Source organism: Phodopus roborovskii, unplaced genomic scaffold (assembly GCF_943737965.1).
Source record: "Phodopus roborovskii unplaced genomic scaffold, PHOROB, whole genome shotgun sequence".
NCBI lineage: Eukaryota > Metazoa > Chordata > Mammalia > Rodentia > Cricetidae > Phodopus > Phodopus roborovskii.
In genome coordinates this window covers 535221-606888 of record NW_026125680.1, presented here as the reverse complement: position 1 = coordinate 606888, position 71668 = coordinate 535221, and the positions used below count along the sequence as shown (strand labels likewise).

At 45.5% G+C, this 71668-nt stretch overlaps 2 protein-coding genes and 2 long non-coding RNA genes across 4 annotated transcripts; all 4 read left to right on the top strand.

Moving 5' to 3' along the window:
• Window positions 1–1794: 1794 nt before the first annotated feature.
• Window positions 1795–4651, top strand: LOC127217424 (homeobox protein Rhox5). Its single transcript, XM_051178416.1, has 4 exons — window positions 1795–2046; window positions 2211–2661; window positions 3250–3295; window positions 4470–4651. Exons 1-4 carry the CDS (start codon window positions 1821–1823, stop codon window positions 4563–4565), a joined length of 819 nt encoding a protein of 272 aa, XP_051034373.1. The 5' UTR covers window positions 1795–1820; the 3' UTR covers window positions 4566–4651.
• A 4221-nt stretch (window positions 4652–8872) lies between these two features.
• Window positions 8873–12093, top strand: LOC127217428 (uncharacterized). The gene is made up of 3 exons (XR_007834095.1): window positions 8873–8954; window positions 10773–10818; window positions 12026–12093. It is a non-coding gene; the product is annotated as an uncharacterized LOC127217428 (long non-coding RNA).
• A 5978-nt stretch (window positions 12094–18071) lies between these two features.
• Window positions 18072–22098, top strand: LOC127217431 (uncharacterized). The gene is made up of 3 exons (XR_007834097.1): window positions 18072–18124; window positions 19933–19978; window positions 22058–22098. It is a non-coding gene; the product is annotated as an uncharacterized LOC127217431 (long non-coding RNA).
• Window positions 22099–23619: 1521 nt separating this feature from the next.
• On the top strand, window positions 23620–57327 carry LOC127217449 (UDP-N-acetylhexosamine pyrophosphorylase-like). The gene is given in 3 exon segments (XM_051178451.1): window positions 23620–23715; window positions 56080–57028; window positions 57031–57327. Coding segments are annotated over 3 exon segments (1329 nt in total). The 3' UTR covers window positions 57315–57327.
• The last annotated feature ends 14341 nt before the right edge of the window (window positions 57328–71668 follow it).

Here is a 71668-nt window from a genome sequence, read left to right as displayed (position 1 = left end):
CACAGCAAGCATCCATTTTTAGGGTGCTGAGTCCACTATGAGACAGGAAAATCCCTCTTCATCACTCCTTTGCTAAGCCCTGGGAGGAGACTGCAGAAAGAAAAGAACACACGCAGTGCCCTATGAGCACAGCAGGAAGGGGAGGAAGGAACAGAACCTGCCTGCACTGAATGCACCAGGGCTTACCTGTTTCTCCAACACCTTGGGAACAGCATCTTGGGAAATTTATCTCAGAAGGCACGGTTGGGATTGATGCAGCAGCAAGGGCTCTGTCCACAGTGAGGAAACATCACTCATGCTCAAATCTACCAGTTGCTCACATATGTTGCAGGCATGCTTGGGCTCAAAGCAGGGATGTGATGAAGCAGCCAAGCCAGGGACTCGGAAGATAAGAAGCAGAGACTTTCTACAGCTCAGTGTGACTTCCAAACTGACTCCCACGGATAAGGACAGGACTCCCAGCTGGTGTTGTTGGGCAACCCACCAAGTCCTTCAGGAAAGCACCGCTGACACTGTTTGCTCATACAGCCTCCTTGTGCAGCGGCTACCTGTGAGAGTAAGTACAGAAAGACTCTGAGAAGCCTCCTGTCCTCCCTGCTTCAGCAAAGCCTTTCACAAGGACCCAGAACAAGGAGAAAGGGAAGGACGGGGCCAGGTGCTTCTGGGTAGCCGGGGGAAGAGAGATTGCTGGGTATAATTAAAAGCAACCTGGACAGCTGAAATGTCACATGCTGCAAGGCCATCCCGTGGCGATTGCTACCAGACTGTCAAGGTCAACAACTAACAAAGCCTTAGTCAGGGATGAACAAAGGGACCTGGGGATGGGGGTGGGAAACGTCGAGCCACCCCTGACTAGGTGAGCAATAGGTGAACCAGCATGACCATTTCCTTGTGTGAGCGAGACCATGTGTACCCTGGGCTCTTCACTGTCTCAGCCTACGCCATCCCCGAGAAATAACCCATCTCCTAACAATTACCTCAGCCATTGTCCAGACTCTGTCACGATCATCGTAAACAAGAAAGCCACTAAAAGACAGCGCTCAGTGGCTTTCTTAAATTTTGGGAACTTCACCCACTCTGGGGAATTTCTCTAACTATTCTCCAGTTTCCCCCTTTCCTGCAACGTCTTTGCAGCGCTTGCATCCAGAATCGCTTCCTCTTCCTGTCTTTCACCTTCCAAGCTGCAAAACAAGTTTGAAGCCAGTGCCCAAGGTCGCTCTTGGATGCCCACAGATATCTTTGGGTCACCCTAGGTCCTTGAGCCAAGCAAGCCCTGCCAGGCAGAGAAAAGTCTCCATCCTAACGAGCCTGGGAATGCTGGTGGAATTCAGCTCTGCTGGGAACACAGTCTCGCGGGAGGGTCTTGACCTGGCTTTCCCACATATTTGCCACCCCAAAGGGCTCTTCAAGGCACACTTCCAAGCGAGGTACCGCGAGAAGAGGGTGTGTACACCTGGCCAATCCACTACGAGGGGCATGAATGGTAGTGTCTGATTTGTACCACCTTCTTAAGGGATGTGTCTTTGTCCCTTTGTTTGAATGAAGTTTGCATAATTTCATAAAATTATTTAGCAGGACTCAAGGGCCTGCTGAGCTCGAGAAGGTCTTTGTGTTAACCCGGGTGACTGAATTCGAAGAGTCCAGCCTTACCCAAGGCTAGCTAGAGGTGTCCTGGAAGCGGCATCTTGGAGCCATGCGCACACGCGCTGCCTATTTTTTTTCTTAAGTCCTCCCTGCTCTTTGCAGCCCTGAACTGCTCTGTTTAGGAATCTGAGAGGACAAGCCCACAGCCACTGAGGCTGTGCAGGAAGGCAGGACGAATGTGTAATTGGACACATTGTAATTTGGTTGAGGCCCCAAAAGACAACCCTTCCGGGTTAAGCGTCAGAGCTGTCTGGCGGCTGAACTGTAAGGACGCAGCTTTGGGAGCTTCGGGACTCGGGTCTGATCGAAAGATTACCGGTATGGAGACTCGCCAAGACGACTGCCACGGTTCGGACAAGATGATGGGTCAGGGAGCTGGTGAGGACCAAGAACAACAGCATGGTCAGTAAACTGGTTCTGACTGGACTTTGCCGAGGTCCAGGAAGCAAATCTGCTGGAGAGGCCATTCCCTTCCTTACCCAGCTCTGCCTGTGGCCCTCTCCAGGCTTTCCAATGGTCCCTGGGCCACGATGCTCAACAGATCTTTGTGCTTTTCTCCCTTTCAGGTGGGAATGCAATGGTCTTGAAGGCCGAAGAGGAAGGGGGCAAGCATGGGCTTGTAGAGAGCAAGCTTGCTCAGGGTGAGCTTGATCAGGGCAAACTTGCTCTGGGCGACCTCGCTCCAGGCAAGCTTGCTCAAGAAGAGCCTGCTCAGCTCAGTCTTGCTCAGGAAGCCACAGGAGTGGCAGAGCAGGGAGAAAACAAAGAAGAAATGGGAAGAGGACATGCTGGCGATGGTAGCTCTGGCCCCGTGGACAACGAGATCCGAGGGGACGGTGCCCATGGCGGCGCTGCTCAACAGCAGCCTCAGCAAGAGGCTGCCATGCCTGAGGGCAGCAAGAGTCTACGCGCTGGGGACAGGCAGCCTGTCCAGCGCCGCACCAGATTCACCCTGTCTCAGCTGCAGGATCTGGAGCATCTTTTCCAGGAGACTCGCTACCCCAGCTTGCGAGCAAGGTAAGCGGTAGAGTTCCCTGCTGGCCACCTGGTATGCAGGCATCACATCTGTCCACAGTGTCCTTTGGCAGTCCCGGTTCCTCTGATTTGGTCCACAAACAGTCACCCAACTTGGACCCTCCACCAGAAATCGGAATCAGGAATAGGGGGATGGGCCGTATTCCAACTGGGAAAGAATATGCTTTGTTGCCTGTTTAAGTGACACATGAGTGGGAAATTTAGACAATGCTTGTTCTAAATGAGTCTCTGTGAAGATGACTGAGAGGCCTGAGGTGTGGCTGGAAGAATGCAGGAGGGATTCCACCTCAGATTCCAAATTTTGATAACACGTTTCATGGTACAGGCCCTCTTAATGAAGTTTCCATTTTAGTATATCAGATAGGGAACTGTTTTGGGGGAAGCGCTCTTAAATTTCATCCCTGAAAGAAGCCAGTTGCTCAAACAAGTCTCAGGGTAGCTGTAAAAAGTGTGTGTGTGTGCATGTGTGCTTTTGCCAGCATATACCCAAACATATCAAAGCAAATAGGGCATGTCCTTACACCCTTATTTCTACCACAAAGCCTAAATGTTGGACTCTTTTCACTACAGGAAGGATCTAGCAAGATGGATGGGTGTGTCGGAAGCTGATGTGCAGGTCAGTATCCTAAAAAGAAATCAATTGGAAGGGCTGCCATCTTGTCTTGTTGCTGTCGAGAAGAAAACTGTAGCACTGGCGTGGGTGCCTGCAGGGTGCCAGCCCAGTGCACAGCCAGGCTAGGTTCAAGATGGTGCAAGACCGCCATTTTCTCAGGCAGTGAAGGCTGAGAGGACAGCGGAGAAACTGAGATATCTCGGTGCTCTGTCTGACCTTCTTTGGACATAGTGTGATCTCTATGAGAAAGCTGTACAGCCCATAAGTGAAGAGACCATGTCCTTGCCCACCTTCAACTCTTTCCCTCGGCATGTCACAGGAAAAGTTCTCTGACATCTCCTTCCTCCAACACGTAATGTCGGATTCCAGGCCTAGTGCTCAAACAGTACTGGGACCAGGGGCCTCAAACTGCCTGCCGCTCTTTTACCTGTATTCCCTTGGTTCTGTGGATGCACTTTGATCACTATTACATTGAGCCCTGGCTTTCCAGACCACATGCCCACAAGGGGAAAGGCCCATAGGCAGTATGCTGGGAGGCGGGGAAGGAAGCACAGAGCAGGACGAAGTGCCCTTTGTCTCACAAAATGTGCACTCTGGGTGCTGACAGACGCTGAAATTGTAGAGCCTATGACGGATGGCCTCGGGCCGTCCAGGCTCCAAGAGAACAGTTTGGATACTTTTCCCTAGCAAAGACCAGGAACAACCCATGAGCTGATCTGCATCCTTTGCTGAAAAGAATGGATTCAAAATATTAATTGATGGAGAAGAGGCAATATTCTGGGTCCCTTCCATAGCTTATAGGACTGACTGGGTGTAGCACTGCATGTCCTCAGGGGCAACTGGGGGGGGGTGTTTGTGTTGTTTCAATGAGAATGAAACCTGTTGCTTCCAGCCTTCCCAACAAGCAGTATACACTTGAGGTAGGTGTTCAATGCTTCACAGTGTAAGACAAATGAACAGATTGGTTCTGGGCAATGGAAAGATGTGGGGTTTTGCTACCTGAGAAGCTCAATGACAGACACATACCTAGCTCGCATACATCAGGATGGGTTCCATATACCTTCTGAAATGTTAGTAAAGATCGAGCCAGGCTGGACAGACACAGGACGTGTCCTTCAGACTTCATACACTTTTAGCCTGTTCAGTGTCCTAACACAACCCTTTCTTCTGTTTGTAGGAATGGTTTAGGAACAGGAGAGCCATTTTCAGAAGAAATAGTAGAATAGCCATGCTGAGCGAGGTCGTACCTGGTCCCCACAAAAAGGATGCCTGAGGATTTTGGAGCAGCACTTGAGTGCCATCCCTGTCCAGGAGACAGATGTCCTGGAGCCTGTCCCTGCCCCCTACCTATGTGTCAGCCACCCATACTGGCCATGACAACCCTATCTTCCCTGAAATATGTTCTGCAATAAAGAGCTGAATTGTTGATATGTTGCTTCCGTTGTTTTTGATGTTATCTAAAATGGGAGTATAAGTATTTGAATAATATTCGGTCCCAGAAATGGCATTTGAGTTATGAGGTGACACTGGCCAGTAGCAGACACTGTGCCTCGTGGAGTGAGGTAGATTTGCTTCATGCTGACATGGTTATTTTACCCCCCGCCCCCCACCATCATGGTCTTGTCAACTCAATCTCTGTGGAACAAGTTACTTACAAGGATAGCTGTTGCAAGTAGAGGACAGTGTGTTTCTTGACGTGGCTGCTCCCACCTAAACTCTATGAAGTCCCACTCTGGACTCTGTTGGAGTCTCCTCCCAGTTTTGGGAGCAGGAGGAATGGGGGAACATCATGTGTGCTTTCCGCCTCGCTGCGGACATCAGCAGCAATACAAGGCACACTGGCCATTGTTCTGCTGCTTCAAAGAGGGGAGGATCCACCCATGCAGGCCGGCCACAGGGAGGTCGCTGCCTCGTGTCTGCCGGTCCAGCTTAGGGAGCATGTGGTCCCAGGCTTGACTGCTCAGAGACATTGACTGATGTGACCTCTGTCTGCATTTTGTCACTTGCCTTGAAGCAACCTCAGTATGCCTGATATAGGGGACTTTTGCGTCATACAGCTCTGATTTGAAAACAAGGTTGCTCCAGAACAGTAAGTTGGTGCACGGAGAAGCAGTATTGCTTCCGTCCATACGTGCAGAAGTTGCAGTTCCAACTAAACAAAGTTCATCTTAGTGAGATGAACAGGTGTGGCCTAGGCTTACATCGCCCAACTTCCCACATGATACTGTCCCCATGTCCAGGGCTCCGGCCATTGGAACCACAGTCTGTTTTCTGTCTCTGCGAATTAGAGTGCTTCAGGAACCTCAGCTGCTGCAGATACACCCTATTGTGTCTTGGGTCTCTATGACGTCTCCCAACCCGATGACTAGAGAGCCCTTCCTGTGGTAGCAGGTTTCAGAATTTCGCTAGGGCTGGGTCCATGAGCCTGAATCTGAGATCACCAAATTTCATGTCAAGCAAATAATATTGTCTCACAGATCAACACCTCCCTGGCTCGAAGAATGTCCCACCAGTCTTCCTCGTGGTCCCAGTGCCTGTGATAACAAGATGTATGATAGTGACTTCCGATTTAGACCCGAGTGCCCTGCCATCTCTTACTTGGTGCTGCACATTGACCAGTCGGGGGTCTCTGTTCTAAACATCACCTCCCACAAATCAAATCCAATGTTTGCTGGCCAGAAGACATGAGGTGCATGGAGATATACAAAGCTGGTAGGATCAGAAGCTTTGGGTCCCCCGTTTGTCTTTGATGTGGAAGAGCAGAAAGGGGCTCTAGTCGGAGGAACGAAGTCTGAGCACAGTCCCTGCCCATAGGCTGTGAACTCAGTGCTCATCTCACAGTCCCGTGGGGTTTGGAGTAGTCTGAAAACAGTTCTCCGTCTTGTAAGGATTTACAGGAAGCAGTGGCTTCCAGGGGTTTCAGAATGTCTCCAGGGAGCCTGTGCTCCTGTCTGCTTCCAGCTGCCACCGTTTCTGCATAGCAAGAAGGCTTGCTACATCAGAGAGGCCTCCACCTTCCCGACCCCAGTCCCCAGGCACTGCCGCAGCTGCCCCTACCACCAGGACCTCTGCTCCTAACAGACTTCTGGATGGTGTTGTGCAATCATCTTTATCGTAAGATAATCAACAAGTTCCATCGGTGGGGGCCGCACTTGCAGAAGCAGACAGGGGAGATGGCTTCACCGGGAACATAGGGACACAGGAGGAGGGGTCCTGAGGCCTCACATTTGATGCTGCAGTAAAAGATGTTTTTCTGGAGTTCCATTAGGGCACTTGGCACCAACCTTCCAGGTGCAGTGTTACCTGATGACCAGCTTCACTCCCAGACCGCCCCTTGCAGAGATCAGCCATTTCACAGGGCCTGATGGCTCCATGAACCAGACCTAGGGGTGGCGTCTTGTGCCTCAGCAGACTATGGATTCTTGCCTTGTAGTCCTCAGTATGGAAGTAGGCTGTGCTGTTGACCCTCTTCCTTAGGAGGCTGAGGAAACATTAAGAAACATCTCCTAAGCCCAGTTTAGGCTCTGGATCCTCTTATTTCCTGTGTGGTAGCCATCTCTCCTGTACTATGAAAGGTTTCACCTGCATTTGGGATGTCTAATGTTTTCAGGAACCTTACTCCAAGATGGAATGTCTTATCTTGAAGGAAATTGCTACACAACCCGTGGACCCAGCAGCAGGGCCAGATCCTGTTGAGGCATGCTCTAAGCGACCACATGCCTGCCTCGGGTTCTGGCTGGCCTTGCTATCTATTAGATGAGGCATAGATTTTCTGTAGCTCACAGTGCTGTGCAAGCGACCCATTCGAGTGAGTCTGTAACAGGGCAACAGCACAGAACATGGCAGTGCTTGTGGGGAGACTGGGTAAACACCAGTTCAAAAGGGTTCTGTGTTCCTGATGGTCTGAGTACTGCCTGTGGTTTGTGGCTAGGGGAAAGAACTTTGATTGCATGAGCAGGCAAAAAGACTTTTTGGTGTTCGTTGAGGAAATTCTGCAAACATACCCTCATCCAGCTTTCCAAAATCTACATGGCCCTTCCTCCTGAGGGCACTATGCTCTGTTAGTAGTGACTTCCCCTGGACATTCGAGCTTGCTAAAGTCGGAGATCCACCATCCGGGGCTCAGAGAGTCCTCTCTTACTGTTGGGTTTGTTGGGCTCTTAAAGTACTTTGCACCTGTTGACCGAACTATAAACATGCCACCATATGCCTGCCTCAGTCCTTACTTTCTGGATCTTTCTCTCAAGCTGTTTCAGCCAGAAGTAGCAATGTTCCTTGTCCCCCTGCAACAAAAGGGTGTCTCTTGACTCAAAACCAACAACCTACTTCAGTCAGGTCCCATCTGGCCTTATTTGTCAAGGGTTTTTTAATTCAGGCACGGTATTCACTCTTACAGGTTAAGATATTTATCCCTCAATATACTTAGAATTCCTGGGGCAGTCTAGCCATGATACAGCTCTACAGGCAGCTGAGGCTATGTTTCTAATAGCACGTTTTTATACTTAATTAATGAAAAGCCAGACAATTCAATGTACACCTGTGTCCCTTGGGACAGTGTAAAACTAGGAGAGTAAGATACCAGCCCAGCTTAACATATATGGTAAGTGTGGGACAAAGTGAGGTTCAGGCTGGCCTAGAATACATGACACACTGTCAAAAAAAAAAAAAAAACCAAAAACAAAACAAAACAAAAAACAAAACAAAAAACAAAAACGAAACAAAACAGCAAAAAAAACCAAAACGAAACAAAAAAAAAAAAACCAAAAACAAAACAAAACAAAATAAAACAAAAACAAAAACAAAAAACCTCAGGGAAAGCTTGCATATCTGGCTGTGGGATAAGGAGAAATTCTCCAGTCGTTCACCCAAGACTTGAGTGCTCATTGTGCGTCTTCCCCTCCTCTTCGCCATACGCCATGCTAAAATCAGCTTGCAATAACGCCATGTTCCCAAGGTCCCCTTTGGTGTCCTAGAGCAGTGGCCAGGGCAGGTAGCTGGATCTGAGCGGGTATACTAAAGTTAAGATTCAGTGTGTGTGTGTGTGTGTGTGTGTGTGTGTGTGAATCCACTTTCCCTGTGCCCACTCACTGGGGCCTTGTGATAGCCCATTCTCACTTCAGAGGACCGCCCACTGGGGTGGGAAGCACTCAGCGAGCCAATAGCATTCTTGAAATAGGAGGCCCTGAGCCTTTGTGAACCCAACCTACTGAAAGCCACCAGGGCAGGGCTGCTGCCAAAGACTTCAGCAGGGTGCAGGTCTCCAAAGAGCAGCAGCCATGGAGCCCCTCCACAACTACAGTGACAACTTCTACTATCATCTGGAGGACTCTGAGGGGGACAGCCGCCTCTACCCTGAGCTGGGGGCAGCAGCCCCAGTGGACGGCAACGTCTGTGAAGGCCCGCTAAGCCTGGACGACAGTGAGAAACAACAGGGCAACCTGACCCAGCCAGGCCCGGTGAGGCCTTACCCCACGGGTCCTGAAGGTGACCAGAGCAGCCAGGAGCCTGTAGAGCTGGGTGCAGAGCAGGCAGCCCTCGCGGTGACCGAGGTTCCAAGGCGCCATCCCAGGAGGCACCAAGTCCAGTTCTCCTTCACGCAGTGGCAGGTGCAGGAAATGGAGGCCGTTTTCCAAGAGACCCAGTACCCGGATGTGCTCACAAGGTATGTGGCTGACACGAGGAATCATTCTGACTTCCAGGGCCTAGGGTTCATTTTGACCTGGCCTTTACCCCATCTGGGCCTTGTCATCCCCATTAATCTCCACACCTCAGGCTGTTTCTCCCTCATGGTGGCAGTGGGGAAGATTCCTTATGGCAGCGATGGCGTGGAAAGTGTGTGCTTGCCCCTCGCCACACTCTATCTCATTTCTCAACCGTGCTGCAGCATGGATACATGAAACTCATGTGGGATCTCAGGGTGTTCTGATGCTTCAGAGTGCTACCATGTCAAGTGCCATTGAGGTGTGTCCTACGGGTCTCTAGAAGTCCCTTCTCTTGACCAATGATACCAAATTTTCCCTTCTTCCTCCACACAGCACCTGACATCTTGCTTCCTTCCTTCCTTGTGCAAACAGGAGTAATCTAAAGAGTCCTGCCATGGAGTTCAAAGTCCTTGTTGTGAGGGTCAGCTGTCTTTGATCTGAATGTCACAACACTGTATCACCATACCCTGTCTTTGTTTGAGAATGCCTCCCCTTGGAGGTCTGGGTTGTTTGTGCCTTGAGGCTATCTGGAGTGGGGTTGGGGCTACCTGGCTCAAAAACAACTCCTCAGCTCCAGGCTTCTGCTCTTTGCTGTGGAAACTCTGAAATGGAGTCACTGGATCAAGTCTTCTAGTAAGCAATGCTTTTCCTTATCTAGTGCCTGAGTTGATAATCCATCCGGGGGTACAAGCTTCCCATGCTCTCTCCTTCCTCTCTAGCACTAAACCCTTCATTTTCTTAGCTGCCCCACTGGGTAAGAGATTGTAACACTCTCCTGTTACACTGTGGTGCCTTGTCAGTTTTCATTTGCTTGTCAGTGGCCCTGCCTGAAGCCAGGGGAATGATCCTTAGGCAGTGCACGAAAGCTCCAGCCATGGCCGGCCATTTCCTGGTTGTTGATATCGAGGGGGGTTGTTTCTTAGGAATGGATGTTTTTGGAGTCCTGGGAGAAATGGAACCTAGAATGTACGCCGGTCGACCTTGATCTTGAGTCTGTCCTCTCTCTGGTTTCCAAGAATCGGGAATGCAAATCTGAGGTCTTTTGCCTTGTCTACAAGCCTTCCCTTACTGATGGAGATAGGGTCTGTCTAGCTTCCTTAGGGTGAACATGAACTTAAGTTGAGCCTCCTCAAGCCTTATATTGTGACCCTTCTGCCTCAGTTTCCCAAGTAGCTGGAATTACAGATTCTTTGTTGTTTTGCTTCTTTTTTGGTTGTTATTTCAAGATAGGGCTTCTCTGTGTAGCTCTGCACACCAGGCTGGCCTGGAACTCACGGAGATCCGCCCACCTCTGCCTAAAGGCTTGTGCCACCACAGCCTGGGTTGGAATCTTATATTGCTGATGTGCTGTAATTAACCCATGTTCTCTCCCTCTTCCTGCCCCGGTGCTCCTGCACGGTGTTTGCAATGGGCACAAAACATACTTTACAGGAAGCAGAGATGGGGGATTGAGATCCGGCCGCCATGCAGGCTTTCATGTCTTTCCTGCATGTTGCTGTGTTTAAATTTTCCATAACAAATGCATCATAGACTTGTGCCTTTCTGTTCATTTGTAAAATACTACATTGAAATCATTTGTGTAAGCTAAAGTAGTCTTGACCGCAAATGGACAACACGGCACTTAATATTGCGATGAAGTGAACCTTCCTTGGCTTTTTCTGCCAGTGTCCTAGACGAGTTGTGCAAGAGGACAGACACTGACACAGGTGCACACGGTGTCCAGCATGTGGCATTTCTCATCACCGTGACTATAGAACTTTGTGGCTTTCTCTCCACAGGAGGGTGCTTGCCAGGAACATGAATGTGCCTGAAGACAAAATACAGGTCAGTAAATAAGGGAAAACGTGGGACAGTCCGTCCATCAATCGCATGCTTCGTGTCTCAGACCAGTTGTTCTGGGTCACTTTCCGTAGGTGTGTGTTTTCATTCTTTCTTATGATGGCAGCCTCTGGATTCGTGATAGGAAGCTGGAGGACCTACATGCCAGCTTGTATTGCTTGCTCCTTCCTGGAGGGAAAGTGTCTTCCTGATGGAAACAGACAACCAAAGCAACCATATGGAGCACATACTCTGTGTGCAAAGACAAGGTCTTTCCACAGCATAGACGATAAATGCATACATGTAGAATACACACCTGTGAGGACATAGCTATTTACCCAATGATTCGTATTTAATTCCTTCAACACTATTGTCCATTCCGGAGAACTTCTCTGCAGTCATATCTAGGCCGAGGATGCTATCGTAGATACTCAAGGTGATGCAGGATGAAGCAGGGCTACCAGTGGATTCACTCCTGTTAAATTACTAAAGAATATGCTGTGTACACTTAGCTACAGGAAAACCTACTAGCAAATGGGGCAAGTGAATAGTTTGCCCCTAGAACCCAGTTAGGACCGGCTGATGCTTGTTATGGTGAGGCTGATGTGCGACTAGAGCTTCCTAGCCCAAGTGGATGTTGCTCCTCCTCTGTGAGGCCGCACTCAATTTTAATGTGGGGATTGTTTACAGTTCCATGTTCCCTTCACATGATCACTTTGGGTAAACTGTGCCAACAGTAGTGGAAAGGGCAAGGGTCAACAACGCCCTTTCAGAACTGTATAAGGAATGATACAGCAAATCCACTGATGCTGAATTAAGAAGAGGTAACCTACCATCGGTCAATATGTTGCCAGTAAAACTGCACCTTGCAAATCACATTAGAAGTGCAGGTGTCTTGAACCTAGTCTGTTCCAGAACTTGGCACAGAGCTGTTGCTCTCCCTGTGTGCACCGCTGGAGCAGGAAAGCTGGGGCTGACAGAAAGCAGTGGTTGCTGCTGCTGCCTCAGTTCCTTGGAAGAAGGCAGGCTTAAGGAGGGTCCTCCAAGGCTGAGAACAAGCCGCCTGCTTTTTCCGTGGGCGTCTCAGCATTTTAAAAAGCGCATCTGCTATGAGGTTCAGAGGGCCAGTGATATACCATGTGTTTCGACGTTGTGTCTCCTTCCATTAAAGTGACAGCTTGCTGAGACATTTCCTGCTCTCCTCCTCTTTCAGAATTGGTTTAACAACAGGCGAGCCAAACAGAGGGCCAGAGAGAAGAAAGCAATGATCAGGAGGGCGCCGCCTGGGACCCAGGACCACATTTGCATTGTGGACCCAGAGGAGGCCTAGGCTGTCATCCTCATCCAGGGGCCACATGCAGATGGGCTGTTTGGTGTCACAACTTGGTCACTCATGAGGGAAGATCATTGTGTTTCTCTATATCCTTAGCCTTGTATTACAGTAACAATAAAGTCAGACTTTCACTAGACTTTCTGCTTTGTAGAATGCAAATGCAAAATGTCCTTTCTAAGTAAGATGCCAACAGATTGACAAAGACGTGTGCACTTCACAGTTTTTTCCTGGACTCACTGCATTCGCATGGAAAGCACATTGTTCCCTGTCCCTCACTGGTGCCTCCCCTCTCCCCCATTGTGACCACCTAGGAGCACAATCCTGTTCAGGGCTCCTCATTGTCCCCAGTAGGTGTTCAGTGTGCTTTCAGGCAGCGCAGCCTCCTGCCCACACTCCGGAGTTGAGTGCAAAAGTGAATCTCAGGGAAGGCCAGGCATGGGATGCGTGAGGGTGGGCATGTGAGCATTCATGGTGGAGTCCTGTCCCTCCTCACCCCAACCCCACCTTGTGTGGAGCACAGATGTGTGAACAGAGGTCCTGCAGCTTCAAAAGGAACCTCGACTGCTTTTCCATTCCAGGCTGGAGGAAGGCTTGCTTCACTTTTCTCCTAACCATGAGCCAACAAAATATATTTGTACTTAAGTTTGAAACTCATATCGATGACATTGATGAATTGAATTCCGTCCATTCCTCATTGATGTACAGGGAAATGAAGACACCAGAACTGGTGAACTGAATGTGGTTTTATTTTGAAGTTTTGACAGAGTGTGTTTTGAGTGATGTTGAACTCAAACTCATTTCACCAAGTGTCGTGGTTAGTGTTTCTATTGTTATGAAGAGGCACCAGGACCATGACAGCCCCTGAAAAGGAAAAGATTTAATTGAGGGGGCACCCTACAGTCTCAGAATTTTAGTCCTTTTTCTTCAAGGCAGGACATGGGGGGCATGCATGCAGACGTGGTGATGGAGACGGAACTCATCTTCTACATCTTGATCTGCAGGCACCAAAAGCAACTCTGTCACACTGGATGTAGTCTAAGCATGAAAGGCCTCAAAATGTGTCCCCCACAGTGACACACTTTCTCAAAAAAAAAAAAAAAAAAAAAAAAAAAGCTCACACTCTTTCAAAAAGGCCATATCTCCTAATAGTGCCACTACCTATGTGGGCCATTTTCTTATTTGCTTTATTTCTTTATATTTTTAATATTTTTCTCATTTTACATAATGATCCCAGTTCCCTCTACCTCCCAACCTCACTTCCCTTCCATTACACCCATCCTATCCCCATCCACTCCCCAGAGAGGGTGAGGCCTTCAGTGGAGGATCATCAAAGTCAGTAAAATAAGTTAGGATAAGGGAGTATCCCTCCATGGGGAATGGGCTCCTGAAGTCCCTTTCTTCACTAGGGATACATCCTGGATACATTGTCAGAGGTACCATAGACTTCCCAGGCCTCTTAACTGAATCCCACATTCAGGAAGTCAGGGTCTGTATTATGTTGTTTTCCCAGCTGTCAGTCTGGGGTCTATGAGCTCCCCTTGCTCAAGTGAGCTGTTTCTGTGGGTTTCTCCATCGTGGTCTTGACCCCTTTACTCATCACTCCTTCCTCTTTGTAATGAAGTCGAGGAGTCCAGCTCAGTATTTATTGTGGGTGCCTGCTTCTGCTACCATCAGCTGCTACATGAACGCTCAAGGACTGCATATAAGGTAGTCATCAATCTCATTCTCAGTGAAGGGCATTTCAGGTAGCCCCTCCACTACTGTGTAGATATTTAGTTTGTAGCCATATTGTAATTCAAAAACACATTCAGTCCACTTAAAGAGTAAACCTTGTGAACAACAGTCTCAAACTTAGGTTGCAAAATAACGGTCCAGGTTTCTTCTGAGATTCATTCAATCTCTTAATTAAATCCTCTGTATAATCAAACTCAAAAAGCAGATCCCATCGGTCCATCCCATAGTGGCACAGGATGTACGTCTGTCATAGAGAGAAGGAATCACAGGAAAGTGAGGAAATACTGGACCAAAGCTGGGCCACAATCTAGCTGGGCAAACTCAAGCTCTCTGTCTCCATTTCGGTGTGAAAATGCTCTTAGAATTTTCAATTCCTTTCTGTTTTGTTGACTGCAAACCCCCCCCTCCCCCGCTCTCTCTTGGGCTGCTTCCATTCCCTGTAGGCACATCTTTTCCACAGGTATCCCATGCCTCTGCCATCTCTAAAATCTGGGTGTGTCTAGTGCAATCCTGGCTTCAATGTCAGGGCTTCATAAAATGGGGCGTCACTAGAGCTCCATTCAGAGATACCCCTGACACATACCTGGTCTCAGGGACTTTCCTTGGTCACAGAGGAAAATTGCATAACCCCTTTCCTCTGTAACTGACTCTAAAGGCAGAGCCTTGACAACTGAGCTGCCAGGTTCTATTGCTCTTGTGGGGCAGGATCATGGCCCCCTCATCCGATTACACCATTGCCAGCTTTGGGTTTTCGATGGCATCATTTACTACCTAGCTACCATGCCTGTCCTGAAACTTCTCTGTAGACCTTCCTGGTCTCAAACTCCAAGGTCCAGCAGCTTCTGCCTACCCACGACCCCTATCACACGTGGCTCTAAGTTTTCCTTTCGTTGTTTCACGAGTTGGACACTTGGTTGTGTGAGGCCTTCCTGAGTCCATCCCTCCCTTTATTCCATTTCTTAATCTGTTTATCTCCATGAACTCAGCTCTTACCTCCATCCCATTTCCTGGTGCTCCTTTCACCTCAAATGGTGTTTTCTGTCTTTTTCTTTGCTCAGCTTCCTCCTTTTCATTATGAATCTTCATTAGAGGTAGCACTAATAACCACAAAACAGTGTCTATACCGGGTTCTTTTGAGATTTCCTCTGCCAACAAAATTAATCCAGATCTTCTCACTTCAGCCTCAGGCAGACTCTTTGGACAAGGTCAAATGACAGCTACATTCTTTACCGAAATAACACAGAAGGACACCTAGGTCACATACTAAAGTTCGGCTCCAGGGAAACCCCTTGAGCCCGACCCCCACTGACCATGGCCAATCCCCCAATCAAAACCTGGCCCCCACAGGGACACGCTTCCTCTGAAAACGCTCCACTTGCTCTTCAACAAGGCCACAGCTGATAGTGCAACTCACTATGGGGGACATTTTCTTTCAAACCACAGCACCAGGCTTGAGTGAAGTTCTGATCTGGCCTCTAACTCCTGGTGGTCAGATAACAGGCATCATGAAAAGGGAATCCCACTCAGCTTTAGCAGTTCAAGGAACCAAGCCGCAGGCTTTCTGTGCATGGGGGAAGTGCCGCACCATTGTATATACTTTTAGTCCCCAACGCGGTTGACTTTACCAAATTCACCAGAAGTAGAAAGAAGAAAGTCTCAGGTCCCAGAGCCCTTGTCAAGGTGAATTTCAAGTTCTACGGCAAAGACAAAGGAGGGGAAATGTTTGGGCTGAGACTGAGCAGTGAGACAGTGCCCAGAACTGTGAGGAAGTCTTTTGATAGAAGGAAAACTTCCCCTGAGGTGCCAGGGATCGATGTGTTCCAACAACAACAACAACAACAACAAGAGAGGAAACATCCTGGTCACATAACACATCTTTAATACCCTTCGAGCCTCATTGAGACCAAACTTGCTGGGAAAAAGGGCTGTCCTGGAGTCATTCCAGGCACATATCAATGAAGGGCTGCTTTGCTGGTGCTTCAGAGGTGTGGACCTGGATACAAAGGCCTGCTCTTGACACTGACTATTCAGCAAAATTAAGTGTGTGTGTGTGTGTGTGTGTGTGTGTGTGTGTGTGTGTTTGAAATAACTATAGGATATTAGGAACCTCAGCACGTGCATGACAATTCTCAAAGATTTACCAGCAGTCATGAAGTCTGAACAGTAGTACGAAACTCCTCAGTAGCGCGGGTGAAGTTGAGCCCTTTCTTCTGCCTGCTGAGCAACCCGGGGCAATCTGCCCCAAGCTCCTGGCAAGGCAGAGCATGGAAGTACCACAGGCTCGAACTTCATTTTCTGTGCAGTCCAGAGACCCTCCCCGATAAACACATTAGCATAATATCCTTTCTCCGCCAAGTAGCAGGGAACCAGGGTGGGGCACTAGGCCGAGAAATGCTGTCCTCCGTTTCCACAAGTCCTCCTGAGCTACTGGGGGATCTTTTCTTGCTACCAGGAAGTGGGATCCCCTAGTTGACCCCCGTTTGCCCCCTGAACCATAGTCCAGCAGGGCGGAAGGACTCATGGATTTGCAACGTGGAAGTCTACTGTCCTCTACCTGCCCAAGGGCTATGCCTGCCCTGTAAACACATTCTGCTCACTGAGGCTCCAAACTGCTCTTGGTTTTGCACCTCAGGGGCTCAAGCCTTAGCAACTGTCAATCATCATAGGAAACCAGGAAGGAGCACCTCGGATTGGCTGAGACATCCATGGAGGCAGGGCCTTACACCCAGTAGATAAAAAGCCCTTCCTGGCTGAGATGCTCTCCTGTTGGTACTGTAGGGGGCTCCAGGTCAGAACCTGAGGTGGCTTGAAGGAAGGCAACCCTAAAGCGACTTCCACAGTCGCATTTCTGTCATGGAGCATGGAGACATCAACTACCTGCCTCGTGAAGGACCTGAAGAGGGAAAGCTGAAGGGTCAGTACTGGCTAGGAGTGGTGAGTTGACCATGCCCATTAGGGGATGTCGTCCCCGAGGGGTGACTGGACAGGCTCGGTGCACGGCTGGGGGCTTCCTCTGCTTCGACCTCATAGAGACTTTGCACCACCATGGGTCCTGTCTCCTCATCTCTCGGTTTCCTGACTTTCAGGTACCGAGACACCCATGGTCTTGGCTGCTGGTGAGGGGAGAGAGGAGGAAGAGAGTGGAAGGCCTTCTCCTGGGTGTGGTTCCCCAACAGCAGAGGTGGGCGGAGTAGAACCGAGAGACACAGGGGACAGCGGAGAAGGGTCGTCTGCTGCTGTAACTGCGGACCTCATGGAAGACTGGAAGCCAGAGGGGGGCACTTGCAGTAGCCAGGAGCATGAGTGTCCACTTCAGAAGCCAGTCCCTAAGAGCACAGGGGACACCGAGGAGGTGCAGCATCCGCCAGTGTCAGGGGCCGGTGTAGAGTCTACGCCAGTAACGATGCCCGGTGTACAGCCTGTGCCCATTGCTATGGCTCATGCAGAGCCTGTGCCGATCACCGAGCCTCCGGAACAGCCTATGCCTGTTCCTGACCCCCAGGTTCAGCCTGTGCCTGTTGCTGTGCCCCACGTTCAGCCTATGACATTCACTGTCCCCCAGGTGCAGCCTATGACTGTTCCTGTCCCCCACGTTCAGCCTATGACTGTTCCTGTCCGCCACCTTCAGCCTATGACTGTTGCTGTCCCCCAGGAGCAGCCTATGCCATTCACTGTCCCCCACGTTCAGCCTATGCCGGTTCCTGTCCCCCAGTTTCAGCCCATGACTGTTCCTGTCCCCCAGGTGCAGCCCGTGCCTTTTAATGTGTCTCAAGCTCTGCCCTTGCCATTCACTGTACATCAGGTTCAGCCTGTGCCTGGTCCTGCCTCCCAGGTACAGCCTCTGCCCATCACTATGTCCCAGGTTCAGCCTCTGCCCATCACTGTGCCCCAGGTACAGCCTCTGCCTGTTACTCTGCCCAATGTACAACATTTACCAGTTGTGGTCTCTAGCATAGCACATATGCCAGTGCCTGATGCACCGCCTCTGCCGTTCTGGGAGTCCAGTGTGCGAAATGTACCAATCGCACTACCCAGTGTACAATCTATACCAGGTACGCTAGCCACTGTACAGCCCGTGCCAGCTCTGCCGCCCAGTGTTCGCCCCATACCAGTTATGCTGTCGGACATACAGCCTGTGCCGGTGCTGGTGCCCCACCGCCGCCTCCGTGACAGGTTTACTGGACAGCAGCTGCAGGAGTTGGAACGCATTTTCCAGAGAAATCACTATCTAAGTGCTGAAGAAGGGTAAGCGGACCGTGTGGCTTCCAGTCCTACGAGGAGGGAACACGCTGCTTCAGAGAGGCCTGTGCCCACTGGCAGGTTGATTTACTCAGCAGTGTACATTACATGTGGGTGTTCCATTTTGTCTGCTGGGTGTGTGCGGTGGGGAAGCTGTGTCTCGTACTTCATGGTCAGAGGACAGCTTGAAGGACTTGGTTCTCTCCTTCCAGGATGGGCTCCTGGGCTAAACATCACCTCCTCAGGCTGTCTGGCAAGCACCTTCACCAGCCTGCCTCCATTTTGCCCTCTAGAACTAAAAGCCACCCACATGTTCCAGCCTGCTAGACCCCTGCCTTGCTGCCTCAGGGTTCTGCCATGGGAGGGGAGCTCTGCAAAACGGGAGTGGAGCTGTCTATCCTGTGTAGAGTTTAGGTGGGGCAAGCAGAAATGTTTGGCCAGTGCCTGTTGAGCTAAGTAAGTAAGGTCCCCTTGGGGCAGGCCTGAGAATCCTGGGGTGGGGATGGAATAACACAGGATTCTGCCTCTGTTTACAATGATGATTTATTTGTACTTCCTGTGTTTCCAGTTTGTGTTTACCAGCTGTAAACACGTCGCCACTTTTCTCTGAGTTACTGTTTTGGCATTTCTGAAAATTGTCTGAAAGGATCAACTTCAGCATTGGGTGGTCATCGTGGCTTCTGATGTCATCCCGGCTCTGAAAAGGCCAGCCTGGGCTACAGTAGTGAGGTCCTGGAAAGCCTGAGCCACAACAAAACTATTTCAACACAGAGAAACTAACTATGTTTATCAAACCAGGTGTGCCTGCCTGTAGCCCCAGTCCCTGAAGGTACAGGAAGCCAGGTCAAACATTCAAGGCCACCCTCACTCCTGTGAGGAAAGACAACCCAGAACCCGGGAGACCAGACCTTTTGTGTTGCTGATTTAGGCCTGCCTAGGTTTTGGTTTTGATTGTTTCTTTTCTGGTTTTCTTATGCAGAGTCTCACTTTGTAAGCTAGAATGCCCTCTAACTATCAGGAAAGGTGTTACTTAAATCTCTCTGATGTGAGAGCTTTGCTAATATTCGCTTTGTGCCTGATGTGATTTTACCATTTCATTTCCTGGTGCTGGGAGGTGTCTCAGCAGGTGAAAGGCTCATCCTGTCCTTGGACCCAGAGAGAACCCAGTCTTGGAAACTGTGCTCTGATTTCCCCATGAGCACTGTGACCTAAAATGAAGAATCTCTCTCTCTCTCTCTCTATGTGTGCCTGTCTCCATCCTTACCACTCTGCTTCTCTCTCTTTCACACTCTCTATCTCTGTTTCTCTCACCCTCCAGACCCCTCTTCCTTTCTCTCTTTGACTCTTTCTCTCTCTCTCTCTCTCTCTCTCTCTCTCTCTCTCTCTCTCTCTCTCTCTCTCTCTCTCTCACACACACACGAATTGGATATAACAGTAAATTCCACCAATCCATCTTCTTTTGATCTTCTTTTGTGTTTTTCCTTCCACCTCGGCAAAGACCATCACACAAGATTTTCATGTGTGCATTGGTATTCTGGTATTTTTTGAGGAGGTTTTATGTTCAACACACCCAATGGTAGGAGCATTTATTTCATATGGTGCAGTCTCTACTGGCATTGTAACTTGTTTATTTGCTGAGTGCTAGGGTTTTCTTCTATTGACAGCTTCTTTCTGCCAAATTCGGATCAGTGTAGAAAGTAACTATCCTAGAAGTCAGGGGACTGAGACAGGGATTTTAAACGATGAACAGAACTTTACATGACTCCTTTCCTCTGCCATGCCAAATACTGAACATGTGCCGTTTTTCCTCTCAGAAAACAGCTGGCAAGATCCATGGGCGTGACTGAAGCCAAACTGCAAGTGAGTACCCAAGCAAAGGCCATGTGACACACACCCATTTGAGAACTTCCCTCTGCTCTAGGATATGTGTGTCCTGCCATTAGAGTTGTCTTTTTGCTTTGACCTTACCACGTCTCAAAACGACTTTGAAAAGATTCCTTTCAAACTAAGTGTGTGTGTGTGTGTGTGTGTGTGTGTGTGTGTGTGTGTGTGTGTGCGTGCGCGCATGCGCGCAACATTTACGTGAGTGCCTATGGAAGCAGAAGAGGGGAGAGGGTATTGGATGCCCTGTAGCTGGAGTTAGAAATGACTGGGGACCACCAGACACAGGTGCTGGGAATTGAATCCAGGCCCAAAAGAGCAGCAAGTGCCCTTACCCCTTGGGCCATCTCAGCAGCCACCTCAAAGTAATTTTCAAGCTTTGTGGGTTTGTGGGCCGGAAATAAAACCAGAACCCTCACTATGCAGAAGGGGTACATTTCAGCTGGAACCAGCTTCCTACGGGGACACAACCAAGTAGAAAACCAAGTTCACTCCATAAACACATGTGTATCCTTCCTTGTTTATTTACTATTTTCATTTACCTGGTGCTGATACCTGGCAGTGGCATAAATGAGCTCCCTGCTGGGGAACTCAGCCATTCCTAGCCAAGCAGCTGACCCGGGTCTCCTGAGGTGTGCACATCATCTGATTCTGCAGGCTTCTTCCACTCGCAGCATTGATTACAATCCTTAGGGTCCTGTTCTTCAGCTGCTGCTTCCCCACCTGCTTTCAGCCGCTGCTCGGGTCTCTCTAGTCTCCCTGGTCTCTGGCGTGCTGTGCCCTCCATGTGGACATCACTACATTCTGTACATGTGTCTCTGGCTCCTTCAGCCGGCTGCTCAGGCCTGCCTCTCTCACAGGGTCGTCTCCCTTTTCTCCTGCTCTCTCCCTCTCTCCTTCTCCACTGGGTGAGTGTCACCCCAAGCTGCCTGCTTTCTTTGTTGTTACTACAAAAGCCACTCCTGTGTGCCAGGAAGCTCCTGTCCCCCACACTCTCTCCTTTCCTCTGTAATTTGGAACACTTATCTCTCTGACAAATTTCTCACTCCACTTGGGGATGTCGTGGATGGAAATTCTTGTCACTATGATGTTTTACCCACCTCAGATACTGGTACTTCTGGTATGTGGCCTGCCACACCTGTCTGGGTCTCTCAACTAATGGCTGCCCTTTCCCCCTGTCTCCTCCCACCCCTAACCCTTGTGTCCCAGCTCCATCTGTTCCCATCCACTCTGGAATCTCCCCGATGGCCTTGCCCCCGGCTATGTTCTCCCAGGTAGCTATTATAAACTTTATCTTCCATCCACTGCACCTAGGAGCAAGTCATGTTCCTTTCCTTTTTTATGTCTTTTTTCCATTCAGTGTTAATAACATTTATATTTGGGTAAACATATACTCCAGTGATTTAATGCTGGTATCCTTGAGGTAGGGTTTCTCTGTAGAGACATCTCTCTGGGATTATGACATGCAAAGGACACACACTGGTATAGCTTGAGTTTCCATGATCCTAGACTATTAGAAATATTGTAAACTACACATAAATTCTATCCTTACAGGGGCAGTTTGAGTGTGTGGAGAGTTCACAGGCAGAACCCTGCATGTGTAAACCTGGTAGAAAGTTGGTTAAACAGAGACTGACGGGAACGGGGATGCACAGAGTCCAAAGGTGCTGTCCTCCTGCTGTTTGAAGCACCTGGTGTGGCCACACAGATAAGGGCAGCCAGCAGTATAATTGTCTGAAGCACGCTGGTGCGTCTGCCTGAAAACGCTGCTAACGTCCTCCAGTGTGCACTGCAGTAGAGACAGGGGAAAGGCCTGCAACGTTTGCACATTTGTCCAGGGACTAATTCTGCAGTGCTGGGGTGGGAACCAGGGTCTCCCACATTCTAGGCCAGCTCTGCATCCTGCTCCAGCCCCTCAGCTCCTCACAGAATTGCAGCCCTGGTACAGCAGGTTCTTCCCTGAAATCTAAATTATAGAGAGTAGCTAACGTCACAAGGTGTGCTTTCTGATGGTGTCGAACTACCCAAATGAACAAATCGCTCTTTTTCTCATTGTAGAGATGGTTCAAGAAGAAGAGAGAAAGATTATGGAGAGGGCATCATCCTTCCGGTCCTAGCACTGCTCCTCCTGAGACCCAGTCCACCTCTCCCTAGATATTTGCAGGAGCCCTAGTGAGCAACCCTTGACCAGGAGCCACTTGTGGATGCCTATTTTTCCCCCAACACGTGTTATTGTATCTTTCTTCCCTAACCACTTGTATTTGGAATAAATAGATTGTTGGTTCATCTGAGTCATGTGTCTTCTGCTTTAGTATGCTGTGTATGGGAGTTTTCAAGAAAATGCCATTTAAAGAAAAGGACAAGGTCTCCTTCTGTGGGTGACATCCCTGAGCGACCATCAGTGAGCCTCTCATATCACAGGAGCTTGTCAAGGGTTGTATGCAGTATGTTTGAAGGGATGCACACATCCTTTTCACCTCTATTATGATTTCTTCATCCTCGCCCTGTCCATCCTGCACCACACATGTGCAAGAGGGACATGGAATATCCCTTGGGAGAGGCAGCATTTAACCTGGCAAAGCCAGTTCTGGCCATGCCTGGGATTTCATTCCTGCCATGGACAGAGAGAACCTTTTTTGATCGTTTCTGTTTTTGTTTTTTTAAGTATGGCTTTCGTTTTCCTTTTCTTTTTCTGGTTAAAATGTGTCAGTTTTGTTGAGGAGATTTTTCTTTTGTCAAGTAAACACAAGCTAGACACATCTGTAAGAGGGAATCTATGTTGAAAAATATCTCCATCCTGTAGCCTTTGAGGGGATATTATCTGATTCTTGGCTGATATGGGAGGGCTTCTCCCTCTGGGGGTAGGGAAACCCAGAGAAGGTCATCCTGGAGTCTATTAGAATGCAGGCTGAGCAAGACAAGAGGTCAAGCCAGTAAGAAACATCTCTACCGGGCCTGTGCCTCTTTTCTGGACTTCAGTGCATACCCTGACTTTCTTCAATGATATCATTCTTGTCACTCCCTGTTTGCTTATGGTCTTGTGTTCTATACAGAAGCAGAAAGCAAACTCAACCCAAGTCAAATGAAATAAAAATGCAGTAATAACAGCCATCCAATGATTTCTTTTTCACTTTTTCAACTCTGCATAATTTCTTTATTGAATCCTTGGTAAATTTACATCACATACCCTAATTCTGCCCATCTGTCAGTCTTTCTGTATTCCTTCCTTAGCCCTGTAGTGTTCCACAAAGGAAAAAATTAAATAATCTAACCAATCCAAAACAAGCACACACACATACACACAGGCCCGCACACACGCACACACACACACACACACACATACTCACACACATATACGCACACACACACAAAAGAAAACAACAACAAACCCATCTTGGTGCCTCCCTCTTTCCTGTCTGCATCTACAACATCTTTTCTTTCTTTCCTCCTGGTGGCATTGTAAGCCTCCACGTGTCACAGTGTCACAGGATATTCCTTTTCTTCCACACACCTTTACTTGTAAATGTTCATTGCAATTAGTCATATGTTTGGTCCAAGACCTCCGGATTCTGGTATACCATCTTCACAGGATGCTCATTGGAGCTCCTTTTAGGTACATCATGGCCACCCAGAGTCATGGAGATTCTGTGGTCTTCTTTGCTCAGGACCAGTTCCTTCAAGAGCTGCAACGGGACCTAGATGGTGTAGATGTTATGGTAGGCCAACCCCAGGCCAGGCTGTGAGCCTGGATGGTATCTGAACAGGTTAATTTGGACCACGGGGGTACCCCCTCAGATGAAGAGGGGAGTCAGCTCTCCTATTGCCCTGTCTTCAGGGTCAGCTCTCCCTTGCCTGTGGTGAAGGGTGGGGCCATCTCTCCCCAATGCTGTGGCCACCTCTCCAGTGATTGTCAGGGCCAACTCTCTTGCTGCAGGGTCCAACGAGGGGCAAGGCCCGCACAGCAGGGGCCTCTGATTTCATCCACTGTGGCTCCTGTGGACTGCTGAGTTGACATGGGCCATAGAGCTCAACACGGCCTGTAGCAGGACCACAGCTTGGCCTTTGAATACATAACAAATGTAGGTATGTCCAAGGAATTCTAATGACCAGATAGCCTGCAAGGGTGTTCAACTTGATGGTTGTTATAGGCCAATTACATATTTATTCATCTTTATCTCTGTTATTTTGTTTTAGAGTGTAAATTCGTGAAGAAAAAAAAAGGACACGGATCTCCTGGCTTTCAGCAACAGAAGAATGAAAAAACAAAGAAAAACTTAATGATAGCCGTGCTGCTAGGTAAGGTGGAGGGCAAAGTTGACTGTAGAGGCTGGGACATCTGGGAGAGTCCAGAGAGACGTGACCCTGAGTCACGTGAGGACAAGGAGGGTAGGGAGAGTGGAGTGCAGCTGCCGGAGAAAGGGGGAAGCCTGGGCCAAGAGACAGGCCGGTGGACTAGAAGGAATAAAGACCAGGTATCCAAAATGGCTAGCTTATGTAGGGAAGGTCATCTGGGGGAAGAGCAGGCGTGGAAGTCAGGGGAGGCAGTGGTACTGCCAGACCAACAGGCCCTGTAACAGGCATGGACTGAGAGATGCAGGGAGAACCTGACAGCAATTCTCTGCTTTCACATGTTAAATATATACCTCATGCTTTTGTTCCCTGTTTGAGACCTACCAGTATTTGTTTGTATGTATGAATGTATGTATGTATGTTATACACATGTGTGTACATATATGTGTATATGTGTGTATGTATATATTTATATATGTATGTGCATATGTGTGAATATACATACATATGTATAGTGATATGTAGCACACATGTGGAAGGCAGAGGATGACTTATATAGTTGGTTCTGTCCCTCCACTCTGTGAATCCTGGCAATCAACAAGGGTCGTCAGTCTTGGTGGCAAGCACCACTATCCACTGTGCATCTCTCCGGCCAAGGAAGTGAGAAATAAAACCACACCAGGCACAGAGGAAAGATTCGTTTTCTATCTCACAATTCTGGCTGCCCAGCCCTGAATTGCCAGCATGAGGTAGGCTGAGTCAAACGGCTCTCCTCAAGTTCCACCAACCTTGGCAGCAGAGTCAGGGATCCTATGTAAAAAAAAAAAAATACTAGAAGAAAAACAGAAACAAGGCCTGAAATGCCAGGACAAAGGTTCTCTTGGGCACAAGGCTGCCTTTGGCTCGCGTTTCTAATCTACCTGCCTCCAGTTCCCAAGGACTGGGATTTTAGACAGGCACCACTCCCACTCACTGTAAGCAGCTAGTTGTTACACATGCTTTTAAAGAGAAACAAATTATACTCACATTTGTTGTGTTTGGGTGTGTGCATGCAGAAAAAGCGGTTCTATTCGTTACGTCTAAGGCTCAATTGTCTATGCTTTATCAATTCTTTTACTTAATGCATTTCCATTAACATGAGCGTATCTCATTTCCCCTTCCCTTCTCCCTCAATTGCTCCCAAGTCCCCTCCGTCCATCTCTGTCCACGCACTCCCCGACTACTGTCACATAATTGCCTATTTCCAGTTATCCTTGCTTCACATATACAGACACGTATGGTAGGATTAAGTGTGTAAATGTGGCCCTGTGAGCCGGCTTCCGTTGCTTTTGTTCATGTGGTTTCCGGGCTGCTCCCTTGGCATTGGCTAAATAATAGAGCACTCATCCTTGGGGGAGGCAAATCCCCCAGTCTCTGCAGTCACTAGGGGCTTATACTTCCCTGTCCAGGAACAAAATAAAGCCGGCCTAAACTCCCAGCACAGAGTGCCTCTCCTTCCATGGAGACATCACCCTCTCTACCTTACCTTGTCTATCAATATGGCCAGTGTTCTGATCTCATTTTTCAGTCAGTTGTGTGAGTGACAGTCTTACTCTAGACATCCAGGTATTGGTGTCTTACAATCCTTTGCTCTCCTCTTCCCCTTTGTTTTCTGAGCAAAAGATACAGTAACTAAGGTACAGATGGATCCATTGTGGCCTTCTGCCCATGAGCCATTGTTCTCTGCATCCTGTCCAGTGTTGGCTTCTGTCATGGGCTCCATTTGCTCTATACATAGGGATCTCTGAAGAGGGGTGCTAGGCATACTTACATAAATATAAGATTAATAGTGGAGCTCTGAATTATGCTAGTGTGTCATTGTGGATGCAGTAGATTCTCTTTTAAGATATGAGCTCTCACTATCCCTGGCCTTTTGGCGAGGTTTTAGTACTAGGGATGATTTCCCTCCTGTTGACTGGGCCCTAAAATCCAATAGACCCGTAACATGTGTGTGTCATTTCTTACACCTCTCGGGAGATTTCCTGCTGGTCATCCTTGTGCTTCATAGGTGATGTTGTTGTGTATCACCGTTGATTGCTTCCCTGCCTTGGCAGCTTGCATAGCCTTTTCTTGTAGCATGGAAGACAGACACCGGGAAGGTGCCTTCCAGCCTATACCCCGATGCTCTACAGGGTCTTCACCAACTGAGGCTCACCTGTAACTGTTCAGAGCAACCTAGAGCAGCAGCAACCTTCTGTATTTGGGAGTCACTTGAACGTCTTGGACTACTGGGCCTTGTACCGGGGTCACTGTTTCACAATTTTATACAATGTGTTTTGATCAAATTCACCCTCATTCCATACCAACTCCTCCCAGAGCCACTCAACCTGCCTACCCATCCTACTTTGTGTCCTTGAAAATAAAATAACCAGCTCATCATGTCCTATTTGTGCTGTTCTGCACTCTTGTTTGTGCGGCCATCCATAGAACATGGTCAAGCTACCGGGGACTGCATCTTGAAGGAAAGCGACTGTTCCTCTCTTAGACGCTATCAATTGCAAGGAACTCATCAGCTAGCTTGGAACTGCATGGCCAACTCTAAATATGTATGACTTGAGCTTGCGTAGCCCTTGGCTCTGCTCTCACACCTACTGTGACTTAGATGTGCAGTGCCCAGCTGTGTCAGGAAACTGAGTTTCCTTTATCCATCCACCACCTTCAACTCTCTCTCTCCTCACCCCATGTCCTCAATGATCCCTGAGCCTTGGGAGGGAGGATTTGTGACGACATGTCCCATTTAGGGCTGAGCATTCCACAGTCTGTCTACCTTGACCAGATAAGAGCCAAAGGTTTTGGAAAGGCAAGAGCTGCATATGCTCATAACAGAACCAAATACCAGAGTGGGGAGGGACTGTGGGTCAGAAGTCCCATGCCTCGCTGAGGACCTAGTGTCAATTAAGGGCTGCTGGGAGAGGGAGACCCAGATTTCTTCAAGAGTATGTCCCCTGCTAGGTCGACCACAGTCCAGGCGATGGCCTCATACACAAACCTTTTTTGGGCACCCACATTGGACTACATAGATTACAGAAAACAAAGGAGCCCGTGGAGTTTGGGGTTGGGGTTGTGGGAATGAGGCATCTGGGAGGACTTTGTGCATAGGGTGTGTGCGAACGTGATCGAAACACATCTAATGAAATCTTCAGTGAAGTGTCAGGAAAAACACGGGTCAAAGTATACAATCTTTTCTTCCACCCAAGTAACCGCTTAAGCATCCCTGACTACTGTATCTTGAAAAAGTCACTGATCTCCTAGTATACTCCTGTGTCGTAGCCAAATCTCTTCTGGCCCTAGCTAGCAGGCGTGTGTCTTTCCTCAGTCCTGCAGAGTCACAGATAGCACAGAGGGACGTGAGGACACGCTGGCTGTCCATACCCTGAAGTCCTATCCCCGAAATGGTTTTAACTATTGAGACAGAGCTGGGCAGGCTTCACGTGTGAGGGTTGCAAACCCTCACCTTTTTACCCCGCAGCCCTCCCCTCTGAACACAGTGGCATGCTCTGTGTCCCTGCACTCTCATTACAGAAATGTAGGCTTATCGCCAGAGACAAGAGAGGAGATTATGCCCCTCACTCATGGGCATGGGAGGGCCAGGGTTTCCTGCTTCTCAACCTGGAGCACATGGCCACTAAGTGGCTGCTGCCATACAAACTGAGATGCATGCTTCCTGTGTACGAGGCTGTACATACTGTGCTGTTGAAGACTCTGTAGCAGGGTTTCTTCCAAACTTCTTCAGTAGAATGTCTGAAAAGACACTTCAGTGGTTAAGACAGTCTACTGCTCTGCTCTTGCACAGGACTGGAGTTAGGTTTCCAGCTCCCTGATGCCACACCTACATACACATGTACATACCCACACCAGAGCCATGCGCATCACTAAAGCAGTCTAACAAATCTTAGGAAAGAGGACACTGTTTACAATTTCTATTAGAAATTGGCTCAGTTCTTTACCTCAATCACATCATTTCTCTGTCTGTATTTAGCTCTGGATAAGTCACATTCAAATAATCCAGGTTTTCCGTGTAAGTCCATTTTAGAAATGCTCCTCAACTTTCATAATCGTCAACATAATGTTACAAGATATGTGATATTAGGTCGTCTAGCCACAGCAGCCTTATCAGAGGCCCGGCTGCTCTTAAGAACCCCATAGTTCAGGCCAGGTGTAAGGATCCCAGGTCAACAACTTCAGAAGGAGACTTGAGCTTTTCTGGAGCCCAGGTTGGATATATGGACCACAGACCAGCAGTTGTAGGGTGGTGGTGGGGGGATACAAGGGACCCTAGAGGACAGACCAGATCTAGGGACCCCAGTCTGCATCCGTCCCTGGGCTCCATATCCTGCTCTACAACTTCAGAAGAAGACTGTGACTTTACCAGAGGTCATGATGTGTCTCGGGGACCCTAGTCTCAATAATCCCAGCAGACCTTACTGGCCCTGAAGGCATGCTTGTCACCAGAACCCTTAGGTCAGAAGACCAGAGACAAAAGAGAAACCAAGCAAAATCTAACTAAGATACATGCAGGAATCAGCACGTAGATCCATAACCATCCCCAGTCCTGATGCTTAAATGGCAGTGTAGGAACACAAGTACATTCAGGGCAATATGGCATCCCCAGTGCCCAGCTATCCCACAACAACCCTGAACAATCCAACAGCACAGCACAGCACAAGCCCCAGAACGTGACTTTAAAATGACTTTATGGAGATGATAGAGGTCTTTGAAGAAGACATCAACAAATCCTTGTAGAAACTGAGAAAAACAGAAACAAAAAATGGATGAAGTAGAAAAAGAAATCCCTCAAAGAAAGTAAGTGGCCAAAAACAAACAAATATTATAACCTACGGTTGATCATTGGTAGTTTTAAAAAATACACTTTTATTTATAATTTAATTTTTGAGACATTCAAAATAAATTCTTTCAAGCTGACCACACACACACACACACACACACACACACACACACACACACACATATATATATATATATATATATATATATATATATATATTATTATCTACTAAATTTATTAAATAGATTTAAAACAAGCTTTGGAAATATCTTGTGACCTGCACATAGGTTTCTGAACTTTCTACCACTTATTGTTGCTGTGTAAAATCAAAATGTTTTTCTCTCTCTCTACCTCTCTGTCTCTGTGTGTGTTTGTCTCTCTATTCCATTTTTTGCAGCTAGTTTATGTGTTGTTGTTGTTTTATTTTATTTTATTTTTCTTTTGACAGGGTTTCATGTAGCTCAGGTTAGCTTGTTACTGTCTATGCTTCTAAAGATGACATCAACAAATCCTTGTAGAAACTGAGAAAAACAGAAACCAAAAATGGATGAGGTCAATAAATCCCTTAAAGAAAGTAAGGGGGAAAAAACCAAACAAATATAACCTATGCTTAATCATTGGTATTTTATTTTAATTTAATTATTGAATTATTCAAATATATTCTGTCAAGTTGCATTAAAAAACTTGTATATACACTTTTGATATCTACTGCATTTATTACAATATTACATAGATTTAAAACAAGTTCGTACTCCCTCCCTGGGTCTCCATAACCTGATCAACTACTCACTTTTTCAAGCATGAAGCAAAGTGTGTATAGTAGAAGCAGGGGAGGCTTTTTACTCTGAAAGCCCAATCCCAGTGAAGTACTTTCTCCTGCAAGTCCTCACAGGAAACAACCACCACCTGGGCTGCAATATTTAAATGCCCTAGGGACTTTTATCATTCAAACTCCACAGGGATTGGCTAAATAAAGTGAACTGCTTTGATAAGATCCACCTTAACTGTGGGTAGCACAATCCCATGGCTTCGGGTGGTGGCACTTAAACTAAACAAGAGGATAAAGTAAACTGACAACAAGCTTCCATCAAACTTTACTTCCTGACTATGGATGCAATGTGATCAGCTGCCTTGAGCTCCTCCCATCATAAGCTCTGTCCATGGCAGACTGCATCTTGGATGTGTGACTCAAAATAAACCCTTTAAAATGCTTTTGTCAAGGTATTTTGTCATAGCAATTTGGTGCCAGAATCTGGGAGGGTTTCTAGAACAGCTGGTCTCCAGTCTCTGTTGGAATTCAGAAGAAATAGTTCAATTATGTTTCAAATGAGTGTCTCAGCAACAGTATAGATGAGCTTGCCACTGAGATAGAGGGCAAGCAGGCAAAAAGCAAAAGCTTTCTTCTTCCATGTCCTTTGGTGTTGGATAGTACCAAAAGGTGGGGCTCAGATTTAGGGTGGGGTTTCCACCTCAAATAAATGAATGATAATCCCTCATAGGCCTACCTAGCTGCTTGGGTTTCAGTTGCCCCCACATGTAGTTTAGTTGACTACCAAACTTAGCCATGGCAGCCAACCTCCACTAGCTCCAGGACAGTGTACACAAAGGTATGTTCTACTGTTCCAGTCCAGAAGCATCTGCTTCCTGACCTGTGACTTGTTTAGGCAGCCACTCTAGACCTACAATGGGGCTGTATAATTGTCATCAACTTCCTCCTGACCTGCCTATTGACCTGACCTTACACAGGCATGGCTTAGTCCCCTAGCTGTGTTGGAGTTCATGCAGTGCTTATTTATAGCTCCTAAGCAGAAGATATGTGGAGGAGAGGAGTTCAGGATCATTGAATATCCTGGTTCATGATGCTAGCTATGTAAGATGCTTAGCTCAGAATCTGTTCCTATTCCCAGGGTGCCTTTTTAGTCTCCCTCTTCTATGAGGCATCCTATGAGTTGGATGTCCCTTAATCATTCCCAAGCCTGATGATATTGAGGACCCATCTGACAAATCCCATCTCCTATAGTTCCATAGAAGCTACTTGATTGGGATGAAATTTTCCCAAGAAGCAACAATTCCTTGGGCTAGGCATAGACTCAGAGTAAAGACTGACCAGGGATGGAGAGTAACCCCTCCAACAGGTAAACAAGAGAGCAAGGCCTTGGCACACATTGCATAGATAAGGGAAACCCTACATCTCTCTGTGGCCCTGGGCACATCAGAAGCACTACAAAAGCATTGTTGACATCTACTGAGAGATCATTAGTAATATTAAATATAAATTATTTACATTTCTGTTGAGGTCTATTTTCCTTCAAATAAGCAACAACACTAGAGATGAGGCAACCTGATTCCCTAAGTAGAGGATGCTGGATTATGCCTTCAGGTCCTGGCTGCCTTGAGCAAAGCACTGACGATCAGCCAACCAGATTACCAGCAGTCTGGAACACTCTAGGGTCTTCTAGACAAAACTACAAGAAGATGCCAGCTGATTGCTCTGACTTATGTAGGCATGGCTCATCCAGGGATGTTTGAAAAATACCTTGTGCTACTGACCTCAAACTCCAGATGCCCTGAAAGCATTTTCACCAAAGCAGATGGGAATGAGTCCCCCTGGAGACCTAGAAGAGGGACTGCTGTGACTGGTGCTTTAGGCAGTCTTTAGGTGCAAAGCTGGTATTGGTCTGAACACAAGCTTCCATGCCATGGCTGCAATTGGTGCTAAGATACAAGACTGCCTTCACAAGCATCTTAGATTAATCCAAATATTTCTTTTTAAACTAATATAAGAAGGCTTCTTAGGCTACTAGTGTGTCAACAGGGAGACCCAATCCTGTGCTGCTGCTTGTGGTGTTGTGACTTTAAATCCAGTAAAAGTACTTTTTCCTTGTCTGCTCATAATTTGTGTCTGGTTGGGAAGCAGGACCCCAGACAGCTGATAGCACACATAAGGACCCAGCACAGCAGGAATTCTAGGTGATACCAGACAGCTCTGTGACTCACAGGCAGAATCCAACTCTAATTCCTTCTCTTTATCTTGGGACAACTTCCTTGAAGCAAGTTTCAGAGTCATATCAAGGACCATGACATCTGAAGGAGGCAGATATTGGTACATGTATTTACTTCTAGCAGATGATGAAGTTGAGGCATGAAAGCTATCTGGTGTTATACAACTTATAACTCCAAGGAACCTTGTCTCTCAGAAGCCATCTTGACACACGCCTGTGAGTTTCTTGTGTGAACTTGGGACCAGGGTGCACCCATTTGGTTTTTTGAGACGTAGACTTTCATTTGTTTCAGGGTTGGCATGCTCAATGGACAAGAGTGACACATTTGTAGGTCTCAGAGTTGTAGGTCTCATGGTTGGCATATTCATTGGACATAAGTGACACACTTGTAGGTCTTAGGATTGTAGGACTGAGGGTTGGCGTGTTCAGTGAAACTGAGTGACACATTTGTAGGTGTGGATGAATGAAGATGGTATCATTCCACAGGATATAAGGATTACGGTGATAGAAAATAATTTATCAACTTCTGAGTCTTATGTCATTTCCTCTTTATCTTGCTACTAATTAATCCTTGCTACTACACTCATCACTAAGGTACCAATGGTTAACCATAGCACTAAATTATGTTACTTTCATAGATAGAAATGTAGTGTGAACAAGAATGGTTGTAGTCTGCCAGGACAGCTACTTTCTTTCACAATTCTCATCTCCACTTTCTTTAAATTCCTAATGATGTAGGAACTACAAGGCTGCTTCCCTGTTGCCAGGTCCAAAGGAAACTCCAATTCCCCAACTCAAAAAGGCAGCCCAAATAGTCAGAAATTAGCTCAACCTGAACTATAGGAGGATTTCTGATATTTTGATAAAAGCCAGAGTTCCTCAGAAACTTGTGAAACTGGATCCCATCTGCCAAAAGAGTCATTTCCCTTACCTCTGGCAGAGGTTAGGGTTAAAGGTGTGGGTTACTTGTGGCGCCTATCAGCATATCAAAGTTCATGCTGGCCTCCAGGCTCCCTCAATACATATACCTGTTATACAGTTCAAAGTCCTTGCTAGCCTCCTAGTCTTCCTTATATCTTCCCTTATTCTAAACTCCCTCCAACTCATGGATTTTTCTTCTTCCAGCTACTCATTGTCCTAATAAGCCTGTTATGTTCACTGTGCGTTCTCTATTATCTGTCCTCTGCTATTGTCTCCTCTGTTACCAGTAGACCGAGCAGGTCCAGTCTGCTAGCCATGTTCAGGCTATCTCTCTCTCTCTCTCTCCCTCTCTCTCCCTCTCTCTCTCTCATCTATCATAAAAACATTTCCCTTAACCATACCATGGAGCAGTCATATCATCAATTTATACACCCACATGCTCATTTCCCACAGCTTAAATGTATCTACTGAATAGACAAATGCCATACAGCCCAGATGGGCAGGACATAATGTAGGAAGGGAAAATTCTGACAAACACGCAAGTATGAAGTCCTGAATAACAGGAGGAAACTAAGGCATGAGTCAGGGATGACTATTCCACAGGTAGGATTCTTCTCATAGTACAGGATCAGGGGTAAAAACACAGCACCCAAGGTCCTTGAGACTGGAAAATGGAGTAGTCTTGACACACCCCAACTTTTACTGTGGCCAGCCTGCTAGGCTTGGGGAGTCCTTGCTTTCTCAAACCTACAAGAAAGTTCAAGCAGGCCTCAACTTGTGTCTACTGACACAGAAGTCTATGGATCCCAAAGACAGAATCATATTGGTTATTTATTTCATTCACACAGGAACATTAGTATGGCAGGTCTGCATTGCTAAGCCTGGTGGAACATAGCATGGGAACACCTGTGCTACAGATGCCAAGTCCCACTGCCTGATAGGCAGAGTGTGTCATTTGCCTTTTCTAAAAGCCCTGAATGGCCTTGTTATGAAGCTCCATATTGCCATGAACTTGACTGTGGAGCCTGGGCCTCTGGAGTTTGAAGGAAGCAATGGACAGTAATTTATCATTGAGAAGAGTGCATTTTCATGTCTATAGATTACATGTGCATGCGTGTGTGTGTGTGTGTGTGTGTGTGTGTGTGTGTGTGTGTGTGTGTGTACAGATGCATTCATATGGAAGTCAAACGATAACTTTCAGGTGTTTTTTCCTTGTACCATGTGGGTCTAAGGGATCAAACTCAAATAATCAGCCTTAGCAACAAACACCGCCACCCACTCTGCATTGTTGGAGCTCTAGATCTACAGATTTTAAATTGTAGTTCTACATACCTGACAGACTAGTTATCTGGCTACAGCTATTTATTTGTCAGATCCATGAGAAATAAATGAATCATTTAACTGAAAACTCCTAATATTTGGCTGGGAAGACTTTTGTTTCCACATTCTCATGGGTATTCCTAGTCTCTGGCTCTGTAGAGTTTGATGTTACTGAGGTAACCCTAGTTATCCATAGTGCTAGATATTTATTCCATAGAAGGTAAGTATTAGGTGGAAATTGACTTCTTGGCTTCTGAGTCCTATGTCACTTCGTCTTTATCTTAGTGGTCCTTACTAGACTCATCACTCAGGTACCAAATGGTTATCCATAACAATAAATTATGGTACCACCATAAATAGTAATGAATTGTGGAGAAGAGTGGTTATCCAAAACATCAGGTTAATTACTTTCTTTCATAACCCTCATCTCCACTTTCCTTAAGTTCCTAATGATTAGAGGTACTACAAGGCTGCTTCCCTACCATGTGCTTTTCCCACAGCCATGCCATCAATTTGTGACTCATTGATTTTATCTAGGCTGGTCTTATGAAGATGGATTTGGAAGTATTCGCTAGAACCAGGAGGGTTTATCACTTGTTATACAACAGAAGGCAACGACTGTCCCTTCCCAGATTTGTAAATTGCCAATATCTCAGCAGAGAGGGTTTAGGGTCTCATGAGCTCCTCTTTAATTCATGATTGGCTGTTGATGGGTCCATTTTGTGCAGGCCCAGTGCAGGTTGCTCAGGTGCCATGAGATCATGTTGCAAAGGCTGTGCCATGCCATGTAAAACAACCACAGAGACTATATTTGTAGAAATAACTAACCATACTAGTGATGGAGAATTTGCAGTTCACAATATTGTGTTGTGGTTTTAGATCTGAAAAACCTAGATCCAGTGTATGAGATGCAGCTGCAAGGTGCTATGAGGCCATGCAAAGAGATACACAGATGGAGAATTGCATGGATAGTGGTTTATTAGGGAGTTGCAGATAGAAGTGTGGTCAAAGGTGGCAGTGATACCTGGGTGTCCTTAACCTGGCTCATAACATGAAGCTTCATATAAGTGTCTGGACAAAAGTGGATTGTATCGAAGAATGGATAATGACGATGTGGCACATCTATATAATGGAATACTTCTCTGCAGAAAAAAATAATGGTATCTTGAAATTAGCAGGCAAGTGGATGGCACTTGAAGAAACCATCCTGAATGTGGTAATCCAGTCACAAAAAGAGGAACACAGTATGTACTCACTCATATATGGATTTTAGACCTAGATCAACGGATCACCAGCCTATAATTCACACCACCAGAGGAACTAGATTACTAGAATACAAGGTGTATTCTAAGAGATTCATATAAAGTCCCTCACAGAACTGGGAAGGGACAAGTCCCCCAGAGCTCAGGTGAAGTGGGGGGGGGCAGCGTATTGAGAGAGAAGTAGGAGAAAATGAGGGGGAGGAAAGGAAAACATGTGCGACCAGGAAGATTGAGCCTGGTTAGGAATAGAAGACAAGAGAGAGAGAGAGAGAGAGAGAGAGAGAGAGAGAGAGAGAGAGAGAGAGAGAGAGAGAGAGAGAGAGAGAACATAAAAGAGGGAGCCAATATTGGTGTGAAGATAAAATTGAACACAAAGAAAGGTCTAGAGAACTACAAGACTGCCGCCAACTAACAATTTGAGCTTCTGTGGAAAGGCTACCATAAATGCCCTTCCCGGATACTGAGATCAACAACTAACTTATCCACGGAGCCCTCAACTAATGCCTGTTGGAAACAGGATCAAACACCCATACATAAACCATAAACACTGAGTCGAACTAGAACCCAGATGCAGATGGAGAGGACAAGCCCAGGATGCAGAAACACATAGAGACAGCTTACCTGAACAACGAGGAGCTAACAGGCCACCAGACTGATTGATAGCTGGGAAGCCAGCATGGGACTGACTCAGGCCCCCCTGAATATGGGTCTCAGCCAGAAGGACTGAGCAGTCTAAGGGACCTCAGACAGTGGAGCCAGGATGTATCCCTGGTGCACTAAAGGACTTTGTGAATACATCCCCCATGGAGGGATAACTGCCTTAATCTAGAGTCAGGAGAGAAGCCCTAGTCCCTACTTCACATGACCTGTCAGATCTATATGACCCCAACTGGATGGCATTCCCCTACATATGGAATTGGGGTGGGGGGATGGGAGGGGAGGGTGGTTAGAGTGCATGGGAGAGGGCAGAGAGGGTAAAAGGGAGGGAAGAAGGGAGGGAGGGAGGGAGGGAGAGGGAACTGGGATCGACATGTAAAATAATAAATTAAATAAAAAAATGCTTTGACTCCAAAATTCAAGTTCAAGGACTGGGGAAAAGGATTTCTATTTTTGTTTCCACAGAAAATTAAAAGCTGTGTATTCCTTCCAGACTAATGTGGTTTGATTAAGCCAGATTGCCTGAAACAGAGTACCAGGTGATCCTACATTCAAAACAGCTGGACAAAGCAGCCCTACTGATTACAGCCAGGATTTCTGCATCTTCTTAGAATCCCCCATGATAGGGCCCCTTACCAGCAGGAAGTAGTTTGGAAAGAACGACGCCCAAATTCCCAAATATTGTCTATAAATGTTTGTTTTCATTTAAATGGACTTGGTTATAAATAAACAATTAAATAAAAAGTGGATTTTATCTCTTATCCTGGGAAGAAGATTGCAGCCAGACAGTGGCAAGTTCTTAACTTTGATGCCTTCTGCCTTTTACACTTGTGGTGCTTCTGTGCTTAGTGTTCACAAACATATGTGAGAAAAGTAAAAACTCCATCAGAGATACTTTGTGTAGGGGTGGTGAACAGAGAGCAGAATACAGAATACATGTGGCAGGAGGGCTTATAGTGAAGACTATTGGGGCAGAACAACATGTTATTGTTGTTGTTGTTTTTGTTTGTTTCTTCTTTGGTTTGGGTTTTTGAGACTGGGTTTCTCTGTGTAACAATCCTGGATGTCCTGGAACTCACTCTAAAGGTCAGACTTGCCTTGAACTCACAGAGATCTGCCTGCCTCTGCCTCCCAAGTGCTGAGATTAAAGGAGTGCATTACCACCAGCCAGTGGGTTGTTGGGTTTTGAGATACTTTTGTTCTCAAGAATAAAGATGGCTTAAAATTGGCTTTACCGACAAGGTAGAATGACTGTGACTTGAATCTTACTGACCTTACTTAGACAGCTGATACAATTCTCTAGGAAATATGTTAGAACTGGTTGTCAAATGGTTCCTACAAACACTCTAATTTGGGGTTCATGCATCTTTCAATCTGGTGTCTCAGGGGATGATGCATACTGCATTTAAAGGTATAGATGAACGAAATAGGTATCGTTTCTTTCAAACTTTCATATTAGTATCTGACTGTTTGTCTGGATAGTATTAATTCTTTAGTACCTAGATGAAGGCTTCTTTGAGACATGGATTCTACTGAACAGTAAGATGGAGGAGATTACAGAACTGAATTTCAAATGAACAAGACTTTGCACAGTAACTTTGACGATGAAAGAGATTAATCTGTGCCCACTGTGAATAGCATGCACTCAAGTGGACTCTTGGTGTTCTTTTGCACGACAATGCCCTACAGTCCCCCCTTTTTAAGACCCTGCATTCAATCAAATCTGTGTACACAAGCCTCTTGTCAGGTCAAACTCTCCCTGTTTGATTCATCAAGATCTCTTGTTAAAATAATTGCCTTGCTGACCAAGAGGCATTCTGTACATGCTAATGCCCAAGGCTTATAGGCCCCAGCAGTCTCAAATCCCTAAGTTGGTCTTGGTTCAAGAAAAGTGGGACATGGATCCAGGAGCAAAGAATGAGGTCTGGGTACCACTCCTGCTCTCTGAGACTGGGTACCTCATTGAGCCAGCTGTTTAATCCATAGTTACTTTGGGGATTTCAAATACTTGGGAAAATGCTGACTGCCACCTGGCTGCCTAAAAGCATCCTCCATCTTTGACTATGAAAGGGGACAGGAATTCCTGCACCACTGTCCTGGCAAACTTTGTGTCAACTTGACATATGCTAATCATTTTGGAAGATGGAAACTCCACTAAGAAAATCTTCCCACCTGATTGTCCTATGGGCAAGCGTTAGTGCACTGTAGACAGTGCTGCCCCTGAACTGGTGACCCTGAATACCACAAGAGCAAGGCTGAGTAAGCCAATGAGGAGCAAGCCAATAAGCAGAATCCTGCATGGCCTCTGTATGAGCTCCTGCCCCAAGATTCTTGACATATTTATTTTTCTGCCCTGACTTCCTTCACTGATAGATTGCTATGTAGAACTGAAAGCATAGAGAAACTCGTTTGTCCTCAAGTTGCTTTTGGACACTGTGTTTTATCATAGCAATAGAAACCCTAACTAAGACAACCACCATTGCCAGTCAGCTTTCGCTGCTAGGATCTCTGTTCCTTGCTGAGATCTGGGTAATATCTTCATCTGTATCTACACCTTCCCATGCTCTTGGAATGGCTTTCACATCTGGAAAGAAGCAAAATCAGAGAGAGAAAGATACAGAGATATAGGAAAGAGAAAGTGCCAATGCATCAGAGGCCTGGGTACACCAGAAGGGAGATGCTAAGGGCTGAAGACTCAGAGCAGCATAGGAAAGAACATTGTGTGCTAAAGAAAAGGGCTGTTTCCTGTTTCCTAGAGTTCACCAGAGCATCTGTTTCAGTTCTGCTATGTCCAGAAAATTCTTCCTTGGCTGTCTTGACTCTCGGGCTGCTTCATCTGCTGTCATAATCCCCTTTGCTTGGATTGAGGCTCCATTGGCTCAATGTGGTGGTAGAGCTGTGTGCCTCAGCAGACTCTTGGCTGTGATGCACAGCCATCTTCAGTAGGGAATGGAATCAGGGTCAGGCACTCTGAAGGTCTTATTGATGGTGGTTTGCTTTGTGAAAGTCATCTCTTGGAACTAGCAGTGAACCTAAAAGTCACATTATAGTGCCCATATGGCCATATGATTAAGTTGCTCGGATGTTCTGTGAAGAAAGCCAAAGCACCTGTTAAAAAAGTGCAAAGATGGGATTTGCTGTGGTGACCAGAACTCCTCAGCAATTGCATGTGGAGTCCTGGTCAGTGCTCACTACATTCAGCAACACACACACTATCCAGGCTCTGGAGTACCCAGTAGCACGCGGACCTGATCATAGATGCTCTTTAGAGGTTCAAGTGTTCCCTGGGTTAGGATTTTGTTGTGTTATGTGTGAGTACTGCCAGGAGCTTGCCAAGAAATTGTCTCTTTTTAGCTGCTGACAGGGCTCTGTTTTTTTTTTTTTTTTTTTTTTTTTTTTTTTTTTTAAAGTTCTGTTGAGGTTTGTTACCAGATATCTGACATAATGTCATACTCACTCCCTTGTATGAAATGCCCCTTTCTGGACCCAGCTCATGAACGAGCTTTGTAAAAGGGTAATCAGGTCTGTTACAAGGTCCAATTTCCCATTTCCATCATTAAGTCTCTCTAGCTGCTTTGTTCACGATGGCCTCAGGAAGGAAAAGATGCAAGCAAGGAAAGAAAATGGTGATGAACTATTTATCTCGGGCTGAAGATAATGGTGTTGAGTTCTTAGGCATGTTAGAGAAAAACAGCTGTGCTGGGAGTCTGCTTTTGCTATCTTTGTCTTGTACTAATGATCTTATCCTCATTTCCTGGATGAAGAAGCTGGGAACCAGACAGATTCATCCCAGGATACACCCAAATCAGGGTTTTGCCTGGGGTTGACAATTCCATCCCCTGACTATGCTTGTTCTCTTCATGTCTCACAACACACTGTCCTTTTCACTTTCTTTTTCTGTTTGTTCTTCTTGTCACCATATTACAAAGAAAGACTACAAAGTATTAATATTCAAAAATGTTTTTTTGCATGTATGAGTGGTTTACCTTCATGTATGCTTGTGCTCCATAAACAGAACATTAAACCTAACCGTAAGCCTTAGGATAATGATAAACCTAACATTCAGCCTAATGCTAAACATAACCCTAATGCTAAGACTAACGCTAACCCTAATCCTAAACCTAACCCTAATCCTAACCCTAACCCTAATCCTAAACCTAACGATGCATCAAACTCTAACGGTACTTCTATCCTGATACATGGCTTTCAGAGAGATACTTTGCCTTTCTTCTATACTCACTGTCTATTTGAGTTTCTAGCAGCAGTCAAAAGAGGATCTTGCTTGTTTTCCTACAGAGTAGAAATCATTTCTCAGTACACTACCTCTTTTTGATGTTGCACTTTCAGTGAAAATGAGTTGTGTCACAACGTCTTGTTCTAAACACATCTTATCCTTACACATTTCTAAATGCAGTGTAGTGTAGTAGGCCCGTCCTGCCTGAAACAATGTTTTTCCATAAGCATGGTCACATTGACGTTCACACTGGTAAGTACAATTGAAATTGACCTCTAAAACCAAAATGCATTTCTGTCAAGTAGATTCTATTCCATATCATATCTAGCTATAGTCTAAGGAGGTCTTTCTTCTTTTCCCTTATTTTTCTTTCTCCGTTTCTGTGCAAATGAAGTTGATTCTTGCCTAGGAAACACAATTTCTACAGAACATTGTTGCTAAGCAAACACGTTGCTAAAAACACTGTGAGTCGCTGGTGCACTTTAGCATTAAAGGCAACAAGTTACACATTGCCATGAAAACATTAACTTTCCCATTGAGAACTACAATCGTAGTTGAGGTGGCATCGAATTGGAGAAAGACAATGCATTTCTCTCACATTTTTGCACTGTTCTTTTTATTCCTGTTACAAACTACAGAGGAAAGAGATCTTGCCTGCCTTCCTAGAGAAGAAAATACATTTCTCATCTCTACACGATCAATATTAATGTTCACATAGAGACGTTCAGGTGGTCTCTATTGCCAAGGCCATCATTTCTCTAACCTATTATTCTTCATTGTCCTTTTCATGTTTCTAACTACCGTCGAAAGAGATCTTGCCTCCTTTCCCAGTGGAGACAATGCAATTCTTATCAGCACACAATCTCCTCCTTTCTTGTTTATATGTGTGTAAAAGTCTCTTTCCTACCAAACACAAGATATTGTTCTAAACATACTTCTTATTCAAGCATATTCTCTTCATACATACTGACTTATGTAGGTATGTATGCTTTTCACTAAAAAGAAAATGCATTTCTTTGTAAACATTCTCACATTAACTTTCACGTTGATAATTACAAACAAAATTAACCGGCCTCTCTTCTGAAAAGCACAATGCATTTCTCTCACCTGGACAGACTCTTCAATTCTCGTTGCTAGCAATAGCCTAAAGAATTCTTTCCTCTTTTCTTACACAAGATGTCGTATTTCTTATCTTTAACAACACCGTTGAAGGTAAAGCCATGTTACAGTTGTCTGAAACAGTTCTTGCAGTGTGAACCTGTGGTTCTTCTTTACTCCTGGACAGGTGGACAAGCAGTAACACAAGCAGGCAGCCATGAAGCTCAACTTGACATCCACTTGCTCTTGTGCTTCACAGGGTCAGCCATGCCCATTCTGGGGACTATCACCATGGCCCAAGCATCTGCTTAGGCAAGCATCAGAAGTTATGCTATGCATACACAGTGAGAATGCTTTCAAACCCAGCCCCAAAGGATAGCTCCTGCCGTCTATAAAACCAAGGCCCTGTTATGAGTGTGTTTCCCCCCCCCGGCCTGGTCCCAGAGCCATGCCAGCTCCCAAATAACACACAGAGACACAGAGATGCTGTATTAGATATAATTCTGCTGGCCAGCTACTAGTTTCTTATTGACTAGCTCTGTCTTAAATATTAACATGTTTCTATTAATCTAAGTACTTCTGCGTGGTCTCATCTTACCAGAGACAGGCCCCAGCATTCTTCTCTCTCTGGCCTCCATCTTGACTCTCTTCCCTACTTCTTCCTCTCTCCTCCTAGTCTCCTAGTCCCACCTGTCTTGCTTTTCTATTGGCCAACAGTGCTATATTCTTAAACTATACAAGAAACATATTTACAGAATGACATCTCCCATCAAGGCCCTCTTTGTGTTGAGTGTCCATGCAGAAATATGTAATGAATAAGCCCCCTTGCTCAATGATGTCAAGTTAATTCCCAGCCTATGAATAACTTAGGTTAGGAGTTTGGAGGTTTGGGCCATAAGAAGTTCCTCAATGTAAGGTATAGTATTTTTTTGGTCAGGGAGAGTTCTCATCCCTCCTAACTCTCTTATTCTCTAGGAACAAGGGAGATCCACAACTCTGGTTCAACTTGGGATACATTTCTCCAATGCATCCTAAAAGTAGCCTTCCACTATAAGTGGCCCTGTTTTGTCAAGCATCCTTTGGCAACAGTCTTCTCTTTGATGGGTCCACACCATTGTTCCCAACCATACCACAAACCTTGCGCACCAAAATTAGCCCCACCTAGGGCTGTGAGCCAAAAGCAATGACAGCTGTGGAAAGAGGGCACACGGGCATCATAGAGTGACATGCGCAGCTTGGGATAATGATTTTTTTTTCTGAAGAACCCTAATTTTCTCTTCAGAGGCTCCACACCTTGAAGATCTTCAGAGCAGCAGCCATGGCTCAAAAGTACTTTTATTTTTACCTCGACTATTATGGAGTAGGCTTCTGTGAAGAATTAGTAACACTTGAGGCTGAACAAATGGATGGTGGTGGCTATGGTTATGAGAAATAGGACATAAACAACATTGAAGAGAGTAACCAGGAGCCTGAAGAGGAAGAGCTGGAGGAGGCTGAGAACATGGTCAGTGAGCAGCCATCACTCTTCAGTCCTTAGAAACCACACAAGTTCACACCTGGGCAGCTGTGGCAACTGCAGACAGTATTGCAAGAAACTAAGTACAATGATGTTCTCAGATGGTATATAACAGGCCTGTATTTTCAGGGCTCTGGGCTCTCTTTCTCTATCCTGACCTGCTGCAGTCTGGATGAAAGGTTTTGTTTTTGGTTTGTTGTTGTTCTGTTTGTTTTCGAGAAAGGATTTCTCTGTGTTAACCCTGGCTGTCCCAGAACTCACTCTGTAGACCATGCTGACCTCAAACTCAGATATCCATCGATCTCTGCCTCCCTAGTGCTGGGATTAAAGGTGCCATCACCACCAGGCTTTGTTAACAGTATTTTAATGGATTTGAGATTGGACACACTGATTCACACATGTTCAACAAGGGCCTTGCCACAGAAGTACATTGTCAGTCACTTCTTAGTTTTGTTAAATCAGGGTCTGAGTAGTGCAGGCAGGCCTTGAAACTTGGTAGCCTAGTCAGTCCTTGAACTTGTGCTCCTCTACCTGCAGCCTCTTTAGTAGCTGAGATCACTGGTTTGTGTCATCAGGGTTGACTTCCTTCCCCTCTTGGCCATGAAACCAAAGTCTTTACCTGATTCTATGATAGAGGTAGGGTCATGCCCTTTGGGAAAGAAGGTCAAATTTTTATGAAGCTTTAATGAAAACAAAGTCTCTAAAATGCTCTCTGGACATGCATTTTTATTTCTTTTGCTTAAAAAATGGTCCTGCCCCTCCTGGAAGGTATCACCTTCCCTGTGGTGTGTGTGTGTGGAGGGGGGAGGGAATGGGAGGGTGGGGAGGCATGGGAAGAAGGGAGAGGAAACTAGGATCAATATGTAAAATAAGGCAAATAAATAAATAAATAAATAAATAAATAAATGGTCCTGAAAAACAAAAATATAAAAGTCACTACCTAAATCTAAAGTTCAGAACCCAGCCAGTAGTCTAAAGTCTTTTCAAGCTGTCTTAGTACACGGTTCCAGAATTTGTGTTTGTAAATGAAAATCCTTGCCTGTTAAATAACTACCCTTTCTTCTCCCTAGTCCCTAACTACCTCTAGTCTACCTTTTTATCCTCTGAGTCTGACTTGTCCAGGTACCTCAGGTAAAATCATGCAGAATCTGCCCCTTTACAACTTCCTCATTTCCCTTAATACATGTCCCTTTTATGAGTATACACACAGGTGGAAATGCTGGATTACGTGATAAATCCAAGGTTCTGTTTGGAGGATGTGATTGATTCTTACTGTGTGGTTGAACAATTTGACACTTCTCTAGATAGGGATAATCTTCCCAGTGCCCTGGGGGCCTCACTAGGCTTGCTGTTTTCTGAATGTTGCAACTAGCCACCCCTCTGGGATTGAGGCCACAGTGGTGGGATTTTGATTTGCATTTCTTTATGTGTGACTAAGCAACATTTCTTATGTTTATGACCATCATAACCTATCTTTCTGGATCAAATGTCTCCTTATGCATTTTTTAAAAAGACATAGGTCTGCTTTGATGAGCTGTTGATGTTTGTGTTGTCTGATTGCATTATTCCATTTTTCTTTGATAGTTTCCTTTGATACACAGAAAAATTTTAAGTTTGATATCTGCCAAATTTATCAATTTGATGTGTATTGCCTGTTCTATGGCCATGCTTTTTTTTTGCCATGAAACTTCATTGAAATCAGGTCAAATGAATGAGGTTTTCTTATGTACCTGTAGTGAAACAGTCTTCCTGTAGAACATTTGCAGTTAGCTGGACCTGGAGGCATGGATCTGTAATCTCAGCTACTCAGGATGCAGAGACAGAAAGACTGAAAGTGCAAGGGTACCTGGGCTTCAGAGGAAGTTCAAGGTTAATCTGAGCAATGTAGGGTAATGTAACGTACTAGCAAAACAAAACCCACCAAACTCCTAGGGTATAACTCAATGATACAGCACTTGCCTAGTCTACCTTAGGCCATAGGTTTCATTTTCCACAACACACACACACAGTGTAAATTATGTGTGACAGATTTAGACATTTGTTAATTGCCCTAGAGACCATTAACAGCAGCATTTAGATTACAGAGCAGCCTTCCTTTAATTTTGTGACAAGGTGAAGGAACTTATAAACAATACTCTTCCTTAGAATTAACTGAGAAGTGTGTACTTGTGGAGGTCTCAGGGAGATAGATAAAAACATGAGCAAAGTGTCATTTGTCTTTTGCTTCTGTCCAGAGAAAAGAGCTGGCAGAGCTCATGAATGGATGGACAGAAAGTGAAGGTCCAGCAGCCTGCAAAAATAGTTTGGCAGGGTCCTCCATCTTAGGCCTGACTTAGGACATTGGTGGCTTTGTACTTTTCACTCTGTAATTACAGTGCTTTTTTTCTTATGTGCTTTAGGCTGGTATGCAAGATTTAGACTATTGGTCCTTGCAAGTAGAAAATAAGAAAAAGGAAATTTATCTAGTGTTTCTTCCCCATGACTGAAGTCACACGTGTTCCTAAAGTAAAAGCAAAACAAAATAACATCTCCAATCCTCTATGTGCACACATGGGCACACACACATTTATGTACATGTATGTGATATATGTGTGTCCAATAATTAACATTTGACTCTATGACACACAAGTGTGTTCTGTGTAGAGTCATGTTGAAACTCAGGGTCACTTGGAAATACTCATATGATTGTAGGAAAGAGCAGGGTTGCAAGTGATTACTAAACACCATGTATATGCAGTTGGTAAAAATAATGAATGAATGAATATAGAGGCAAGGGAATAACTGAATAATAAAATTCATGCTAAGAAACTAAGGCCTGTTCACTTAAGGCAAGACTGATGTGGGTGAGGACCAAGAGGTTGGCTCTGGTTCCTTTAGGTAGATCTTACAAAGCACACGTGGCAGTTCTAACTATAAGTTTCTGCCATTATTCTAGATTGTGTCCAGGATAAACCATTGTTCAACATTTCCATTACGTTGGTAGATCGGGAGGAGGTATGGTTCCAGATTTCATGAGAACTTTTTTAAAGAGAGGCAAAACAAACAAACAAACAAAACAAAAACAAAAAACAAAAAACAAACAAAAGATTGACTCCAAGCCTTGGGTAGAGAACTTGGCAAATAGCTCAAGTTCTGTAAGGTTGTATGGAAGAAAGGGCATTGTGTGTTGAATTATTTTTGTGGTGGAGGGGTGTAAATCATGAGTTATGTATGCCTTTAATCCAGACTGATAGTTGCAGCCATGTGAAGCATGTGGGTAGTTATGAACTGAATTGTGGGTGCATAGAGACTCTCAGGAGAAAATGACAGTAAAAGATGTATTTTTCCATCATAGCAGCAATGGCTCTATATGTCTATCTAATCCCTTTCTCACTCTGATTTCAGGAGTGGTTCAACAAGAGACAAACTTAGGAAAACCCAGAAGGCATTAAAAACCAAGCACCTGTCTGTTACCCAAGACAACCTGTCCATAAAGTATCTGGTGCAGTCCCACAATGTCATCATTTTCCAGGAGCAATTTGGGGATGAGCTCTTCTGGTGTCCCTAGCAACTTGGTTACCCAGGCTGACTGTCACAGCCTTGTTTTTCTTTGTATTCACAATAAAACATGGGATTTTCAATATACTCTTTTGTGTGTTCTTTTCCTTCACAGAAGAGGAAATATTTGTATTAAAAAATTATTGCAAAAGGCAGATCATATCAGAAGCAGAGGCTAGAACAGGGAAGATGGAGTCCCTGAGTCTTGTCCTTTAGTCAGTGTTATCTTCTCTCCTTATTTGGCTGCAGATGCTGGACTTTCTGTCACCACCTTTCCTAGGACTTCTCTGGTCAGTGTCCTAGCCTGCTGACTCTCTACCTGGTTTCTGGGAGGAACGTCTTGGAAGAGGGCAAATGTGAACAGGACTAGAAGGTCATGAAGATGAGCATTGGCTCTGGCAACAGCAATAGTTGTACGTGTCTAAGAAACATACATTAAAGATAAAACAGCAGCTCCGTCAGAAAAACATATGGAATCAGAATCCAGGGATGGGGTGCATGGATGGTGTAGCTAGTTGTTTTTAGTGCCCCATGGAAGGGAAATACCCTAGAGTGGGAGCACAGAGGGTGGGAGCCTGGCCTGATGTAGACACCTTGCTTACAGCACTCTTGGAGACACCCTGCTGTCTAAAAAAAAAAATCTCGTGTTCTTTCTTACTTATCACTGACTCCACAATGATGGTGAGTTCTTTAAAGAAGGCCCTTTGCTTAAAATAGGAGTATATTTTGTGACTTCAGTATTCTCCCTAATAGAAATGAACACTTAGCAAGAGTGGCAAGAGGCAGCTACACTTCTAGAGGTCAGACATGAGTATGTAAACTTTGTATTATCCTCTTCCAGGGCACTGGGACAGGATTAAGGACTTGGAGCCCTTCATATCCCAGGCACGTCATCCAATCCTGGAAGAAACCATCAGAAACATTAAAATTGTAGGGAGACGCAAAGGGCTCACCTGACTGTTACCCTGACACACAGCTGGTGCTTACTGTGGGCGAGTAGAGGCATGTGGCAGGACACATTCTTAATGTCTTCCTTTGCTGGGGCTCTGGGGATGGAACCCAGAGTCAGTGTCACACTTGTGAAGCCATCTACCACTGAACAAGGCTAATAGTTCCATGAAGTATTTGATACACCAGCTTCTACACCACAACTTCAAGTCCCAGGGGCATCTGAATACTTGCTTGTTTTCTCCATGGTGATGTTTGTTATTCAAAGGGTTAAGGGGACCTTTCCCCCACCCCTAACCTCCACCCTCACACTCCAAACTTTGATGTCAGGTGTGGTTTAACAATGGGAGCTGGATGGGGGCAGTGAGTGGAGAGGGAGTTAGGAGAAAGAGAAGGGGAGGAGAGGAGGGGAGATGAGAACATGAGGGAGCAGGAAGATTGAGTTGGGTGAGGAATAGAAGAGAGCAAGAAAAGAGATACCATAATAGAGGGAGCCATAACAGGTTTGAAGAGAAAACTGACTCTAGAGAAATGTCCACAGACCTACAAGGATGACCCCAACTAGCAGTCTGAGCAATAGTGGAGAGGCTACCTTAAATGCCCTTCCCAGATATTGAGATTGATGAGTAACTTATATGCCATCCTAGAACCTTCACCCAGTAGCTGATGGAAGCAGAAACAGAGACCCACAGCTAAGCACTGAGCCTAACTACTGGAATCCAGTTGCAGACAGGGAGGAGTGATGAGCAAAGGTGTCAAGACTAGGCTGGAGAAACCCACAGAGACAGCTGACCTGAACAAGGGGGAGCTAATTGACCCCAGTCTGATAGCTGGGAAACCAGCATAGGACTAACTGACCCAGACCACATGGATGTAGATCTCAGTTAGAAGGCCTGGGAAGTCTAAGGGACCTCTGACAGTGAAACCTGGATGTATCCCTGATGCACGAAAGGACTTTGTGAGCACATTCCCCATGGAGGGATACTCCCTTAGCCTAGAGAAATGAGGCAGGGCCCAAGCACTACACCAAATGACTTGACAGATTTTGACGATCCCTCCTGGGGAGTAAATGGGGAATGGGACAGGATGGTGGCATGGGAGGATGAGAGGGAGAGGGAACTGGGAACAATGTGTAAAATAAGAAAAACATTTATAAATAAAAAATAGGAGCTCCACGTGCTGTGGATAAAGTAGAGGAACCCAAAGCTCATGGTTACAGCAGCTGAGGTCCAGGCCACATTTTCTTGAAGGGAATTTTCTTGGAAGAGCCCTAGGGAGCCATCCTTGTACCCACCATTGTAATGTTTTCTGTGATTGATAAGAAGTGTCAAGAGCAGGTCTTTATGCCTGGGAGCCGTGAGCCAGAAACTCTGTGCCTGTTTAGTGGTGGCCTGTTGGAGCACAGTGACGGAAGGAGGCCTGTTTTATATAGTTTATCTTCATCCAGAGTGTAGTAGGGGCCTTATTTGACTAGCGCTTCCACAGGCAATTTGATGCCTGTGATGAGAATCCCCTGAAGGCCTGGTGTCAGAGGAGGAAGTCCTCCCTCCCCACAGGAGAACGAAAATGTCTTCCATTATCAATGTCGTTTGAATACTTGGTTCCCTTTCTGTGGCCCTACTTTGGCAGGCTTGTTACTGGGGTTGGGTTCTGAGAGATTAGTGATTTTTACCACTTTTAGTTTTATTTCTCTGCTTTCTGCTTGCAGTAAGAGATGTGAGTCCTTAGCTCTCTCAACTTCCAGTTCTAGCTACCAAGTGTGCTGCCTACTTTCCCTTCCATTATGGACCCTAACCCTCTGGAACTTCTGTAAGTTGTTTTGGTCATGATGTTTATCACAGCAGTAGAAACCCTAACAAGGCAAATGTTGGTACCATGAGTGGAGTATTGCTGTGAAGAACCTAGGTGTGGTTTTTGCTTGTTTGTTTTGAATAAAAAAGACTTTGGAAGTTTCGACTATAAAAGTAGTTGAATGTCATAGCCAGAGTTTAATGGGCCTACCTAGTAGGAGCTTAGAAGTTGGTAGTGCTCAGAGCCATGTGGACTTCAAAAGTCCAACTCAGGAGAATTCAGACTAGAACACTGTTAACAACTGGGCTAGAGATAGTTTTTGTTGTTCTTGTAATATTTTAGCAAAGAGTGTGGCTTCTTTCTCCCCTCATCCTAAAAATTTGCCTGGTACTGAAAAAGTGATGGACTAATTTCTTTGTCAAGGGAAATTTTAAGACACTGTGATTGTTCTGAATGTTTCATTAAAAAAGACCGCGTGAGACAGAAAGACACACAAAATGTGCAGTTTGAAGAGAAAAGGAGCAACAGAAAGCTTAATGTTGACCCAACGGCACATACTGAGAGATGTAGAACAATTATGGTGAAGCTTTATCTGCAGTGGAATAAAGGGAAGGGTGACCACAGGACAAGACTCCACCCAACTATGCTTCCAACTTGTGAAAGGTGAAGGCCTTCCGAGGACTGGGCAGACGCCATAACAGATTGCTCAGGCTACTCTCAGAGATCAGGCCTCAGTTTCAGTTTCCTCAGACTGAACAAGCAGTTTGTGAACGAGCCATGAACAAAGGACAATTAATCACTGATGCCACTGACAACAGGGACAAGGAAGATAGGACGCACAAGCCTGGGCCACTGAGCCATCCCCCACAGTCAGTATGTACTAGGCCAGCAAGCCTCCACAGCAGCTCAAGGACAAGGCCTGGGACTTGTCCAGGCCTGCCCCAAAATGGAAAACTGTAGCCCCGACCTGCCCCTGACTTGCCCTGGCCAATTAGAATATAATAATATGATTGCCACTTGCTTAAGCCAATCATATCTAAAGTGACCTAACTGCCTTACAAAATGCCCCTTCTGCTGTCCTTAAAAGGAGCCCAGATAACCCTCTCAGGGTCTTTGCCGTCTTGCCTTTGTGTACAATGGGAGGCCCAGCATGCTAGAATAAAAACACTCTTGATGATTGCATATGGATGGTGGTCTTTTGTGGGACTTCTCCAGGACCCCATAGCCTATGGAATTTTCTGCTTCTAGAAAAGAATAACAAACAAAAGCTACTTCAAATGTGATTCAAAGGGGACAAAGTACACACCAAGAGGGCAGCTGAACTTTATAGTCATCTACATGGTACTGGCTTAGAGTCAGGAAGCATATATGAGTAAAGGGAACATGGGATCATCCTTTGTGTTTCTAAAGAGCCACTGAGGCCAGCCATATGGCAGCCAAGTCCATGCATGGAAGTCCAAAGGGCAATTTTATGAAGCTGTGAAAGTAAACACTTTGACTTGCATTGAACAACCCCAGATGCTAGAGATGCCAGAGTCTTGGGAAATCTACAAGAAGAACTATCCACAGGGATTGGAAACAGCCTAAGAGTGAGGCAGGCAGAAAAACTGGAAGGATAGACCTAGTTAAGCCCTTTGATATAAGACATAAAGGAATAGGGTTTAGAGTTTGTCCTACTGTGTTTCAGCATTGCTTTAGTCCAGTATTTTTTTTTTTACCAAAAGGGAGGCCCATTTCTCCCTTTTGGAATGGATAAGGTGTATTTGTACCATTGTATGTTGGAAGTATGTGACTTGATTCTTTTTTATTTTATTTACAGGTGGTTACAATCAAGAGATTGCCTTGAGTAGCAGAAATGAAATGAAATGAAAATTCAAATGACTTGCTCTAGGACCTGCAGCTGCCCAGATCTTGGTCTGCCAAGGGACAGACTCACCACCACCTGATCCCCCAAGAAACCACAGCACTAGCAAACAGCCGGTAGAAACAAATACCAAGGGATTTTAAATAAGCAGAAGTGAGCATTAGTTTAGAGCTGTTCTTTAACTGCCCTTTACATATTTAAGAATATTCTTGGGAGGAGAGGCAGACAGATCTCTGCAAGCTTGAGGCCAAGTGCCAGAACAGAACAGCCAGGACTGTTACACAAAGAAACCCGAGAGAGAGAGAGAGAGAGAGAGAGAGAGAGAGAGAGGGGGGGAGGGAAAAAAAAATAAAGATTCCCTGCTGACAGATCCTAGTAGTTCCTTTAGGTAACAGAGGAATTTCTGTGCCTATCATGTCAATCAGGGAGACCAGCAGGTACCCAGGAAGCCTAAATTCCAATAGCAGCAGGTGGGACCTGGCATATCCAACAAGCTTGTCTAGTTTACAGCCTTGACAAAGGAAATCTAGCCCACACCACAGACACATTTCTGCTCAGGAATAGTGTAATCTGACGCTGGTGAATGATGTCCCTTTTGTCATTTGTCATTTGCCTGTAAGAAGTGATCAATAAGAACTGATCCCTAAGACTTGTCATCATATCTGTTGGGGCGGAGGAGACAGTTCAGTTGGTAAAGCATTTGTCTTTCAAGCATGGGGACACACAGGAGCATGAGTTCAATCTCCAGATGCCATGCTTAAAGCCAAAAGCTGGGGAGGTGGGTGATTGTTGGATGTTACAGGCCACCCAGTCTAGCTTACTTAGTGAGTTCCAATTCAGTGAAAGATCATGCCTCAAAAGACCAAGTGGATGGCAAGGGTTGTCCTCTGATATTTACACACACACACACACACACACACACACACACACACACACACACCTTCTAGCCTTCTAGCCAATGTACTCTTCCTACATGAATGTGTATGTGGGCTAACATACACACTTACACATACACAAACACACACACTCACACACCTTCTAGTCAATGTACTCTTCCTACATGAACATGTATGTGGACACACACACACACACACTTTACTGAATGACTTTATGTGAATGTCCCCATCCTTACTAGTTAACAAGGAAACTTTTATGTTGCTACCTCACATTCAAAACAATTAGAAGACATTCAGTAGGTGATGTTTTTCTCTTCTTCAGTGCATCTTCAAAGAATGTTGGCTTAGTTTTCATAATTCTTGTGTGTGTGTGTGTGTGTGTGTGTGTGTGTGATATCTAAAATTAAATTCCCACATACACACACTAAAATAGAATGCTGGGAGAAAAGAAACATTGTCTTCGCTAATGATTCTGAAAAACCCAACAGACCCATTATGGGGGGTGGTAAAAGAGAGTAAAGCCACTCTCACAAATGGGATACTCTTTGATAGCCTTAGCATTGTCACCTCGGGGAAAAGGACTTTGTCTTTCTCTTTAAATGGCATTGTATTGATAATTTACCCGCATAGCATGTTAATTCCAAAAGACTCATGAAGCAAGTATATTTCGATTTCACCTCTTTATTGCAAATAAAAGCATTGAGGAGATATGGGTGAGATAGAAAAGGGAGAAAAACAATGCATTGCTAGCAGTAGAGACCCATGTGCTTTTGTCTCCTGGGCAGGGGTGGTTTTCTAGGGTTCTTCCACAGTCTTAAGGGAAAGGTACAGTGGACACCAACAGGAGCCTCTCAGAGCATTTACATCCTCAGGCATTTCCTGAATTTGGCTCTCCTACTCTTAAACCAATTCTACATTGAAAAAGAGAAAGTGATTGTAATAGTGCACTGCATAGCCAGGATCGTCACTGAAGAACACATCATGTAAGTTTATATGCCAGTGAGATTTTTACATTCCATGAAAGAACCTTCTTTCTTATTGTGCTAACTCTAATTCTAATTCCATGAGGGGCTGATGATACAGCACATGGAACAGTGCTTGCCAGACTGTGTGAGGCCCCAGTACAGCAAAAAGTGACTCTGAAGAATGCCCTAGGACAGCTAACACCATACCCCATCCTCCAGCAAATCTCCCTAGCACTAGCACTGTGGCAAAGTTTTGGAGACTTTGACTCTCCTCTCCAATTACATATATTGGTTTTTAGTGACAGGGTTTCTCTGTGCAGCCCTGGTTGTCCTGGAACTCACTTTGTAGGCCAGGGTGGCCTTGAGCTCAGAGATACGCCTGCCCTTTCCTCGGAGTGCTGGAATTGAAGATGCTTGCCACCATGCCCAACTCCAGTTATGTTTCAATGCCTTCTTCAAGAAGGTGCAGATACAGCTTACGAGTGAGTTACTGTTGGTCATTTCTGTGATGAAGTGTCAAAGAAAGACTAGTCTCCAAATTCCAGTGAACAATGAGAGGCAAAAGGCAGACATACAAGTTTCCCAGTCCTGTCACTACCTCCCTTAATGAGGGTTGCATTGCATTAACATTTGAATGCTTCCAAGCTTTGAATTGTGAGTGAACAACTGTTTTTCCTGTTTGCTGCATCTTTTCCCTTTCCCTCAGGCTATACAGTCTACAAAGTCCAGACCAATGTGTTCAGGGTTTACAGCAGTGATTTTCAACCTTCCTAATGTTGATTAACCCAGTTCCTCCTGATGTGGTGACCCGACCCCAAACACAAAATTATTTCATTGGTACTTCATAGCTGCAATTTTGCTACTGTTACGAATCATGATGTAAGTGTCTGATGTGTGACCCCTATGAAAGGGTCATACCACTGCCCCCAAAGGGTTGCGACCCACAGGTTGAGAACTGCTGATCTACAAGGTAAGGAGGGTCTTGAGCAAGGTGACTCCAGGTTCCTTTTCTTGACTTGTGTGTCTGCTTAAAGATGCAAGAGAAAAGAAAATAGCTTATTACTGGCCTGCCAACTCCTCCAGTGGGTAGCAACACACCATAGAAATATCCTTTTGTCATGGCCTGAGAATTAGGAATTCGGTAAGGGCAGGGCATTTAGCTCTGTGGTAAAGTGCTTACCTAGCAAGCACAAGTACACACACACACACACACACACACACACTCAGAGAGAGACAGAGACAGAGACAGAGACCAGGACCCTTGTGTTGGCTATGCACTCCGCCCACTGCTCCTCTCTAACTCGAAGGTTCTCAGCATGTGGGTCGTATACTAGATAGGTTGCATATCAGTTTTTTACACTATTGATTTCACAACACACCTTTAAAGATGACAGAACAGAAAGAATGACAGGATAACCATGGAAAGCTTGTTGGAGATGCATTGAATGTTTTGATAGTTAGATGGGAATATTGTTTTTCGCCTTGCTCATGGCGGTCAGTTCACTTAGCCCTCAGAATGCCATTGACAGCACACTAGGTAAATTGTGGGAGGGACAACACAGCTGAGCAAGCATCCATGTCTTAGTTCGATGGCTAGCACTTTACTCACTTGAGAAGGTGAAGTTCTAAAACTCCACAGGAGCCAAACCTGATTGTGATCCTGCCCTATTGCCTTGAGATACAGCTTCAGGGGCCTTCTGTGCTGCTCTGACATTCTAAAAACATCATCATCTGCAGAACATTTCTATCACTACACCACAGGGGGCTCTAAGCAACAAAGCTAAGGACGTCATCCTGTTTATGTTCCTGTCTTTCTCTTTGCCTTTTGCTGGTACACACTGTACAGTTGTGCTTCCCTATAGAGTCACGGTTAGTAAGTAATTACACTGCCTGAGCAAATGAAAGTCTTTAAGTCACTGCGTATGACAACTATTCTCTACTGTCAACGAGTTAAACAGAATACATTCTTACACCAAATTTTTCTCCCAGAAAATAGTTGCAGATGCATGTCGTAGTGTCAATCAGTCCCAGTGTGCAGTGGGAGCATGGCATGCATTCTTTCCTCAGGTGAGCTGAAACGCATCCAGATGTATTTCTTTTACATTGCTTAGCTTTCTGGACAAATTTTCAAAGCTTTCTCATCTTTGTAAATCTCTACTAGAATGTACAATCTAGTTTGTTGGTGGTGTTTTCAGGCCACATCAGTGAGGTTCAGAAAATTAAAGGGCATGAATGGTTTCTCCAGGAATGTAGACATCATAGTAGGAAAACTAAGCATTGAAACTTGAGGCTGTCTTCATTTCTACCAGTCTGTTTAATTGATTCTGCACTCCAATGCCTGAATATTTATAAATTCCCTGTGTAGGTATGGAGTGTTAATACAGTTTAGCATTTCAAAAAAGTCACTGTCATGTATTCTTAAACTGCACTGATTTCAATGACTTATATGTTAACCTTAAGGTTAATATGACTTTACACAGAAATGCTATCTAAAAGGGGTTGAACATCTCTTTATAGGTTATGTATAACCTATACATCTACATAATTAGTGCAATTCTTTGTACATATAATGAATGTGCATTTTTGAAATTTAGGACATGTATTAGTAATTTATTCATACATACATATAGTACAGAGTCCTCTTATGTTTAAGGAATAAAACTGGTTCAGTGAAGGCTAAGGAAACTCAGTTTTATGCTAGGCATCCATCTTTGTACACACTAGCCATTTGTCTATGACTCCAGTCCCTAGAAGATAAAGTTCCCAGTAACCCTGACTTAATGATCCCAACACAGAAAAATGTCCAGCAGTGACCATTTACTTGATATTATATGACTAAGTGCTCTTCGGCTTTTGCAACCTGCTTATGCAGCATTCAAGGACTAGTTTGAGGTTACCTTGACTACAGCTCCTGGCTTTTTGTGGTTTCCGCCTTTAAAATTCCTCCCCCTTAGAAAGAAGGACTTTCCCAGATTTCTCAGAACAAAGTAGCAGTTCTCCTTCTGGCTGGAGGGCAGGGGACAAGACTTGGAGTTGCATATCCCAAGGGCATGTATGATGTTGGCTTGCCATCCCACAAGACACTTTTCCAGATCCAAGCAGAACGTATTCTGAAGCAGTTGGCTGAAAAGCACTATGGCAACAAGTGTGTCATCCCATGGTATATAATGACCAGGGGTAGGACAATGGAGTCTACAAAGGAGTTCTTCATGAAGCACAAGTACTTTGTTTTACAAAAGGAGAATGTGGTCTTCTTTCAGCAGGGAATGCTGCCAGCTATGAGTTTTGATGGGAAAATTATCTTGGAAGAGAAAAACAAAGTCTCTATGGCTCCAGATGGGAATGGTGGTCTCTACCGGGCTCTTGCAGCCCAAAACATTGTGGAGGACATGGAGCAAAGAGGCATCTGGAGTATTCATGTCTATTGTGTGGACAACATATTGGTAAAAGTGGCAGGCCCACGGTTCATTGGATTCTGCATTCAGAAAGGAGCAGATTGTGGAGCAAAGGTGGTAGAGAAAACAAACCCCACAGAGCCAGTTGGAGTGTTTTGCCGAGTGGATGGAGTGTACCAGGTGGTAGAATACAGTGAGATTTCTCTGTCGACAGCTCAGAAACTAAGTTCAGATGGACGGCTGCTGTTCAACACAGGGAACATTGCCAATCATTTCTTCACTGTACCATTCCTGAAAGATGTTGTCAATGTTTATGAACCTCAGTTACAACACCATGTGGCTCAGAAGAAGATCCCATATGTGGATTCCCAGGGACACTTAATGAAGCCAGACAAGCCAAATGGAATAAAGATGGAAAATTTTGTCTTTGACATCTTCCAGTTTGCAAAGAAGTTTGTGGTGTATGAAGTATTACGGGAAGACGAGTTCTCCCCACTCAAGAATGCAGACAGAATGGGAAGGACAACCCGACCACTGCTAGGCATGCTTTACTGTCCCTTCATCATTGCTGGGTCCTCAATGCTGGGGGACACTTCATAGATGAAAATGGCTCTTGCCTCCCAACAATTCCCCACTTGAAAGATGCCAATGATGTACCAATCCAGTGTGAAATCTCTCCTCTCATCTCCTATGCTGGAGAAGGGCTAGAAGGCTATGTTGCAGATAAAGAGTTCCATGCACCTTTAATCATCGATGAGAACAGAGTCCATGAGCTGGTGAAAAATGGCCTGTGAATCCTCAAGTGAGCTGTGTCATGTGTTTGATAGACCAACTGTGAACCTGCAGCACCCCCCTCTCCTGGAAGGCTGAAGTTTGGACATTCATAGAGTTTCATTTTGCTTGCTGGTCTCTGATAAACAATGCAAACTTCCCAGATCCAGATGTGTGGACTTCAGATAGCATTGTCATGATTCTCAGCTCACTGAAGGTCTTATTTATATTTTCTAACTGTTTAAGTCTTCCAAGCCAAGACTCCCGTTGGCCGTTCACAAAACTTCCTCAGCTTGACTCTATCTAGGATGTTGAGCATGATTTCACTTGGAGCTGGAAGCTTTTGTTTTTGAAGTTGTACATAGTGATAATAAGTACATTTCAAAAGGTTTCTATGGTACTAAAATTTTGTTTTATTTTATCAAGCATTAAAGTTTTTTAAGAAAATAACTGGACAGCAAAATAAAATTAAAAAAAATCCTTCCCTTACCCCCTTCTCATGGAAAACTCAAGTTTGGCTCAGACCTCCTGTTAGTAGGTTTAATACTTTTAACTTATTATAGCCAGATCAAGTTTTTCTTTTTTTTTTTTTTTCTTTTTCTTTTTTTTTTTTTTTGATCCCAGGCTTCATGAACTCCGTAAAAATTCAATTCTTCTTCTTCTTCTTCTTCTTCTTCTTCTTCTTCTTCTTCTTCTTCTTCTTCTTCTTCTTCTTCTTCTTTTCTTTGGAAGTCATGTTACCTCTGAAAATGAGACATTTTGGCATTGTGGAACTTTCTTTTTCCATTTCCCATGTATAAAATCAACAAAGTTCAAAACTCATTTCCGACTGGACCCAGTGGACACACCTTTACTCCCACCACTCTAGAGGCAGAGGCAGGGAGATCTCCGCAAGGGAGGGAATGAGAGGGAGAAGAATAGGTAGGTTGAAGGGGAAAGGAAGGGGAGCAGACAGGAGAGGGGGTTGGGGGAAGGAGAGGAAAAGACAAGCTGAGGAGCTCAGCTCCTGGAACCCCAGCTCTTTGGGCTGGGGGGGTTGCTTTTGTTTGTTTCCTGGCACAGGCCTCCAGGAGCCATGCAGCTGAGGATCACCTTGAACTTCTAACCCTCGTGATTCCAAGTGGAGGGATTACAAACAAGGACTACCACCATGGCTTTGATTGATCAACTGCTTGAGATCGCATTTCAGTATTTCAGGCTATAGCCCACAATGGCCTGGACCTTGCAGTGAGATCGCATTTCAGTATTTCAGGCTATAGCCCACAATGGCCTGGACCTTGCAGTGAGATCACATTTCAGTATTTCAGGCTATAGCCCACAATGGCCTGGACCTTGCAGTGAGATCGCATTTCAGTATTTCAGGCTATAGCCCACAATGGCCTGGACCTTGCAGTGAGCCCCTTTGCCTCAGCTGTGTTTCTTGGGCTGCAAGTCACCGTATCCAACACTTTCTCTTGCTTCTAGGGGCACATTTTTTCCTGGTGTAGAAATTTTAAGGAGACTACTCCCTCCTGAACATTGCAAAATCTTCAACAGTAACAATAAAATCACTGGTTTAAGAAAAATGTTCAAGGCACTTATAAACTATAACTTAATGCAGACACTACAGTTCTGGGAAATTAAACAAACACCAACCTGTATTTTCTCAGCCACCCCCCAGACTTTTCACCTGTTCTAAACTTACTTTGAGTCATTTAAATACTTCACAAAACCATCTTCATTCCTGTTTGTTTCCCCCTCCCCCTGCCCGCCTCCTCACCCAGAACCCAAGTAAAGACTGGGGGACTCGAGTGTGCAGGTAGATTTTATTTTAAGAGAGGTTAGAGGAAGGCTTGGGAAAGATCCAGAGGCCTCCTTGGAGCACGTAGTGCTCCCAGCACAAGCTAGACAATCTTCTTACTTTGCCTCAGCACTAGGGTAGTGATTGTGTTCAAAAGTGCGCTCCAGCTACTGCAGCTGGAACTGAGTGAACCTGTGGCGGAGGCGGTACTGCTGGCCTGGTGGATATGGTAAAGCCTGATGCCCTTTCGTGTTCCCAGGGATCAGCTCCTCTTGTTGGCCCTTATTCTGGCTATTGCTGCTGGTCCCTCCATCATTATTCCTGCCATCCACAAGGGCTGCACTGCCAGCAGGAGCTTTGTCTCTTAATTCTTCTTTTGCACCTTCTCCTCCTGCTGTGGCCCCCAACACAGGGCCATTCTGTCCAGCCTCTTTCTCCTGACTTCCTTCCACATCCTGCAGGATTATCCACACACTTGCTCCTGGAAGGAGGCAACAAAAAGGGAATGAGCAGGGAAATAGAGTCCAGGGTGAATGGGAAAGCACAGAGAAGGTCTGCAGACTGAGCTGCCAAGTGTCTGTCCACTGTCCTCTACAAAGAAACAGAATTAGAGCACTTATCCCATCCATATACTGACCATTTCTTTCTTGTACAACCTCACCAACTAGCAGATGAGGCAAGTGGGTGATGTCTTGAGCTTCTATACCTAGAATGGTGCTCATTGCCTGGTACAGTCTAAGCCCAAGCCTTTAGAAGTGGGAAAATTAGCAGTGGCCCATGACCTGGAAGTGTTCTCTTCTGGCCTGCTCCAGATTACAATGTATCTAGTCAGTCACAGACATCCTGTCCTGCCTGCCTACTCAATGCCATTTACTGTGGGTTGAGCCTCTTCAGATACAACTATTGACAACATTTGGAGCTTGCAATGAGCAGTGTGTGCTTGCAAGAAGGGCACAAGCCGTGGGAATGTGGGGGTGTACATTTGGGATTCTAAGATACCGGCCTGCTGATTACTTTGGCCTTGGTGAGGTATCTTCCAAGGGAAGGGACATGCTCAGCTGTGCCAGACAGATTTGCAGGGAGAGGAGCCTGGTGAGAAATGCCAGTGAACACCTCTTGGCCTAGAATTCTACATTGGATAGCTGGCACTTGACATAAAAAGCAAATTTGATCATGTAGAAGTTCAATGTGCCTAAATATTCATGAAGAAAGATGCTAGAGCCTGGCACAATCCCACTGTCTCTAGTTGTAGGATATTGCAGAGTAAACAGAGTCTGCCTAACACTAAGCAGACCTATCACAGGGACCTGCATCTACCTGGGGCATTGGGGCAGTTTACACTGTTTAGCGTTGCTAAATACTGTTATGATTGGTTAGAACCTACTAGAATTACTTGTTGTGTGCTGAGATTCCCTTAAGTCTTTGTTGTAAACTCCCTGATAAGACGTTATAGGACTAAGTCAATGTGTTAAGAATTGCCCTTTATCTATATATATATTTAAGTGTGTCTATATATACATCTTGTGTGTACACATGTGTAAATGCAGGCACATCTTCAGGAACTCTGATCATCTCCTTTAAGACAGTTTCTTATTTGCCTCAAGGTCACAAATTAGGCTAGAATAGCACTGGTCAGCAAGTCCTAGGAACATACCTCCCCCATCACTGCGGAGATTACAAATGAGAGCAAGCGTGACTGTAATTTCGATGTGGTTATGAGAATGTAGCTCAGGTGCTCGTGCTTGAGCACGTCAGCAAATTAGCTACTGCTTGGGCCTGTCTTGTCTTTCTCACATGGTAGCAGGCAGCTTGGAACACTTTATAATCAGTCCTTGGCTGCAGCAGGGTCTCCGAAGAAATAGAAGTGTTACAGACAATTACACCCTGGACACTAACACCCTTGTGGAGAACTTATGATGTTTGCATTCTAAAGCACATAGCAGAAGCTGCTCAGATATCTCTGGCAGATGCAAGCAGGGCGTGTTCACTATTGGAGAACATGGCTATGCCCTATGTAATCCAACTCAACTCTAGTTCAATGAATCAAATGGCTTAATTGGAGTTACATAGTGGAGCACAGGTGCGAGTTTACTTACAGTAGTCTGGGCAAGTTCTGGATAACCAAACCACTTAACAGAAGTCTCTCTCCCTAGAAGAATAAATTAACTACTTATACATGCTTTGGGGTGAGTGGAAGGTTGATTATTCCCTTCTTAGTGACTTACAATCTCCTTGTGCACTCCCATGCTGTCTCATAAGCTCTGCATCAGCGCCAGAAGAGAATCAATATCTTGGGGGTTTCCCTTGTGGAAACAAATCATCTCTGATTTCAAGGAGGCATCAGCCATGCTATCTATGTCTGGAGGACACCAGGCAGCAATAGCTGACAGGACAAACAGGAGCAGAAAGTAAGAGAACTGTTTACATTTCATTTAAGACAATTACTTAAGAACTAGGTATAGGTTATTTCCGTGGTCAAGAGTGGTGTGCCAGAAACTGCTGCTATGTGGAAATGTTTGAGCCTAGCAAGGTGGCACACCCATATGAACCCAGCACCCAGAGGTGGAGATAGGAAGACCATTACTTCAAAGACATCTTTAGATGCATAGACAGTAACAAGCTAACCTGACCTACATGAGACCCTGTCGAAAGAAAAATAAAATAAAATAAAAAACAACAACACATAAACTAGCTGCAAAAAAATGAATAGAGAGACAAACACACACACACACACACACGCACAGAGAGAGAGAGAGAGAGAGAGAGTTAGAGAGAAAAACATTTTGATTTTACACAGCAACAATAAGTGGTAGAAGGTTCAGAAACCTATGTGCAGGTCACAAGATATTTCCAAAGCTTGTTTTAAATCTATTTAATAAATTTAGTAGATAATAATAGTATATATATATATATATATATATATATATATATATGCGTGTGTGTGTGTGTGGTCAGCTTGAAAGAATTTATTTTGAATGTCTCAAAAATTAAATTATAAATAAAAGTGTATTTTTTAAAACTACCAATGATCAACCGTAGGTTATAATATTTTTTTGTTTTTGGCCACTTACTTTCTTTGAGGGATTTTTTTTTCTACTTCATCCATTTTTTGTTTCTGTTTTTCTCAGTTTCTACAAGGATTTGTTGATGTCTTCTTCAAAGACCTCTATCATCTCCATAAAGTCATTTTGAAGTCACGTTCTGGGGCTTGTGCTGTGCTGTGCTGTGCTGTTGGATTGTTCAGGGTTGTTGTTGTGGGATAGCTGGGCACTGGGGATGCCATATTGCCCTGAATGTACTTGTGTTCCTACACTGCCATTTAAGCATCAGGACTGGGGATGGTTATGGATCTACGTGCTGATTCCTGCATGTATCTTAGTTAGATTTTGCTTGGTTTCTCTTTTGTCTCTGGTCTTCTGACCTAAGGGTTCTGGTGACAAGCATGCCTTCAGGGCCAGTAAGGTCTGCTGGGATTATTGAGACTAGGGTCCCCGAGACACATCATGGCCTCTGGTAAAGTCACAGTCTTCTTCTGAAGTTGTAGAGCAGGATATGGAGCCCAGGGACGGATGCAGACTGGGGTCCCTAGATCTGGTCTGTCCTCTAGGGTCCCTTGTATCCCCCCACCACCACCCTACAACTGCTGGTCTGTGGTCCATATATCCAACCTGGGCTCCAGAAAAGCTCAAGTCTCCTTCTGAAGTTGTAGACCTGGGATCCTTACACCTGGCCTGAACTATGGGGTTCTTAAGAGCAGCCGGGCCTCTGATAAGGCTGCTGTGGCTAGACGACCTAATATCACATAGCTTGTAACATTATGTTGACGATTATGAAAGTTGAGGAGCATTTCTAAAATGGACTTACACGGAAAACCTGGATTATTTGAATGTGACTTATCCAGAGCTAAATACAGACAGAGAAATGATGTGATTGAGGTAAAGAACCGAGCCAATTTCTAATAGAAATTGTAAACAGTGTCCTCTTTCCTAAGATTTGTTAGACTGCTTTAGTGATGCGCATGGCTCTGGTGTGGGTATGTACATGTGTATGTAGGTGTGGCATCAGGGAGCTGGAAACCTAACTCCAGTCCTGTGCAAGAGCAGAGCAGTAGACTGTCTTAACCACTGAAGTGTCTTTTCAGACATTCTACTGAAGAAGTTTGGAAGAAACCCTGCTACAGAGTCTTCAACAGCACAGTATGTACAGCCTCGTACACAGGAAGCATGCATCTCAGTTTGTATGGCAGCAGCCACTTAGTGGCCATGTGCTCCAGGTTGAGAAGCAGGAAACCCTGGCCCTCCCATGCCCATGAGTGAGGGGCATAATCTCCTCTCTCTTGTCTCTGGCGATAAGCCTACATTTCTGTAATGAGAGTGCAGGGACACAGAGCATGCCACTGTGTTCAGAGGGGAGGGCTGCGGGGTAAAAAGGTGAGGGTTTGCAACCCTCACACGTGAAGCCTGCCCAGCTCTGTCTCAATAATTAAAACCATTTCGGGGGTAGGACTTCAGGGTATGGACAGCCAGCGTGTCCTCACGTCCCTCTGTGCTATCTGTGACTCTGCAGGACTGAGGAAAGACACACGCCTGCTAGCTAGGGCCAGAAGAGATTTGGCTACGACACAGGAGTATACTAGGAGATCAGTGACTTTTTCAAGATACAGTAGTCAGGGATGCTTAAGCGGTTACTTGGGTGGAAGAAAAGATTGTATACTTTGACCCGTGTTTTTCCTGACACTTCACTGAAGATTTCATTAGATGTGTTTCGATCACGTTCGCACACACCCTATGCACAAAGTCCTCCCAGACGCCTCATTCCCACAACCCCAACCCCAAACTCCACGGGCTCCTTTGTTTTCTGTAATCTATGTAGTCCAATGTGGGTGCCCAAAAAAGGTTTGTGTATGAGGCCATCGCCTGGACTGTGGTCGACCTAGCAGGGGACATACTCTTGAAGAAATCTGGGTCTCCCTCTCCCAGCAGCCCTTAATTGACACTAGGTCCTCAGCGAGGCATGGGACTTCTGACCCACAGTCCCTCCCCACTCTGGTATTTGGTTCTGTTATAAGCATATGCAGCTCTTGCCTTTCCAAAACCTTTGGCTCTTATCTGGTCAAGGTAGACAGACTGTGGAATGCTCAGCCCTAAATGGGACATGTCGTCACAAATCCTCCCTCCCAAGGCTCAGGGATCATTGAGGACATGGGGGTGAGGGAGAGAGAGTTGAAGGTGGTGGATGGATAAAGGATACTCAGTTTCCTGACACAGCTGGGCACTGCACATCTAAGTCACAGTAGGTGTGAGAGCAGGGCCAAGGGCTACGCAAGCTCAAGTCATACATATTTAGAGTTGGCCATGCAGTTCCAAGCTAGCTGATGAGTTCCTTGCAATTGATAGCGTCTAAGAGAGGAACAGTCGCTTTCCTTCAAGATGCAGTCCCCGGTAGCTTGACCATGTTCTATGGATGGCCGCACAAACAAGAGTGCAGAACAGCACAAATAGGACATGATGAGCTGGTTATTTTATTTTCAAGGACACAAGAGTAGGATGGGTAGGCAGGTTGAGTGGCTCTGGGAGGAGTTGGTATGGAATGAGGGTGAATTTGATCAAAACACATTGTATAAAATTGTGAAACAGTGACCCCGGTACAAGGCCCAGTAGTCCAAGACGTTCAAGTGACTCCCAAATACAGAAGGTTGCTGCTGCTCTAGGTTGCTCTGAACAGTTACAGGTGAGCCTCAGTTGGTGAAGACCCTGTAGAGCATTGGGGTATAGGCTGGAAGGCACCTTCCCGGGTGTCTGTCTTCCATGCTACAAGAAAAGGCTATGCAAGCTGCCAAGGCAGGGAAGCAATCAACGGTGATACACAACAACATCACCTATGAAGCACAAGGATGACCAGCAGGAAATCTCCCGAGAGGTGTAAGAAATGACACACACACATGTTACGGGTCTATTGGATTTTAGGGCCCAGTCAACAGGAGGGAAATCATCCCTAGTACTAAAACCTCGCCAAAAGGCCAGGGATAGTGAGAGCTCATATCTTAAAAGAGAATCTACTGCATCCACAATGACACACTAGCATAATTCAGAGCTCCACTATTAATCTTATATTTATGTAAGTATGCCTAGCACCCCTCTTCAGAGATCCCTATGTATAGAGCAAATGGAGCCCATGACAGAAGCCAACACTGGACAGGATGCAGAGAACAATGGCTCATGGGCAGAAGGCCACAATGGATCCATCTGTACCTTAGTTACTGTATCTTTTGCTCAGAAAACAAAGGGGAAGAGGAGAGCAAAGGATTGTAAGACACCAATACCTGGATGTCTAGAGTAAGACTGTCACTCACACAACTGACTGCAAAAATGAGATCAGAACACTGGCCATATTGATAGACAAGGTAAGGTAGAGAGGGTGATGTCTCCATGGAAGGAGAGGCACTCTGTGCTGGGAGTTTAGGCCGGCTTTATTTTGTTCCTGGACAGGGAAGTATAAGCCCCTAGTGACTGCAGAGACTGGGGGATTTGCCTCCCCCAAGGATGAGTGCTCTATTATTTAGCCAATGCCAAGGAGCAGCCCGGAAACCACATGAACAAAAGCAACGGAAGCCGGCTCACAGGGCCACATTTACACACTTAATCCTACCATACGTGTCTGTATATGTGAAGCAAGGATAACTGGAAATAGGCAATTATGTGACAGTAGTCGGGGAGTGTGTGGACAGAGATGGACGGAGGGGACTTGGGAGCAATTGAGGGAGAAAGGAAGGGGAAGTGAGATATGCTCATGTTAATGGAAATGCATTAAGTAAAAGAATTGATAAAGCATAGACAATTGAGCCTTAGACGTAACGAATAGAACCGCTTTTTCTGCATGCACACACTCAAACACAACAAATGTGAGTATAATTTGTTTCTCTTTAAAAGCATGTGTAACAACTAGCTGCTTACAGTGAGTGGGAGTGGTGCCTGTCTAAAATCCCAGTCCTTGGGAACTGGAGGCAGGTAGATTAGAAACGCGAGCCAAAGGCAGCCTTGTGCCCAAGAGAACCTTTGTCCTGGCATTTCAGGCCTTGTTTCTGTTTTTCTTCTAGTTTTTTTTTTTTTTTTTTTTTTTTTTTTACATAGGATCCCTGACTCTGCTGCCAAGGTTGGTGGAACTTGAGGAGAGCCGTTTGACTCAGCCTACCTCATGCTGGCAATTCAGGGCTGGGCAGCCAGAATTGTGAGATAGAAAACGAATCTTTCCTCTGTGCCTGGTGTGGTTTTATTTCTCACTTCCTTGGCCGGAGAGATGCACAGTGGATAGTGGTGCTTGCCACCAAGACTGACGACCCTTGTTGATTGCCAGGATTCACAGAGTGGAGGGACAGAACCAACTATATAAGTCATCCTCTGCCTTCCACATGTGTGCTACATATCACTATACATATGTATGTATATTCACACATATGCACATACATATATAAATATATACATACACACATATACACATATATGTACACACATGTGTATAACATACATACATACATTCATACATACAAACAAATACTGGTAGGTCTCAAACAGGGAACAAAAGCATGAGGTATATATTTAACATGTGAAAGCAGAGAATTGCTGTCAGGTTCTCCCTGCATCTCTCAGTCCATGCCTGTTACAGGGCCTGTTGGTCTGGCAGTACCACTGCCTCCCCTGACTTCCACGCCTGCTCTTCCCCCAGATGACCTTCCCTACATAAGCTAGCCATTTTGGATACCTGGTCTTTATTCCTTCTAGTCCACCGGCCTGTCTCTTGGCCCAGGCTTCCCCCCTTTCTCCGGCAGCTGCACTCCACTCTCCCTACCCTCCTTGTCCTCACGTGACTCAGGGTCACGTCTCTCTGGACTCTCCCAGATGTCCCAGCCTCTACAGTCAACTTTGCCCTCCACCTTACCTAGCAGCACGGCTATCATTAAGTTTTTCTTTGTTTTTTCATTCTTCTGTTGCTGAAAGCCAGGAGATCCGTGTCCTTTTATTTTTCTTCACGAATTTACACTCTAAAACAAAATAACAGAGATAAAGATGAATAAATATGTAATTGGCCTATAACAACCATCAAGTTGAACACCCTTGCAGGCTATCTGGTCATTAGAATTCCTTGGACATACCTACATTTGTTATGTATTCAAAGGCCAAGCTGTGGTCCTGCTACAGGCCGTGTTGAGCTCTATGGCCCATGTCAACTCAGCAGTCCACAGGAGCCACAGTGGATGAAATCAGAGGCCCCTGCTGTGCGGGCCTTGCCCCTCGTTGGACCCTGCAGCAAGAGAGTTGGCCCTGACAATCACTGGAGAGGTGGCCACAGCATTGGGGAGAGATGGCCCCACCCTTCACCACAGGCAAGGGAGAGCTGACCCTGAAGACAGGGCAATAGGAGAGCTGACTCCCCACTTCATCTGAGGGGGTACCCCCGTGGTCCAAATTAACCTGTTCAGATACCATCCAGGCTCACAGCCAGGCCTGGGGTTGGCCCACCATAACATCTACACCATCTAGGTCCCGTTGCAGCTCTTGAAGGAACTGGTCCTGAGCAAAGATGACCACAGAATCTCCATGACTCTGGGTGGCCATGATGTACCTAAAAGGAGCTTCAATGAGCATCCTTTGAAGAAGGTATACCAGAATCCGGAGGTCTTGGACCAAACATATGACTAATTGCAATGAACATTTACAAGTAAAGGTGTGTGGAAGAAAAGGAATATCCTGTGACACTGTGACACGCGGAGGCTTACAATGCCACCAGGAGGAAAGAAAGAAAAGATGTTGTAGATGCAGACAGGAAAGAGGGAGGCACCAAGATGGGTTTGTTGTTGTTTTCTTTTGTATGTGTGTGCACGTGCATGCGTGTGAGTATGTGTGTGTGCGCGTGCGTGCGTGCAGGCCTGTGTGTGTATGTGTGTGTGCTTGTTTTGGATTGGTTTGATTATTTAATTTTTTCCTTTGTGGAACACTGCAGGGCTGAGGAAGGAATACAGAAAGACTGACAGATGGGCAGAATTAGGGTATGTGATGTAAATTTACCAAGGATTCAATAAAGAAATTATGCAGAGTTGAAAAAGTGAAAAAGAAATCATTGGATGGCTGTTATTACTGCATTTTTATTTCATTTGACTTGGGTTGAGTTTGCTTTCTGCTTCTGTATAGAACACAAGACCATAAGCAAACAGGGAGTGACAAGAATGATATCATTGAAGCAAGTCAGGGTATGCAGTGAAGACCAGAAAAGAGGCACAGGCCCGGTAGAGATGTTTCTTACTGGCTTGACCTCTTGTCTTGCTCAGCCTGCATTCTAATAGACTCCAGGATGACCTTCTCTGGGTTTCCCTACCCCCAGAGGGAGAAGCCCTCCCATATCAGCCAAGAATCAGATAATACCCCCTCAAAGGCTACAGGATGGAGATATTTTTCAACGTAGATTCCCTCTTACAGATGTGTCTAGCTTGTGTTTACTTGACAAAAGATAAATCTCCTCAACAAAACTGACACATTTTAACCAGAAAAAGAAAAGGAAAACGAAAGCAATACTTAAAAAAACAAAAACAGAAACAATCAAAAGAGGTTCTCTCTGTCCATGGCAGGAATGAAATCCCAGGCATGGCCAGAACTAGCTTTGCCAGGTTAAATGGTGCCTCTCCCAAGGGATATTCCATGTCCCTGTTGCACATGTGTGGTGCAGGATGGACAGGGCGAGGATGAAGAAATCATGATAGAGTTGAAAAGGATGTGTGCATCCCTTCAAACATACTGCATACAACCCTTGACAAGCTCCTGTGATATGAGAGGCTCACTGATGGTCGCTCAGGGATGTCACCCACAGAAGGAGACCTTGTCCTTTTCTTTAAATGGCATTTTCTTGAAAACTCCCATACACAGCATACTAAAGCAGAAGACACATGACTCAGATGAACCAACAATCTATTTATTCCAAATACAAGTGGATAGGGAAGAAAGATACAATAACACGTGTTGGGGGAAAAATAGGCATCCACAAGTGGCTCCTGGTCAAGGGTTGCTCACTAGGGCTCCTGCAAATATCTAGGGAGAGGTGGACTGGGTCTCAGGAGGAGCAGTGCTAGGACCGGAAGGATGATGCCCTCTCCATAATCTTTCTCTCTTCTTCTTGAACCATCTCTACAATGAGAAAAAGAGCGATTTGTTCATTTGGGTAGTTCGACACCATCAGAAAGCACACCTTGTGACGTTAGCTACTCTCTATAATTTAGATTTCAGGGAAGAACCTGCTGTACCAGGGCTGCAATTCTGTGAGGAGCTGAGGGGCTGGAGCAGCATGCAGAGCTGGCCTAGAATGTGGGAGACCCTGGTTCCCACCCCAGCACTGCAGAATTAGTCCCTGGACAAATGTGCAAACGTTGCAGGCCTTTCCCTGTCTCTACTGCAGTGCACACTGGAGGACGTTAGCAGCGATTTCAGGCAGACGCACCAGCGTGCTTCAGACAATTATACTGCTGGCTGCCCTTATCTGTGTGGCCACACCAGGTGCTGCAAACAGCAGGAGGAAAGCACCTTTGGACTCTGTGCATCCCCGTTCCCGTCAGTCTCTGTTTAACCAACTTTCTACCAGGTTTACACATGCAGGGCTTTGCCTGTGAACTCTCCACACACTCAAACTGCCCCTGTAAGGATAGAATTTATGTGTAGTTTACACTATTTCTAATAGTCTAGGATCATGGAAACTCAAGCTATACCAGTGTGTGTCCTTTGCATGTCATAATCCCAGAGAGATGTCTCTACAGAGAAACCCTACCTCATGGATACCAGCATTAAATCACTGGAGTATATGTTTACCCAAATATAAATGTTATTAACACTGAATGGAAAAAAGACATAAAAAAGGAAAGGAACATGACTTGCTCCTAGGTGCAGTGGATGGAAGATAAAGTTTATAATAGCTACCTGGGAGAACATAGCCGGGGGCAAGGCCATCGGGGAGATTCCAGAGTGGATGGGAACAGATGGAGCTGGGACACAAGGGTTAGGGGTGGGAGGAGACAGGGGGAAAGGGCAGCCATTAGTTGAGAGACCCAGACAGGTGTGGCAGGCCACATACCAGAAGTACCAGTATCTGAGGTGGGTAAAACATCATAGTGACAAGAATTTCCATCCACGACATCCCCAAGTGGAGTGAGAAATTCGTCAGAGAGAAAAATGTTCCAAATTACAGAGGAAAGGAGAGAGTGTGGGGGACAGGAGCTTCCTGGCACACAGGAGTGACTTTTGTAGTAACAACAAAGAAAGCAGGCAGCTTGGGGTGACACTCACCCAGTGGAGAAGGAGAGAGGGAGAGAGCAGGAGAAAAGGGAGACGACCCTGTGAGAGAGGCAGGCCTGAGCAGCCGGCTGAAGGAGCCAGAGACACATGTACAGAATGTAGTGATGTCCACATGGAGGGCACAGCACGCCAGAGACCAGGGAGACCAGAGAGTCCAGAGAGGCGGCTGAAAGCAGGTGGGGAAGCAGCAGCTGAAGAACAGGACTCTAAGGATTGTAATCAATGCTGCGAGTGGCAGAAGCCTGCAGAATCAGATGATGTGCACACCTCAGGAGACCCGGGTCAGCTGCTTGGCTAGGAATGGCTGAGTTCCCCAGCAGGGAGCTCATTTATGCCACTGCCAGGTATCAGCACCCGGCAAATGAAAATAGTAAATAAACAAGGAAGGATACACATGTGTTTATGGAGTGAACTTGGTTTTCTACTTGGTTGTGTCCCCGTAGGAAGCTGGTTCCAGCTGAAATGTACCCCTTCTGCATAGTGAGGGTTCCGGTTTTATTTCCTGCCCACAAACCCACAAAGCTTGAAAATTACTTTGAGGTGGCTGCTGAGATGTCCCAAGGGGTAAGGGCACTTGCTGCTCTTTTGGGCCTGGATTCAATTCCCAGCACCTGTGTCTGGTGGTCCCCAGTCATTTCTAACTCCAGCTACAGGGCATCCAATACCCTCTCCCCTCTTCTGCTTCCATAGGCACTCACGTACATGTTGCGCGCATGCGCGCACACACACACACACACACACACACACACACACATACACACACACACACACAAACACACACACACACACTTAGTTTGAAAGGAATCTTTTCAAAGTCGTTTTGAGACGTGGTAAGGTCAAAGCAAAAAGACAACTCTAATGGCAGGACACACATATCCTAGAGCAGAGGGAAGTTCTCAAATGGGTGTGTGTCACATGGCCTTTGCTTGGGTACTCACTTGCAGTTTGGCTTCAGTCACGCCCATGGATCTTGCCAGCTGTTTTCTGAGAGGAAAACGGCACATGTTCAGTATTTGGCATGGCAGAGGAAAGGAGTCATGTAAAGTTCTGTTCATCGTTTAAAATCCCTGTCTCAGTCCCCTGACTTCTAGGATATTTACTTTCTACACTGACCCGAATTTGGCAGAAAGAAGCTGTCAATAGAAGAAAACCCTAGCACTCAGCAAATAAACAAGTTACAATGCCATTACAGACTGCACCATATGAAATAAATGCTCCTACCATTGGGTGTGTTGAACATAAAACCTCCTCAAAAAATACCAGAATA

What these genes read in the sequence shown, in the direction of transcription:
- LOC127217424 (XM_051178416.1), top strand. Translation starts at nt 1,821, where the DNA reads ATGTGTAATTGGACACATTGTAATTTGGTTGAGGCCCCAAAAGACAAC. An exon ending in GGACCAAGAACAACAGCATG is followed by an intron (nt 2,047 to 2,210) that starts GTCAGTAAACTG and finishes TCTCCCTTTCAG; the next exon opens with GTGGGAATGCAATGGTCTTG. An exon ending in TACCCCAGCTTGCGAGCAAG is followed by an intron (nt 2,662 to 3,249) that starts GTAAGCGGTAGA and finishes TTTTCACTACAG; the next exon opens with GAAGGATCTAGCAAGATGGA.